At 41.4% G+C, this 72089-nt stretch overlaps 1 protein-coding gene across 1 annotated transcript; it reads right to left on the bottom strand.

Moving 5' to 3' along the window:
• Window positions 1–29274: 29274 nt before the first annotated feature.
• On the bottom strand, window positions 29275–32612 carry FOS (Fos proto-oncogene, AP-1 transcription factor subunit). Its single transcript, XM_044436820.1, has 4 exons — window positions 32164–32612; window positions 31300–31545; window positions 30893–31000; window positions 29275–30746 (listed from the first exon to the last, which is right to left on the bottom strand). The coding sequence occupies exons 1-4, from the start codon at window positions 32302–32304 to the stop codon at window positions 30138–30140; spliced, it is 1104 nt and encodes a 367-aa protein (XP_044292755.1). The 5' UTR covers window positions 32305–32612; the 3' UTR covers window positions 29275–30137.
• Window positions 32613–72089: the final 39477 nt, after the last annotated feature.

Below are 72089 nucleotides of genomic sequence, written 5' to 3'. Positions count from 1 at the left end.
TCTTGTTAAGTTGCCTTAGTTTCCCTGTAAAAGGAAGGATGGCAGAACATAAATGTAAAGTAATAAAATAATAATAATAATAATAATAATAATAAAGGAATGGCAATGGCTGGATTATTTCATGACATCACATGACCAAGCACACATTCTCCAAACCAATCAAATCAAGCACCCAGCACCTCCTTCAATGCAGACTTCTGTGGCCCAACCAATGGGAGAGAAACCATGGATTCCTGCAAGCATGGGTTGATTTTGGACACCTTTGCCATGTTTACTCTTACCCTGTATTAACATAAAATTGTATTGCACTCATGCCCTACCTATGTGTTTCCCGTGAGCTGGCTACCATGAGAACAGAATGCTGGATTACATACACCCGTGGTCTGATTGAGCAGGGCAGTTCTTATTATCTCATACTCAAGAAGCAGCAATAGCTAAAACCAGTTACTATTCTAGGATCTCATTTGTGGCCAAATTGTCTTCAGTTTGCACATCATATTTTGAGAAGGTCAGTAAACAAGAAACAAATACATCCAAAATAATAATTTGAAAAGATAAGCCATGTGTGAAATACTGGAAGGAACCAGAAACAGATTTAGCACAGAGCGAAGATTCTTAAGGAGATTCATCCTTCCAGAACCTCCCTGCCCCGTTTAGTAAATGCTCCTTAGCTTTACTTTAAGACCTTGGCATGCCATAAGCCTATCTCTGAGCTACTGCACCATCTGCTGGCCACTATTAATCACTACAAGGTTTGCAGACGACTATAGTACAATGCCAGATTTCCAACGATCAGGAAACATAGCGGCAGCATCTTATAAAAATGATACCATAGACTTTATTATTTCAGTCAGCACAAAGCACATTTATTACTGTGTGTGGAGGAGCTATAAAATCTTTTCCCTGTATCTTTGAAATTGCAGTCCATCATCTTTCTAATGCTACAGAGAGCATGCAGTTCCAACAGAAACCCTGTTAGCCTACGCTGCCTAAATGCCCACTGTTTGTGGCTCTTTCCTTCATCTTTTTGATACATCATTGGTTCTCCCTAGCCATCAAAAGCAGAACTGGGGATAGGAGGATGTCTGCATCACCCAAAAAGTCTCATCGCTCCTCTGCTCCCTTGGTTGTGATATACATAGTGGAGTTTTTGCCAGGTTTTTCCTTCCTGTTGCAAGCAGCCAGCTGTGCTAGTATGGCTCGTCTGTGCCTAAGGATCTTTCACTGATGTGTATTGCTGAAGGAGTGAATGTCTTATGTATTCCCTGAATTCAGTGAGAAGCAGGAAAGATAAGGAGATGGAAGTAGAGAGGGGAAAAATAAAGCAGGGACTGAAGGGAGAATAAGGGGAACTGAGAGATGGGTTAGAGAAAGACATGGGGCAGAGAAAGGAATGAGCAAGGGCTACATAGCTCGAGACTACAATGGCAAATAATACTGCAGAGAATGTCCTGTGGTGTACAGGGGAGCAGATAAGTAAAGTGATGGGATAGCAGAGGTATTTGTGAAGTCAGTCTCAGGAAGGTAACTGCAGATTCTGGAATTAATAGTCTTATGGACTTCCGTGGCCAGATGTATTACTTCAGTCTTGAAGCGTGGAATCAACATTACTCCTCCCCTCAAAGCTCTATTCCATGCTTTAGAACTGCTTCAGCAGTCCTGATACATTATCTCCATTTGCCAGCCCTGATTTTTAAGACAAGAAACAGTCTGAGCATGTATTGTTTTGCATTTTAAATTCATGTAAACCATAACCCTGCCATGATGAAAGGAAAAACTAGAGTTTACTCTGTTGCTCTGATGTGAGACACGACTCGTTTGGAATAAGTATGATTTTGTTGTAGAAAAAGTGAATATATTTTAAAAGAAAAAACAATTAAATGAGCATACATAATGGTGTACATGATTGGTTGCCCATCCCCCAAGTATAAAATGTTTTGGTTTTCAATAAGGATAAAAACAAAATCCAACCAAATAAAAAAGAAAGGCTGCCACAGTATGTTGTGACAGCTCCCATGGGCCCTGGCCAGGTCTGCAGACCCCAGGCTGGTTTGCCAGTGCCGTGTCCGTCATCAACTGTTCTCCTGGCTGCCATTGGACAGGAAAGGGGCAGGCCATGTAGGCCCAGGCTAGGGTCCCAAGGTCCAGGCCTGGCTGCACCACTGTGGGAAGCAGGGGAAAAGGAGGAGGTAGCTGAGAGATCGGGGTGCAGAGAGACCTGCACGTGGACAAGCAGAAAAGGGCGGTAAGCAATCAGGGTTAGATCCTCCTCAAGTGTAGGAGAGCGCTAGAAAGTCACGCAACACAAAGAGGGAAAGGCAGTTTTTTAAAATGACTTAAAAGGAATATAACAAAAAGTAACAAAATATGACTTCCTTGAACATGTAGTTTTCCTAATAATACTCGTAATACCAGTAATACTTTTCACATGGCCACCCCTGAACTAGAACAATGACAAACGTGGTCAGTGAAAAGCTGGTTTTGACAGCTGGGAGGCCATGATTTTTCATTATTTGTTCAGTTCAAGTTTTAGAAATATGCCCACTCAATAAAATTAAAAATAAGATAGATCCATGATCCTTTATATATGCTTTTTGACTGGCAATGGAGGAATCAGGGCCGCAGAACTATCCCCTCTGTGTCCTTTTTCTGCTCAAAATCTGTACAGCAACAAAGTGCCTCCGTGTTGACATGGCATCTGCTCTTATTATTTCTCAAATGGACAAGATTGATCAGTTTCTATAGATGGCACAAGCTTGCTGCTTCAGCCTACTCTGGGTGAGTTCACCCCTTCCTTCATTGTAGTGCAGACTGGTGGTTCTCACAAAACGTATGCCTTCCTTTCAGTGGCCTCAGTAACATGTGGTCCACTGTGATCATGCTCCCCCGCTTTCCTTTTATTTATAATGATTATATTTATATCCCACCATTTTTCCTCTTGCAAGGAACCCTGAGCAGCTTACATAATTGTTCATCTCCTCTCCTTTTTATCCTTACAACCCCATGAGGTAGGTTAGACAGAGAGTCTTTGACTGGCCAGAAATAACCCAGTGAGCTTCTTAGCTATGAGGGGACTGGAAGCCAGATCTCCCCTGTCCCAACTCAGCACCCTAACTATTATACCACACTATCATAGTTTAAAGCTAAACTACATACTGTGTTAAATATGTAGCATGCAAATGATCCTAACATTTCTTTTAACCATGTATGTACATGTAATCCCACTCCAAATTGACACCAGTAAATATGGGAAGGGGAAGTTTAAACTAATGCTGATCTAGAGAAATTCGTAACAGACTCAAACTAGTTTGAATTTCTAAGAATCCAACTTGCAATTACAGAACAGAGCAACTTTGCTCAGGTCATGTGAACCTCTGGGTTTTTGTTTTACTTTCTCCAATTTTACACACATTTGGCTGTATATACATACATGCAGAGAGAGAGAGAAAATGTGCATTTTTCCCATAAGCTAAACTGTGAAAATACAAGAGAAAGGTGCATATTTGGGAGGAATTTGTACATTGTACATTTTCAGGAAAGTGAATTTGCATAAATACATGTGCTTAAATCTGATTTTGTCAGTAAGTGGATGACACCATAATAGGCATCTGACAATCTATGAAACAAGGATGGAATAAATTTTACAACATCAATACATCCCTAGTTTAAACTTTTTCATCCAGTTCTTTCTCCTGCCTTGAGGTATGCCCGTGCTGTGCCAGTCGAGCTTTTCTCTTTTTAGCCGCCAGGTAAGACAACACATTTAGGTGGAAAAAATAGATAGTAGAAAGGTTTAAAGTTTCCAGTTAATGAATGTTGGTCTAAATCTAGGTCAGAACCCCACATTCATACTTGAAGGTAAAAGAGAAAATGCATCGGCATGCTATACGTTTACTGAAGTATGTCATTTGGCCCTAAGCCTGGTCCCCTGACAAGGCAATAAGTTCTATCACCCGAAAAATCTTCTTGGTGCTGATAAGTATGTGGAGACCCAAACTTTTTTCCTTGACTTGGGGAGCTTCAAGTCACTATGACCTAAAAAGTTGAAAAAGCATTTGCTATGCAAGGCCAATGTGAAGTACTAGCTTCCAAATGGTGTGCCAAAGCATTCTGCAGTTTCTCCCACGCCTTTTGAGTGAAGCCAAAGGGCTGCTGGAGCTTGTCAAAGAAAGTTGGATGTTGGCAAGGGTTTAATGGGCATGGCTTCTGGGAGAGGAACTTATTGACAGCTGCTAAAGGCAGACTTACACTGGGAGGTACCTTCAAATAAGGTCTTCAGGATCTTTTGACATAAAGCATAAACTAGCTTTCTTCTGAGAAGGAATGCACAGGCTACCGACAGAACTATTTTCCCCTTCATTATCAGAAGGGGTTCAATGTCCAGTTGCTTAGAAGTGAGGCGCTACCCTTTGTGTTATTTAGCAGATAAGGAGTGGTTTCTCTCTGTTTCCTCCTAGAGTTTCTGGCAGAAAGACAGTCACACTCCCTTCTGCCTTTCTTCACTCTCCTCCCTTCAGAGAATTGGCTTTACAACTAGCTTGTAAAATAATCCAACTGTTCCTATGGTGACCTGCTGGCACTATTATGGGATGACACCATCAAGCAAAGACCAGGCCCGTTCACTCCCAGCACCCAACTTTGTTTGTCTTGGATGAGGTTGTGTATGTCTGCTATTTTTGAAGCAGGTCAAGTAAATGTCTGTATGCAGGAAGGATAGGCTGAAATCCCAGAGAGATTCCAAGTAAACAGCTATCTCTGATGCTGTTTCTGTCTCAGCCTTATCTGATGCCATGAGAGAAGGTACTTCTATGGATCTTCCCCAAAGCCTTTGGAATGTATGTATTTAAATTCTGTGATCTCTTCCTTTCAGTGAGAGTCAACAGACTGCATGACCAGATGGGCAAGAAGATGGGGCATCTGGAATTTCAATCATTATGTAGAATAGGAATGAGTAGAAGGTAGATCACGGTATACTGGTAGCTCACTAGCTGTTTGGCAGAAGACTGATGCAATTTCAGATTCTCACATTTTAACAACAGCAATAACAAAGTGATTCTCCTTTGCCCTATATTATATGACTGAAATGATGAAAGATTTTGTAGGAGGAGGGAATCGGGGTTTTGTATAGGACTGTGAGCTGTAGTCATTTCCCAGGCTCAAAATTATTTAATTCTAAGTATATGGCTTTTGTATCACAATCTGATCTCAAGAGTCTAAAATAAATAAAGAAGTAGATCGCACAATCTTGAAGTCTGCCTATTCCCTGGTGTAGGAGAGGAAATTTCAGCAGCTGTAACTTGCTATGCAAGCGATTCACACTAACAATCCCTCTTCTGCACAGCTCTTAAAAGTGCACAAGTCCTACCTTCTGGCCACTTAGTTGACAGCTGTAGAAGGGGCTACGTTTGGTACCCTAAGTGAAATAACAAAACCATGTGAATAATGGACCTTCTGGGCCTAGTGATCAGATGTCCAGCTTTATGTACACCAACTTCAGTGCAGATGCTCAAGCATTTAGCAAAGAAGGATTCTAAGCATGTTCAGGCTTGAAGGTGTTTACGTTTCTCTCCAGAGTCAGGAATCCTGATAAGGGTTTCCAATCACTGGGTTGCTTTGAAATGCATTCAGCTGAACATGCTCAGAATCTGCCTTGTATATTTGTGTTGTATATGAAAAGATTAAGCAGAAACATTGGAGTGGGACAGGGATGGATTAATCTGCTAATTTCAGTTTTCTTATATTTTTATTTTTCCAGTCTTGAGCTTGGTTTGTCCTGTTTCTACATCAGTCTAATATCAGTCCCCTCCTTGTTTTGTTTTAGGACTGCACAAAATCATTTCTCTGTGCATTTCTCCCAGCAAACTCTTATTCTGCAGTTTCCCCTAATATATGTAGTTTAAGGATATTTCCCCTAATTAATTTCCCTTACTACTATCCATTTTATCCTGGTTTTCCCTAAAATGCAAACTTTGTAGGCATTTTCCCCTAAGGTTTTATGCGTTTTTAAAATTTGAGAATTCCACTACAAAATTCAGAGGAAGGTATATTTGAAAAATAATAGAATGTTGCATTGTACCTAGGTGCAGATATGCTTGATGGCCCAGAAGCCACACTTCTGGCTATGCAACCAAGGGTGGCGTTTGCCCTCTTAACTACCGTATCACACTGCTGACTCGTGTTCAGCCTGCAGTCAACCAGCACCCTGAGATCCCTTTCACAAGTGCTGCTCTCTGGCCACTTGTCCCCTAACCTGTACTTATGACACCCATTCCTATGCCCCAAGTGCAAGGCCTTGCACTAATTCACACTGAATGCCATCCTGTTGTCCCCTGCCCACTTCCATAGTTTATCCAGATCCTTCTGGATCCAGAGTACATGCTCCTCAGTTGTGGCCACTGCCCCCGTTTTAGTATCGTCTGCAAATTTGATCAGCAGACTGGTCACCCCTTCTTCCATGTTGTTGATGAAAAGATTGAACAGGAGGCCCCTTCTGACTCGCGCTGTTTCTCTGTTTCTATGTTATAGCAGGGATGGATAACTTGCAACTCTACAGGAATTTTTGGCCCATAGTGTTCATAATCTCTTTCCATTGACTATACTCAGGCTAAGCCTGATAGGAGTTGTAGGTCAAAGCATATGAAGGGTAATAAGTCCCCTGCCCGCCCTCCCTGGTTTAATAAGTTTCTGTTCATTGGGGCTACTGAGATAGTTTTCCAAACCTATACAATTACTGTTGCTTATGACACCTGTTATTTAGATATGTAAGACAACAAAATTATACTGAACACTCTAAAGTGACCCTCATTTGTGTTTTCTGGAGCAATTAATTAATTAATTTTCTATACTGCCAATTGCTGAAGCTCTCTGGATAGTTCACAATAATTAAAACCATAAAACATAAAATGAAACGTAAATGTTTAAAACTACACTGTAAAGCAAAAATAAAGACCTAAAATGACTAGCAGACTAGTAAAGATGTAAGATACAGTAAAAGATTTAAAACACTAGAAAATGTTTTAAACAACACTAGATGACACTGCCTGGGAAAATAAGATCTTCCACAGGTGTGAGAGAAAGCACAGCACAGGTGCTCAGTGAGCACAGAGTGCCCAGGAACGAGTCTGTCTTTAGCAGCCACCCACCTTACTTCAACTGCTGGAGACTCCCAAAGAACAGCCGCTCAGGACAACCCTAGGGAAGGGGCAAAGCTGTTTACGGCTTTGCATGTTAACACCAGCACTTTGAATCAGGCCCTGAAATGGATTGGCAGCCAGTGCAGATGGAAAAGTACTGACATGCGTATGATTGTGTTGGCCAATCCGTTAACCTATTCTGAATCAACTGAAGTTCCTAGACCATTTTCAAAGGCAGCCTCAAGTATAATGTATTGCAGTAAATTCTTACATCCTTATTATGGGATGGGGGGTATTCTTGGGTTTCCCCTTGCTCCCAGTGTCAAGCATGAAAAGAGCAGTGCTTTGTGCCCCCTTTCCACAATCCTTTTTAAACTAAGTAGTCTTTCTGCATATCCGATCCTTCCTTTCAGCTTCAGACATACTTCTGCCAGCTGGGCAATCAGCATAACAAAGGGAAGGTGAAACTGCCTTCTTGTCATCCCAGGAGGGGAACTCTGGGTAAACTCTGACAGACATTTTTTGTGGAATGCCCCAGAAGAAGGGAGTGGACAAGTGCCTTCACCAGATAATCTGATTTGTAGAAGATAGGATGTTCTTTTCACCTGGAAGGAGAATGCAGAACAGTTACTAGGAATTGTGGAAACCTTGACCCTGGCACACATTGCAAACAATGCCAAGGCTGGTGATTTTATTTATTTATTTATTTAGAAAATTTCTATGCTGCCCCATTCGCCGAAGCCTCGGGGCGGCTCACAAACATAAATAACTTTGTTAAAATAATATAAATTAACAGTATAAATTAAGTTGCCCTGGCCAAAGAATAAAATAAATAAATACTATAAACAGTTAAAATGACATTTGATGAATCGGTCGCCAGGCCTTTCTGATGTAAAACAGCAGCAACTTTCTTTTTAACCATGCCATGCTTTTGCACCTTACCCAGCCCCCCATACCAGCCAAGAACCTGGGCACACCAACAACCATTGCAGAGAATACCATGGCAGGGACCACTGAAGTTGGAGAAATAATCCAACCACTGAAGAACCATGATCAGCAAAAGACTGCCCTAGGCCCTTGCTTTAACCTGGGGGGCCAGGTCCAGCCAAGGCACCTCACTTCAAATTCAAGGATACTAAGGAGGAGACAAAACTACATGTGTCAAAGATAATACACAGTGTATACAACACATATAGAGATGAAAATGAATGCAGTTTACCAATGAATGAGCAAGTTTACTGATGCCACTTTAGTCACAAGGTTTCCTCAGGCAACAAACTAATTCTTTGAACAACTAGTGGGCTCCTGGTGCCAAAGGGCAAGCCAAAGGACCAGGCCTCTTGACATGGATTTTATAGTTTCTCTCTCCCTTTGTTCCCTTCCCCTCTTGCTGGGGGGTGGGAGGCACCGCAGCGGGGCAGCGAGGCAGTGCATGGGCGCGGTGGCAGCTTGCTCGCTGGAGATGGGTAGGAAATGTGGGGGTTGCCCTATACATGGGGGCATCTTATAGACAGAAAAATATGATAACATTTTCTTTTGGTATGCTGCGATGGGGTGTGAAGTCTTAATAGATTAAGGAGTGAAGAACTGGGGCAAGCTAATGAAATTTGGAAATGCATCTCTCTATTAAGATAGACTTCCTATGGCAATTTTTCATACACACCCAGAACTCTGGACTGGAGGTTCTGGGCTGAGGGAATAGCACCAGGATGGTAAAAGTTTTAGAGGAGCTTGTTCTAGAGTCAGAGTCCTGATGATCAGAGGATGACAAACAGAAGTTGTCTGCTTCTTCCCCAGTCCCCAGATGTGATGTGCTGAAGATTCTCTGACTTCAAAAGGAAAAAGAAAAAACTCAGATCTTTTGGGACAAAAATATCATAAAGAAGGAGGTATATGCAATATATTGGCATGAATGTTATCAACCTACATATTTATATTACACCCAGAATTTAGGTTTTTTTGCTGGAGAATTTAGATTTGAGAGGAGGCAAAGCATGAATTATAACACACTGTTCTCTGGGGCTAGTATCCTGCAATTGGTGCACCCACGTGCCAACAAAATTCCCACCATGTACTGACCAAGAGAGACTGTTTCTTTCTTGAATGCCTCTTTGGTTTCTCTGACAACAAGTAGTATGTGTGGGAAAACCTCTCCCAGGAAATCCATAAAGCCACTACATGATCCCCTTTAAAATCCTTTCTAAAAATTCCTTCTTAAGTTTCTTTTCTCCCACACTGCCTACCAAACTGCCAAATAACTATGGCTTACCATTCAAAACATACCTATCCAAAACATCACTATCACCCAAACAATACCGGTTTTTTCTTTCCTACGCTTGTTCAATCTTGTCATAAACCAACAGTATAAGCTGTTTGGGGTAAAGACTGTCTTCTCCCTTTATTTAAGATATGAACTCAATTACCTTATGCAGAGTGAAATAAATGTAAGCTATCTAAATGCAGATTAAACAAAGCTGTTTTCACATCTGAGGCTCAAATCTATAACTTACATTTGATTTTTGTTCCACATTCTATGTTGCATTCAAAGCACTGCAAGCAAAAAGCTCAAAGTTGTGAAGACATGCCATGTCCAAAATCCCTGAACAAAACAGGGCTCCATTAGGCTGCAATACTGAATGCAGATTTTTTCACAGCCAGAATGTTACTATAAGCAATGACTCAGTATGGATAAAACAATAAGCAACTGTAGTTTATAAGCTATGGTGGGTTGACCTGTTGCCCAAACCCAGTACTGTTCCTGTGGGGTGTTCTGTAAGTGACCCTGGGGTAGCTTAGAAACCATCCCAGTTACCCATGGCTTGTTGTAGAGTTTAACTATCTCATGGTGACTTAAAGTGTCATCTGAACCTAGATGACACTCTAAGCCACATTCAAGCTGAAAAGTAAAAGAATCCTTCGGCCAGTGTGGCAAGACAGTTTTGCTGCTCTGACCAAGGGGCTATAGCTGGTAACAGCTGGCAAAGTATGGCTGCCATCAGTTTCACCAGGCTCCTGTCAATGCAGGAGAGAGTGAAGAATTCTTCCCAAGGAGACACAGCCAAATGTGCTTCCTGCTTAGCCATGGGATGATGCTGCAGCTGAGCTGTGTGGACAGATGTTAAGGCCACTGGTGGCCTCCAAGCGGCTCAACTGCAGCGCACCACAGCTGAACACCGGGTCACGTTCTGTTGGACTTCTGAGCCCTTCCCTTTTTGCTCCCCACTGTAGGTTCCCTGCCCAGCACTCTTACCAATGCCAGGAAAGCGGGATTTCCCACAAGAAATCTCACTCCACTGGCATCAGCAGTTGTGCTGGGCAGAGAAGTGGACGACAGATACCAAAACTGCCAGCTCTCCACCACTGTCATCTTGACCTCCTCAGAGCTCCTACAGTATCCCCTGGGACTCAGAGGGCAGGGGAAAGAGGACTGACAACCCCCATTGTGGCTGATCATCTGAAAATCTTATGCTCAGTACAGGGGTAACATTTCAATTGGTGCTGCTGTGTTGTGCAGACTCACAAATATTAACTGGTTCAGAATCAGCCCAAGATACAGATTTGTATTGACAGGTAATCAGTTCTAGCAGCAGGTAATCAGCTCAGTAGTCATAAATTGAAAGTACAACCAGAATCAAAAAGTGCAGTCCCTCTTCTCCACTTTGTATTCTAGGGCAACTCACCTGTCACAGTCATTAAATGGGCAAGCAGGAGGAGTGCTTTGCCATCTCCCATGAAGCCCTCCCCCCTCAAAAAAAAACCTGTGGCACAAAAAAATTATCTGTTTAGGCAGGGAAAAGTTGCTACATCCCAGAGCAAAGTTAACCAACCCCACTGTGATTGATCAGGTGAGATCAACCCTCTCCAGGAGGCATCAGAATTGCCTTCTTGGTCACACCAAAGGGCAGCCTCGTCCAGTATTTGTCATGAGTGGTGACTTCTCTGCTTTAGTAAAATGAAAAATGTGACTAACAAGCAAGCAAAGCGGTATTTGTCTCCAGCAACAACATTTATATCCCTTTTTCATCCAAGTGGGTCAAAACTGTTCATCGTTGTCTCCCTCAATTCCATTTTATCTTCGAGTAGCCCTCTGAAGTAGGTTAGGCTGAAAGATGCAGAGAATACAATGCCGTGCATGTTTGTTTAATATTCTTTAGGATTAAATTTTGCTAAAAGGAAAGAAGCACAGAAAGAAAAATGTAGCTACATAATTTTGAACACATCGATTTGAAGGCAAGTGCTTAAGAACTATAAACAAACTTCTGCAAAACCAGACCAAATATCCATAAATGTATCCATTAGAGAGTGGTGTATAAAGTTGAAAGCATTGTAAGGTCTTCAATCCAATAAGGTCTTCAATCCAATAAGCATTGTAAGGTCTTCAATATTACAGGAGATGAACACTTATCATTCCAATTATGTAATATAACCCTTTCAGCTTTCAGAAGGTCACAAAGAATCTAATTGCTCTGACTATGTGTTAACTTCCAAGAAGCAGGTAAATAATTTAAACGAACATGAGCCTCAGTAAATATTAAAGGGCATTCTAATACAAAATCTCTCTGTATAACGATCTCTTCCTAAAAGGGGGCAACAACTGAGCATTGCCAAAACATATACTTAAAAGAAGCATTAGTTGTGTTACACTTCCAAGTTAACTAATTTAGGCATAGCTTTATTATAAAGGAAGCCCACATTTCACATCAACAATTTGAGACGTAGTATTTAGCTTGAACGTATTTACTTTGCCCCTCGAGTTCAGATTTAAAGATATACTGTACATCTATCTAAATCCCAAGAGATCAGCTGTCATACAGTATGACATCTAGTACATCTAATTAGCATCAGTTCAGATTTTGTTTAATTAGTTGAATAGCTAGATAAATTACCAAACATATTAATCTACTGCATCAAAGTCAGAACAGACAACTAGAGTTCCAAGATAAACAACAGAACACCATCAATTTAAAGAATATTTTAAAATTCTAAGTTATCATGAACAAAGCCATTAATACTACTACTCTGTTTAACAGTACAAGCCAGATAAATCTAGCATCAAAGGAGAAACTAAAAATCCCAATCTGCTACCTCCCCTAAATGAAAAGAAAGCAACCCCCGCAACAAACTGTTATAATTCTAGCTCTTCCAAGTGAGTATAAAATTCTAACCCATTTCAGAAATTCTGAGAAAACCAAATTTGTTCATCATAGTGAAAAGAAAGTTCCCCTCAATTGTACTGAAGGCCTTTCAGCATCCAAGGAAACAATGACAGACCCAGTCCATTCTATCAGTGTTTTAAGGTACAATCCTGTGCATTGTTAGGCAAGAAAAAGGTCTATAACTCCCAGCATGCCCCAGCCAGGTAATGACAGAATCTTACAGGTATTTTGACAGAAAAAAGTCTTAGAAGTCTCTACATGCTGGGAGATGTAGAACTCTTTCCATGCAAACATCCATAGATAGCACCCTTACTAGTCCTCCAGTGAGCTTCAAAGCTGAGTGGGATGTTGAATCTGGGCCTTCCCTATCTAGTTGATACACTAGACCAGCAGTTCCCAAACTGTGTTCTGTGGAACCCTAGGGTTCTCCTAAAAATCTCACAAATCAAATTTAAAATGGATTTTAAAATGAAACCACACGAGGCCAACTATTCGATTGTCAGTTGGCATCCAAGCAGCAAAGAAGGATATGCATCATGTCATTTGGTCCCTAGGACTCTATTGAATAATGTTGGGAATAATCGAAATAATTCATTTGGGATATTACCATATAATCGCTTTATTCATTTGTTATATTTAAAATGTTTTCTCTTTATTTCCAAACCTACTATGTTATGCAGAGCACTCAGGCAATAGGAGCAGATGAAATAAGGAAGAACATTGTGGGTTCACAAGGCTTAGGAAAAATCAGGTATAGAGTTAGGGTTCCACAGGGGAAAAAAGTCTTCAAAAAGCTTCCATGAGCAAAGAAAGTTTGGGAACTGCTGCACTAGACTACCTACCCTGCTCCACATTGGCTATCCATATGTAGGATAAGAGAGTAGAATATTTTACTTCCTTTTGCTTTCAGTTGCAGCAGTAATTTTGCTTTCATTCATCAGTCTTGAGGAGCATGGAAGAACAAGAATGTTGATGTCAGCAGCATGTGTACTGGCTGGGCCAAAAATAGCATAGTCAGATGCAAATGCATAAGTTAGTTAAAATTAGAAATAAGCCCTGGAATTATCAGTGTTCAACTATGGCACAAGTGAAGTGACATGAAGAGAATATTTTATCCTGAACACCTAATTCCCTGACATCTGTAATTTTGGACAAGGCTTGCAGTTGAGATGGTTGAAGCTCCAAGGAAGACTTGATTCGGCAGTTTGACCCATCACTTCATGCAGAACCCTGCATAGGAGCAGGGACTTGCATGCCACGTGCAGTACTTCAAAGCATAGCTTTCAAACCTCTTGGACTGGAGGATAATGGCTGCCATTCACACAGCTTCCCTGCCAACTAGTTTCTTTCCTTCTCCCATTTAAGTATAGACATTAATTTTAAAATATTATTCTACAAACAGAATTATGCTTAAGCATCAAGGCTGTGCAGAGATTTGAACCTGGAGAGTTCCAAAACCAAACCCAGTTGTTGTCCCCCCACTTCTCCCCACTGGCCCTGACCCAGAAGCAGGGTCAGAGCCAGTGGGTTCAGGGCCAGTGGGTTCAGGCCCTGACCTGAACAGGACATATAGCTGTTTGTCTCTGCATCATGGAAGACAAAGCTACACAAAGTTCAAGGGGAGGAAGGCCATTAAAGTTCAACCATTGTCAAATAAGATTTGTACAATGCTGGTGCGTGAGTTTTATAGGGAGCAGCAAAAGGTCATGTTCATCTTAAACCTGCTCTGTGGGAATAAATTCGTTGGTGGGCTTTTCAACAATGGGCTCAAATTTGTGAAATGTACTGCCACTTAAAGGGCAACTTTGCACAACATGGCAAGCAGTGGTGGTTTTTTTTCAACTTTAGTTTGGTCTGGCATATCCTCCAAAACCCATTGAGGTAATTTTGTATAGTACATTTGGTTCTGAAGAACCACCAACAAAAACAATGGTCTGTTCCATGGTTTCTTGCATGATTGCTTGTTGTGTCATCCAAACTGGAAAACATTGTAGCACCAAGACCAGAACCATAGAGCTGCTTAGAAAGAGCACCCATGGCTGCTCTTGCCAAGTGGCAAACCAGAGAGTTTAGTACAACTGTCAGAAGCATCCCTGCCCCTCCCACCTCCTGCCCTAAAGATCTTCTTTAGGACAGGAGCAGACAAACAGCTGGTCAGTGCTGGAAAAAAAGCAGTGCCGCTCTACTGATTCCCCACCACCATTTCTGCACAGTTGGGAGCAGCAAGAATCCACTGGCCAGCAGTGCCCAGCTGAGGGTCGCGCACCATTCCCCAGTGCCGCTGCCCTTCTCATGGGCGCAGCAGGACGAGAAACAGCTGGGCAGCAAGAGCAGCACTGCCCGGCTAAGGGATGCATGCTAGAGCACATCCCGCCATGCCCCTGCCCTTCTTGCCTGCTGCCCACAGGAGACCGGGGCATGGAGAGATGCACTGCAGTGCACAGCCCCCAGCTGGGCATTTCCACCCAGACTGCTGCCCAACTGTTTCTCATCCTGCTACTCACATCAGGAGGGGCTTTTCCTAGACACTCATGGGAAGGCACAGCTCTTTTCCACAGCACTGCCCAGCTGATTTCCTTGTCTTTTGCCTGAGAATAGACAGGTAATGTCCTCCTGCTGGAGCAGGCCACTCTGAAGCAGGAAGGGAGGGTGTCTGAGCAGCCCCTTGTTCTCCCTGCTGCACTTCAGTGAATAAGCCCTGACTGTGTAGCACAGGCAGTTTGACAGCTGCAGTGAGTTCATCCCACGATTGCAGCTATCACAGCAAGGAGCCTCATTCCTCCTCCCTGTGCCTACTGGGATACCGCTTGGAAGACTGAGCAGGAGGAAAGTTACCGTGATGAGACTGATCATCTTCCAGGCACGTTCACACAAATACTGTGCACCATGGAAACTGCACAATATTGCTTGCTGTGATATGTGAACCTAGCCAAAGAGTACACTGGACCTTCATTCAACAGGCTTTTATAGAAATCTAAAAGACACATTTATTTTGCTAGTGAAAATTGCAAGCTCATCTGATGTTACACTACATAACCTGTTCAATACTTTGTGCTTGATTCAGCATAACAACTTTTTCATGGTGTGCCAAAAAGAAAAATGCCTTCAATGTGGAAGTTGTGGCAGTACTAGCAGCAACAAAGGGATGGTATGCAGTGGCACTAGGCTGGCCTGGAGAGGAAACATGCAATTTACTGCTTGTCCCACTCTCCAGCTTGAGCTGGGAGGTTCAATGTACTTCACAAGAGAGCAGACCTGGAACAGCATTAGATATGGGCACCTTGAGGGTCATGGCTGCCAATAGAGTTGATGTTGCTCCCACTTTCAATGACAATGCCAAAAAAAAAAGCCTTTGTGGAAAAAAAGGAAAAAGCTGCGCAGAAGCCTCTGCAAATGTTCTGCTTTTAAGAAATTGTTGGAGAAGTTGTCCTTCTGGTGAAAAGTGGTGAAACTGCCCACCCCCATTTGTTATTTCCTGAATTTTCTTTATTACTTGATCAAATTTATTTTAGGGATGTCTCAGTGTTACATTAGGGATAATTTCAGAGTGCTTACATTTAAATAATATATATTAATTAGCATCTTCTTTTTTCGCAGGAGAAGAAGCACAGCAATTCCACACTGACAAGTCAGATTTCTTATATAAGGAAGCTATATGATTCCTCACTGAGCATATTCATATATTGGCAAAATGCTGTCAGGATCTGCTGCACTCACCAGATAAGCAAAAAGAATAGTTGGAACGCGGTTTAAGTTCAAACCTTAACATTAGTCAGATCATTGAGATTCAATAAAAACTAATATTGCACATATTATGAACCCACATTTCATTCATATACTCTGGCAGCTTATTGTAACCACAGATGACACCCGGGTCACATGGGAATTACTGGAGGTTTTTTGTTTGGTGGGGGGGAAGGTCGCACAAGACACCTGTTGAAAGAAATGAAAGAGAATCAAACAACCAAAAAGTTCCTTACTGAAAGTATGCCCTAATTCAGCACTGCAGTATTTTAAATGGTCACACAAACTTTCCAAGTAAAACTGTTAAGGTGCCTCTAAGATGAAGTGAGGGTGAGTAAGAGAAGAAAATGTCTGGGTTCAGTTCACTGAGACTTTAGCCCTTAAGACAGAGATGGTTTGCCTGCCATTTGCCTCAACAACTTCTCCAGGTCTCACCACCTCTATGAGCAGGGGAAAGCTCTTATCTCTGATCAACAGCAGGTCAGAGATAAGAACTTTTCCTTCCTAAGCAAAAAAGGCTCACTTTCCCAGCACTCAGTAGGGCCTTGTTCTGCTTACTGCAGCGTAGGCCAAAACTGGGAAAGGTTCAACTGTTGGCCATGCTCACTTGGCTTTTGGCTGCACCCACTTTGCCTGTAACTGTTCCCACAGATGGAATGTGACCCAGGTTGGAATTCAGCCTTTGAACTAAAAAAAGATTCCCCATGCCCATGCCCAATTGTACTGAGGCCTTTATGTGATTGGCATTGAGTAAGCTCCTTGCCAATGCCCATCAATGCAACATTAAACTAGATTCAAAAATGGTGTAGGTATGAGTGGATGGTAACTGTGCCTTTCATCACAAATATTATCTGGTAGGTGCCCAGCAGACTCTCACACAGCCACATTACATGCCAATAAAATCTCAATGCATATATTTCCTAGATAAAGCATCCATTTTCAATGTATAATATATTGCACTTTCAGAACTTTACAAAACTACGCAATTTCTATAAATAACCATAACCCTGAGTGAAATTGTAAGGATTAGGCAATAATACAGAAATGAATGTAATTGCACATTTTCACTTACACGAATGTACTCAAAGGCACATTGCTTGCTAAATGTTACATAAATGCAGCTATTACAGTAGCTATCAAGAATTGATTATAGTGCCAGTTCCTTCCACACTAGAGCCCTTCAGTGCTGTTGAGGAATGGCTTTCCACAATTAGCTGGAAGCTGAATTAAAATGAGATTTCCATGCAGTACTTCATAGCACAGTATTATTCAGTAGTGCACTTCCCCATGGACAAGATCATTCTATGATGTTTATTTACAAGTCCCATTTCTAAAGTTAATTAAAAGTCTCCTATTCACAGGCTTTGGGCATTTTCTTGCTTCCATTTCAGCATGGCTCGGGAATATTTATTTAAATGTGGGGTAAGAATGTTTTAAGAAAGGATTAAATAAGCAAAAGATAAATAATCATGGCATAACCTATTCCTGCAGGAAATCTACTTAGCTGTTTCCTTTTCTCTTCTCCTCTTTCTTCCTCCTATTTCAAAACAGGCTTTGGGGCACTACTAGTGGCTACTGATAGGTAGGACATGTAACACTAAAAAGTAGCATGAGATTATTAGAAAGCTCCTTTAACAGATGATATCCATTCTCTCATGCTTCTCATACACTAGTCATTTAATTTTTGTTCTTATCTGGAAAAACAAAATTGATCTCAGGATTTACCTCACAGGTGTTCCTCTTTGTTCCATTTTTGCCTTTCAGTGTATTCCTCTTATCATTTAGTGTGAAATAGAAGCACTCTTATGAATCACTGAAGGCTATTCCCCTTTTCAATTTGGTGTACACTCCTATAGCAAGATGGAGTTGTGCAATGTATTGTTGTCTGTCATGTGTCCTGCCACTTCTGCTTAAAGAAACTCAACACTGAATTGTTACATTTTTAAGCTGCTGTGAAGCTGTTCATCAATTAAATATGTGTGTGCATATACAGTTTGTTTGCATGCAAATACTTCTTCCGACTAGTTTAAAACTTATATTATCATCATCTATTGGATGGTGGTTATACAAGCTACCTTGGAGGAAAAAATATATAAATATGCAGTGAGCATGCAAAGAGCCATGGCACTGTTCCAACTGAGAAATAGGCAGCTGAGTATGTTTAATTACATGTATCCATGTGACTAATGACTTTTCCACCTCTATGGAGAACAGAAGAGTTTTACACTATTCTATCTGCAAAGTGCTCCAGTAGAAGCCATTAATCAAGGGTAAAATATGTAGTACAAATCCACGTGTTCATAAATGTGTACCATTTAATTTTTAAAACAAGTCATTGGTTTGGTACTCCAAGCTAGTCATTATCACGTTTCTCAGGATGTGCAAGATTGTCTTAAGGGCATGACATCAAAGCAACTAGTAATTAAGCTACGCTTATAACAAGATTGAGGATGCATGAAGCTACATTAATATGAAATAGTAGCTATCACATAACACAACAAGCATTCCAGGAACAATAAATTCAGAGGAAAATAGCACTGGTAGTTAGTCTGTAATCTGGAACTATGTGAAGAGCAGTTTAGAAAAGAGGCATTTACTATACCTTTGACCCAGCTGACTGTGAAAAACTACATGGCAGCCTTCCTACATGGGGATTTTTAACTGCAGTAATATTATTCTGCCACTCCCCATTCATTTCCCTCAAAATATGCAGATATTGTTCATATATAGTAACAGGAAAGCTGGGCGACTTGCGGCCCTCCAGATGCTTTGGCTACAACAATACATATCGTCTCTCACTCCTGGCAATGCTGGCTGGGGTTGATGGGCACAGTAGGAAAACATCTGGAGAACCTCAAGTTGCCCAGCCGTGCTCTACTGCACTTTCATCCCACTCTTTCCTTCCTTCTGTTGCCTTACTCCCTCATTTTGTAGGATCCAACACCCAGCAGGTTACATTTCTTTTAACTGAACCATCACAACACACACATGCCTCATCATGTGACAAGGTTCTTTGTCGTTCCCAGGGTGTCCTCCCTCTTATTTTGTACCTATAATCACTGTCAGCATCCATTCTAAAAATAGAAGTGTGAACCTTACAGGACACAGCACTTTTGAGCCATGTGAACACCCTGGGAACATCTTAAGGGAGAAAATATCTTGACTACAATCCAACAGATGTGTTTCCTAGGCTAAAGCTGAGATCAATGAATAAATATGCTTAATAAATAATAATATATTATTAAAGAAATATGCTGATGGATTGTGGCCTTTCTCTTGAAAATTAATTCCCTGGTATTTTGGCATGCATATATTTTAATTGTTATTGTTTTAATTTATTGTGTATTTTATTATGTTGTGAGCCGCCCCGAGGCTATGGCAAGGGGCAGCATAGAAATGTTTTAATAAATAAATAAATAAAATATATTGACAGAGCACATACTACATAAAAACAACACTAATTTGTGGTTGCAAACATCTTACATTTCCATTCAAAGTTAGGATTGAGAATGGTTTTTTTTCAACATTCATAAACTGTTGCAAGCCATTTTTAATTACATATATAATAGTGATGAAACATGCAGTCTTTAGGTGAAATTCATGGAAGTCTTCACAGAGCATGAAAAATGTACTGCTCCATTTGTAATAACCAATAAGTAGGAGGAAGGCGAGATAGACATAATTATTCCAAATGCTGTGTGATAAAATACTTAGAAATACAGACTGATCCTGAGCACATTTACTGAAACTAAAATAGTCTTATGTTGAGGCCTAACCTACCTCACAGATTAAATGGGGAAAATCCATGTATGTAGTTCAGAGCCAGGGATTTGGAAGAAATCTAAAATCAAGTGAGAATAGATTTCTTGGACTCTGCCTCATGGTTTTCACAGTGGATAAACTTTTCCAGGTCATGAGGAATCCATGGGGCTTGTAGACTGATGTTTTAATGTTGCATATTTCTGCGCAAACTTAGCCACAGAAAAACACTAAAATAAAAAGAGAGAGCAAAATGCACGACTTCCCAGTGGCATGAAAATATGCATTAGAAAGGAGTTGTGCATTTTTGGCCAATTTGCAGAATTTCAGGAGCATGAACACTTGCAAATCCAGATTTGTGCAGATACATGTGAACTCATTTGTGCAATTGCCAAGTCCACAAATCAGCAGATGGCACAAAGAAGGTCTGAAAATCTGAAAATCACCAGCAAAGCGGCTTTCTCGCTATTGCACATCTGTGCTTTTAGCTCCCTGGAGGAAAAGTGGATAATGGGATTTATGGCCATGTTATATATTTCCTAGCAACATGAGAAATGCTAATAAGTCCTATTCCTTCAAGATGACAGGGGCTTTAAAGGACAAAAAGTCTTATGCCCAGGGACATTTATACACTAGGTAAACATTGCCTTATACAAAATAATAAATAGATGCATATTCAAAAAAGATATACCTCTTTCACCACACACCTAGATGGCTATCAGGGTGTTATATATTATGCAGTTATGTAAGTGATATGAAAATTGACAGAAGTTATATTTGACAGCACTTATTAGAAGTGCTATCAGCATGACATTAATAAGGAGTTCACACCTATGTAGGAAGTAGATACATAACTGAGCTAGACAGGCAGAAATATCTGTGTGGGTGTAGAGGAACTACAATCCATAAGCATAAGTAAGGGGCATTATATGTGTGCGCATTCATGTCTGTAATTTTTATGTTTAAATTCTACCAGTTCAAATTTTAAAGCTCCACTTTCATCATTGGGCTGTCAGATCCTTAAGTCTATGTGGGCTGCTTGGTTATGCTGAATACCGCCTAGGAATTCTGTTTGAAATGGTATGGCACCTTCCTGCCTCCCTCCCTCCCTAAATCTCATTTCTTTTTTATAAACTTTTTTACACAAAGTGTTTTATAGTCCTCATTCCTTACACACACTTGTTTACAGTTTCTTTAGGTGATCCTGTGATACTCCAGTTTTGCTTTTACTTGTAAACTTCACTTTCCACTTTTAGATTAGGGAAAATTTAGTATTATTTCTGATAGCAAAAAAGTGTAATTTTTTCTAGTATCCTTGCAAGTGCATTCTGCTATATTATAGTGCCACCTGGAGGTTATATAATCAAAACAAAACAAGAAAGGAAGCACTCCTGAACATTCTTGTGTAGCATACCAAAAACATTATTAAACCCCTACAAATTCATAGTCAAACAACATTCCAGCAGAACAATCACCACATCTTTTTTCAGAAGCACTAACACCAAAGCCTTGGTAAAATAAAAACCATTTTAAGAATGCTCCAAAAGGACATCAGCATAGAGGATGACTAGATCTCAGCTGAGAGGGAATTACATAAGCTAGAGGTAACCATTACTCTCCCATCCTGATAGCAGTCACAGTCCACGATCTTTTCCTTTCTTTGTCCTCAGGCTACTTGCCCTCAATGAAATCTAATGCAAATTACACCGTGCCTTATTGCAGGTAAGCCAAAGCAAATGTAACTGAAATAACAACTTATTCTTCCCGGCTTATTTCTTATGGAGTTTGCATAATCAAAATATTTCTTTAAAATGCAGTGCATACCAGGCACAATTTGAGTGATTGCTGCCTGGATGCAGCTTGACATGTTGTCTGAACCTGGACAGCATGGATTGCTGGAGGGGGATACAATCTGCCAGTAACTGATTAGCTTTGTGGGGCTTATTCGATTGTGACTGGCATATATGGCAATATAAATAAGCCACTGTAGCTTTGTTTGACCTGGTCCACTGTCTCTATTCCCACAACAACCTCTGTTAAATCTCTTTGTCTAATTTAAAGTGTAAGCCTTTTGGGGTACAGACCTGCCATACCTGTCGTTGGAAAGCACCATATATGCATGAACTGCAATCTCTCTACATAAAGAATTTTTAAAAAAACCATATATACTATCATAGAAAAGAAAGGCTACAAGCCTATTTGGCCCACTTCAGCATACATGTTTTAAACTGTACACCAAGTCAATGTAACAAATTTTCAATAAATTTGATTAACTGAAGTGCCAGTTTCAAGAAATGTGTTAATTATCATTCACATCTATACCAGAGAGATTAAAGCTGTGGATATAATCACAAATATTTTGAAAATATAATTTCTAGATACAAGCAAATGCAGTCATGAGATTATTAGATGGATTCATGTGACAAGTTCTCAGTTCTTTCCTTATGAAAATAAAATAATTTATCATTCTATCATCAAGCACCTAAATTTCTTGATATTTCTTAAATTTAACAGTACTGTTTTACATAGAAACATAGCAAGTCAGAAGTTCTGAGTCATCTAGTCTGGATCCCTGGCTCCAGCCAGCTCTGCTCATATAATAAGCAACATGTGGTTGTCCAGTCTTTCCTTGAACACCCTCATTGATGGGGCCTCCACCACCTGCGAAGTGGGAATACTTACGGGTGTTTCAATTTATGTATTGATAACATAATCTCCTCAAAATGGATGAGGAAGGGAAAGCCTGTGTCAGAAAACTGGCCATACAATCCAGTACCACCAACATTTGCAGCAAGCAAGCTGCTGGATAGCTCCCCATAGGAGCTAAGCAAAACTTCCTCTCATTGGCTTTATGGACATGGCCTGCACTCTGTAGAAGCAGAACATGGACCACATTTGGAGCCGTAAGACAGATGGTCTTGGTTATGCAATGCCAGAAACAGTTCCTGCTTGAAATAAAGTGCCCTGCTCCAGTGGTGCATGCATACATAAGGAAACATGGTTATATAACCATGCTGCACCTAGCACAGTGGCAACTGGCAAAAGTTCTGCTTGTTTACAGTAATCAGTTGACAACTTGTGTTCCACCCTGGCAAGATTTTCAAGCCTCTAATTATAATTAGAAGTTATCATCATTTGACTTTATTCCTTTAGGACTCCCACTTCAGGTGTTAAATGAACATAGCAAAATGGTGTGTTAGTGCCAGTCATTGCTAGTGTGAGCAGACACAGTACTTCTTTTATAGGTATCTGAGTTCTGCATATAAAAGTCACCCTAGACTTCTTGCATTTTTGGCCCCTTTCTTAGGTCTGTTTGGATCTGCTAACTGTGGATATATAACTAAAATAAATACCGCTAAAATACATACAGACATACAGAAGTACTATTAGGGAGTGGCCCTAGCTAATCGGTGTTCAACCTGTTGTGGAAAGGACTGTTCTCTTATAGAGCAGGGTCCATAGTTACCAGTGCTCCTGCATCGCCACAGGAGGAAGCAGTGGCATGGATGGCAGTTTTTATTACCTACCTGGATGTAACAGGTAGGACCCTATAGAGACAACAATAGCATAACACTGAGGCTGTCTTCAAAAACAGTTCAGAATCTTCAGGCTGGCCAACTAAGGCAGCCTGATTGTTAATGAATATTGGTTCACATGCCACATTTCCATATCCAGCCAGTCCCTTTTTCTGTCCGAATATGCATAGAATTGCATCCTGTAATTTCTATTTCCAGGCACAGGATATGAATAACTGCATTTAGGGCGCAGTTCACTTTGTGTTTAAACAGAATGAAGTCCTCCAATTCCCAGCACAGCTAGATGGGGCACGGTGGAAGTTGTAAGACTTTTTTCCGTCTAAATACGCACAAGATTCCGCCTGCAGTGTTATGTGTAGAGGTTGGGGTGGAAACCAAAGCAGATTTCAGCGGCAAAGGCCGGTGTTTCCAAACAGCGCACCTGCACAGGATTTCAGAGAGCAGGTCCATAACTCGACAGCGGCGAGTGGAACGTTGTTTCCGTGCGTTTCGTCTGCTCTAAAACGATGTCGAACAAGCCTTCCCTCCTTCCCCCGCCTGTAAGAATAAAGTAGCTCTGCGTACGGCCTTGGAATCTGCCCTCGCCAATATCTGTAAGCACCAGCCTATTCACACCACTTGGAGCTGCCACCGCCGCCCTCGGAGTTAGCAGGTTCACTACGTTCCTTTCTGGAATCTTCCCCAGGCGAGAAGAGGCGACGGGCGCTCGCCTCACCGCACGATACCGGGGGAGGGCAAGTGAGAAATCTAGGCAAAGGAACGTGCCTCCATGTCCATATATGGTCACGGCCGGAAGCGCGTCCGTCACGCCGTCGGGTCGCAGCGTCGCTGCGGGCTGCCCGACGTCATGGCGCTGTGACGTGCCCTGCGAAGTGCCCTAGAAACCAAACAGTAAACAAGCGCAGGCGCGCTAGAAAGAAGGTCGGAACTGGAGAACCGCAGTTCAATGATGTTGGAAGGGGGCGGAGGCGTTGTGTGCGGAGCGGGGTCATACAGAGGCTCTGTCATTGTTCTTTTTTTAAAACACGGCTTGGAATTCCTTTAGGGTTTTGCTTTTCTTTTCTTGGAACGCGAGGGGAATTCAGGGATTGCTTCCCCAGAGCCGTTTCCCTCCGGATCAAAGGAGCCAGAAAATTTCCATCCAGTTTCCCGATTTAGACCCATTCTCTGTTTTGCTTTCCAACTTGTAGTGGGAAAAGCAGATCTGAGAAATATTGACGGGGCAGAGCAGCCTGGAAAAATATAGACTACAGTATCCTACTAGCAAAGAACGGAGGAGACTTCCTCTTCGAATTCCAGAACTAAGCGAATGTGAAAGGGTATGAGAAATCCTCCAAGATAAATTCAGCTAAAGCCCTTGGTTTGTGCATTCTTCTTTCTCTCAAACTACGGACAAACAGACTATTTTCATTCCGGAGGGCAGATAAAGTGGAGGTATCGATTCTTACAAGGCTGATTAGAAACAGTCTTGAGCAATGTCTTTTATCTTTCCGTAAAGGGCTGTCTCAGAAGCCTGTGTTTAATACCCTAGGGGACAATTCCACACTGAAGACCTACCGTCTGAGCAGCTATGGCATGCTGCTATCTCAACACACAGTTCCATTTCATTAAAAATACTCCATTCCGTTTTACAACCTAACATAGCCATATCAATAAATACGTCTTCAGTGAAAAGTACTGATGCTAACTTTGTCAAATGAACTAAAAGAATTCTTCAATTATAGCTATATCCCAAAATACAAGAAATACTAATGTTTTAAATATTTCATTTAATAATACTATTTATATTTAATAATATAACAATATATAATTCAATACTTGTGTGTATTATGTTAAAAATGTAATCTTTTATCATATATGTTCCATCTAACCATACCCATCTTTTGGGATGTAGCAACTAGGTTTGCTTTTACTGTTCCTCTTATTTTTGCACAGATCTAGAATTTTTAAAGAATGGTTTTTATATGTATTATGCTGTATCATTGTTTGGAAAGCCTTGAGAACACTTTGTGTTCAAAAACACCTTCAAAGTGTGGAAGATAAAACAATTATGACAAATGCTACCTTTTAAAAGGAAAAGACAATTACAGATTCCCTCTTTTTCATTCCTTGATCTAAATCAGAGATGGGAAGCCTTATGGAGTCACCTACATCCCCCTCCCATTTTTAATAGCAAGTTGTACATCAAATTAAGAAACAGACTGCCTCCAATCACATGTTCAGCCCATGACAAAAATTATCCTCCTGTTTTCCCTAAACTTCTTCCATCTCAGCAATGAAGATGAAATAAAAAGATATTCTCAAACAAGTGGGAATCAAAATCATTGCTGATCTAGTGAAAATTACCTGGAGATTGACCAGTACTGCACATTCCTGAGCTAGATTATATTTAGGTTTCAGGGGAAATTTAATAGGTTGAAGTGGAGCAGACAAAGTCTGAGAAAGATGAATGCATTCTACTACTAATTTTATTTGTTTGGCACCAAGAAATAGTTCTTTTATCCCACCGATAGACAAAAATCCACTATCCCATTCTAGACATTTTGGGAATGCTCTGAGATATTTAAGCTATGTTTTGCCATTAAGAAGATCAGACTGAGCTATAATTTTTTTCTATGTCATCTTCCTCAACTCTTCGAAATCTTCCAAACTTCCATAGCATTGGCTACGCTGGCTAGGACATGAGAATTGTAGTCCAAAACTTCTGGAGAGCACCAAACTGTCTATTCCTACTCTATTCGGTATTTATCTGTGTGTGTCTGATTGTCTTTTTGTTGCCCACCCAAGGTACAATTTGAAGCATATCACTCTGATATCTACTCTGAAAGGTCACCCAAACCTCCAAAGCAGACTGCAGGGGAGAACACAAAGAGCTGAAGGATAATTGAGAATCTGTGCTGTTAATGGTGTTTATTAAACTGCAATCATTTGCAGCTGTATTTAGAAATCTATATTATATCCTAAGATGTTGATTGTCCTGTTATGCCTCACTTCACTATTGTGCCATTGGTTTAATGCTCCAAAATGTTTGAAAAGGGGGAAATCCACACCCTGCCAAAAACCCAGGTGCAACAGGATCCTTGATGGTAGGCAATCTTGCCTCGCCATTCCAACCATGTTTAGCAGGAGTGCCTTTCCCTTCTCTGTTAACATCACTGCATGAATGGCCTCTTTAGCTTTAATATGGAGGGGAGAAAGAAAGGTGCCAGAGGGAGGGAGGGAAGGAAGGAAGGAAAAGACATACAGACAGACAGATGAACCAGATAGAAAGGAAGAGGAGTGAAAGAAAGGAACCATGTGAGAGGCCAAAGAAAGAAAAGAGAGAGAGGGAGGGAAGAAAGGATGAAGTAAGTAAGAGCTAATGGGTACGGAGATAGTACGAAGAGATGATCCAAAAAGAAAGAAAAGAAAAAAGCACTAGAGAGAGAAGCCAAACTGGATAGCTCAGATTTCATATTCATACACACACAGGTAAGGTGTGTTCCCGACAGTTATGTGATTGGCCTTTCTCTTTTCCTGACAGTAACTAATAAGTGGCCAGGGCGACTTATTTTATATTGTTAATTTGTTTTATATTTCGAATGTATTATATTTTAATTTATGTTGTGAGCCTCCCCTAGGCTTCGGCGAATGGGGCAGCATAGAAATGTTTTAAGTAAGTAAGTAAGTAAGTAAGTAAATAAATACTTTATGCTGGTGTCCTGAGTACTTTTTCAAAATGCCAAATGAGTTCACAGGCTCCAAAAGGTTAGAGACTTCTGATCTAATATTTGTGCATCTAGCCCAATATTCTCTGAGTGGCAGCAGCTCTGTGGGGAGAGCCACTTTTGCATCACTTGCTATCTGATCCTTTAAACCAGAGATTCCAGGGAAGTAGGCAGAGTTCAGTGGTGAAGCACACACTTTGCATGAGCCATGCATGCAAAGCATGCACTACATTACTGAGCTATCCTTCTTCCCCAAGAATGATCAAATCAATTTTTTTCATTGGTATGTGGCCTTAATTTTTTAGGATTAGGTTTACCAGACTGATTTTATATATATATATATATATATATATATATATATATATATATAGGTAAACCCAACTTTCTACTGCTTGAATGCTTGACATCAGTTGTAAACTCTGAACTCTTTTTAATATGGCACAAATCATGCCTCATCTGTGTACAATGTGAATTTCAGTAATGTACTGATGAAAGAGCCCAGCAATAGGTTAGCCCTGCACCTAACCTAGTATGCAAGTGTTTTGGAATTATTAATCCATGCTCACACACACGTATGTACCCCAAGACACTAAGATACATTTATTGGCCTAAGAACAAATATATAAAACCTCCAGCAGAGCAGTAATTAATTTTCAGTTCATCATAGTGGTACTCATCCCTGAGAAACTGCCAGTAAGTGGAAAAGTGCAAACAATTGTTAGACTAGCCACCTTCCTCTTAGTTCCTTCCTAAAATGCCCATCATAAGAATTATACACATCTGGAGGGTACCAGCTTGGGAAAAAACTATGTTAAATTGTGTCTAAACAGTTTAAACTGGGTTTTATACTTTAGTACCAGCTAACATATCATATTAGGCTGTTTTAGTAGATCCACTGATCATATTAGGCCATTTAAACTAGATCTTACTAGCACAAGAAGCATCTCACTCCCATCTGAGTCTTACGGTGAATGAATTTACTTATCTCACATTCAAAATATCTTGTACCTGAAAGCAATGTTTGTCACAATCTTCAAAAATGTGACTAAATGCCAAGGCATAAGGGAAGGCATACAAAAGTTTAAATAAACAAAGAAGGAAAGAGTATACAAGTGGATCCTGCAACAAAACATAGAAATCTGGCCACTGTGTTCATGTTTAGGGCTCCAGGCAGCCATGCCTTTCTCCATTTCCCCAAACCATCTCTGTCTTTCCAACTGACACATAGTTTCATGTCTATTTTGTATGACAATGAGTTATGTTTTGTTTTGGTGCTTTAGGGTTTGTTTTTAGGATTTTTTGTACTGCTGCAAATATCAGAGTTTTCCCTGAGCTTGCTTATATTTAACTCTTGGTTCTCAATGGTCTTGTTTTATCTCAGTCATTAAAGCACTCAACCCCTGATTTTGCTATTAGAGTGATTTGGTACAACATAGATTGTAACAGAGACAGCATATGTTGGTGCAGTGGTAATTATTAGATGGTATGATAACTACTTAAATTTATTGTGTTTTTTTTTTTTTTGGAAGTAGTAGCCCTTCTGTCCAGCTATTCAACCTGGGAAACACTTGAACAAAAAACCCAGTAACAGAATCTTTCATCCTTCCACATTGAACAACAAAAGGAGTTTCTCCTCTTTGTGGAGGACGAAGGACATGAGGCAGAGGAAAATGAAAGACTGCGTAGATGTAGGAAACAATGAAGATAAAAGAACAAAGTCAGATATACACAAGGAAAAGGAAGCAAACAGGAAGCTTGATCTGACGAAATAGCAATTATCTGAACAGAAATAATTACAAGCCCAAAAGAAGTATTATTTCTCCACTATATGATGGAAGTTTTTTTTTAGTAGCTGCTTCCACTTACTGGTAATTGAGCCCATGGTCTTTACCAAGTGGAAATTTATAGAAATTCAAATATAAGGAAGCAATACATCTAGAAGTAATTCCTAATGAACAAAGTGAGACTTATTTCCATGTACCCTACCAAAAGGTTAAGGTGTTATGTTATACAGCCCTTATGTTTTGTGTTGAACAATAACTGCATTAGTCCATAGAATAGAACAAATTCTTATGAAAGGTTGAAATGATAGGTACAGTAGTACCATTTACCAATATATTTCACCATGTTGACAAAACAGATTTGGGCCTCAATTGTGTTAAAGTACCATCTCACAAAGTCAATGTGAATCTACCACTTAAGAATTTTTTCCCCTGTAAAAAGACTACATAGATCATTGTAGCATTCAACTTAAATGCTTTTATTGACTGTCTTGAACAATAAGCAAACAATGCTTAAATTTCATTCAAATTCACTTTCCACATGTCAATACCTTCTGGTAGAAAAAAATAAAAATATAAATATATCCATAAATAAATTAAAAACACAATAAAAACGTTTTCATGGAAAACTCATGTCAAACCATTCAGACCACTTCAACAATGTATGATCAGTTAAAGTTACAATGAACATCGATGTACAAGAACTATAGTACATGAACAACATAGCTATTGATTAATCTACTAAAAAATAAAGTAGCCTTTTTTCGCAGTTAAGTTGGGTGATCGCTAAGTCATCAAAACACGATATTGCCAGGAACACAGTAGTTATTGTTAATCAGCTGCACTAGATACAACTTGAAGATACCCAGCACCATATTAAAATTCCAATCATTAAACCAATAGATTAATTAGTTAATGCTAGTGAATATGACAGAGGGAAGGGAGTCACCAACCCAGCCATGTTGAACATGCTACGAAACGACTAGTTCTCATGGATGGGAACAAGACATAATTCCATGCGGTTTGCTACATCTCTGGAAGAGGTATCAGGCCTTGTGTGCAGGCTGCGGAGCAGTCCTTCAGCAAGTAATTTCACTCCAGATGGGCTGCTCGTACCAAACGCCAGAATGGAGGCCCTTCGTCTTCCCCGGATCTCGGCTTGGGTGAAAGCTCGGCGCTGCACCGGAAGGCGAGAGTGTGGCTCCTTTGCGGCCTAAAGCCCCATGCAGCAGCAACAGCAGCAGCAGGAGGATGGGCGGGCTCGGTCTCCCCTGCGAGGGCGCCCCTAGCCTCGCAGTTATTGCTCGGTTATCCAGTCCCTTCACAGGGCCAGCAGAGTCGGAGAGCTGAGCGAGTCGGAGGAAGGCTCGTTACTGCTGCTGCCCTTCCTGTGTGCGGCTGCACAGCTAGGAAAAGACTCGGTCTCGGGATACGTGAAGACAAAGGAGGAAGTGTAGGTGCTGGGGCAAGGCGTGCAGGTCACCACCGGCGTGCAAAGGGGCTCCAGATCCATACCGCCCGCGGCCCCCAGGGGCTCCCAGTCCGCCGCGTAGAAGGACGAAGAGCCGGTCAGGTCCATGTCAGGCACCGAGCGGGGAGTCTCGCGGGTGGCGCGCGAGAAGAAGTCGTCGAAAGGCTCGGCCTTCAGCTCCAGGCCGCTGCCTTCCTTGGCAGGCTCGGCCCGGGGCGCCTCAGGCAGCAGGGGCAAGGCGAAAGCCGCCTCCTCCGACTCGGGGGAGCTGGCCACGGACGGGTCGGTCAGGAGCTCCAGCGAGGAGACGGCGAGGTCTTCGGAGAAATGGAGTTCCTCTGGGATCTTGCAAGCGGGCCGATGAGCGGCCAGGATGAATTCCAGTTTCTCCTTCTCTTTGAGCAGGTTGGCGATCTCGGTCTGCAACGAGGACTTCTCCTCTTCCAGCTGGTCGGTCTCCTGGGGACACAGAAAGGGGAGGGGCAAGTCAGACGAGGTCCCCTTCGGGCGGAAGCCATGCCGGGGTAGGCAGCCGCCGCCGAGCAGGGAGGTAGTGGGGCTCAGGGAAGCCGGACAGCCGACTAGCCCAGGTCGGAGATACTCACCGCTTGCAGGGTATCAGTCAGTTCCCTTCTCCGGTTGCGACACTTGGCGGCTGCCATCTTGTTCCTCTCCCTCCGGATCCTCCTTTTTTCTTCTTCTTCGGGACTAAGCTAGATAGAAAGAAAGTAGGTTTGTCAGTATTCAGCGCTTGAACCCAGGAATTTTCCTAGTTTTCCCCCTTCCTCCCCAAGGAAGTATCTCAGCCAGGAGATTCAAAACTTGCCTGGCATGATCCAAGCAGAATTTGCTATGGATCTCAAGGGAATCTTCACTAGTTTATACCTCGATACGAGGTGTTCTTCCCTTTTTAAGCTCTTCCTGAAATGCTGCCACCTCCCCCCGAGCACACAAGCCCCTCTTCCCTTGATATAGCCTGAGGCTTCCTTGCAGCTAAAAATTGCATACACACCTGTTCAACTTTGCCCCTTCTGCCAATGCTTTGCCCTCTGCTTCCCGTCGTCTTGACGATCCCTGCCCTGGAGTAGGCACTACTCTGAGGAGCAGGGAGCCCGTAGGGATGGGTTCGATTCTGGGAAGGGGCCACTGAAGAGATCAGGGTGGGTTGGACCATCCACTGCAAGTCTGGACTTGTGGAGATGGCAGTCACAGTGGGGACGAAGTTGGCACTGGAGGCAGCTAGGTCCGTGCAGAAGTCCTAGAAAACAGACACAAAAGGGTTAGTAACAGGATTGAGGGGGACAATGCACACTATGACAGATCTATATCCAGAAAGCCGGTGCACTATTCTAAGCCAGGGCTGCAGTCCCTGGGGCTACATTGGCTCGAGCGCTGCTGCCGCCATCATCAGACTACACACATGAACAGGGGCTTGTTATAAATATCTCTGACGTCCGCACTGACGCAAGCGCCTCTCCGGAGTCTCCTGAATGAAGACTCGTTTCTTCAATGAAACCGCTTCACGCACTGGCTACAGAGCACCTCCCGGGTAAGGATCACCTCCACGCCCCCCATTCATCTTTTATAATTCTAATCAATGTCCATCCCTGCCCCCGGCCCCCATTTCCAATAGGGCTAATACTCTCTTCCCAGCGAAAGGGGCGGGAAATACACCATTCCAAGTAGCATCTATCCTAAATCTCAAGAAAGGCAAAAAGCATGCAACTTTCGCAGGGCCAGACAGCTTTTTAAAGCTCGGCTTATGAACATTAACTGCCGCTATTGTCCTCTCATTGTGCCCGATATCTACCAAAGAACAGGCATATTGTCCCTACCCCACACCCCATAAGACACAAACAGTTCCCCGATTCCTCACCTGTGCGTTTACAGGCGAGCCCATGCTAGAGAAAGAGTCCGCTGGAGACGGATAGTAGGTGAGACTGTCACCAGCCGGAGAAGCGCTGCTGCAGCGAGAGGAAGACGCGTCGTAGTCAGCGGTGAAGGCTTGATACATCATGCCGGTTAGCCTGGAATTGTACAAGCCCTTCAGGGTGGCGTATCAATCCCAGATCAGTATCCCAGTGGAACGGCTCTTGGACTAGCCGAGCGGGTCCCTCACAAACCCCCACCACTTCTAGGCTGCTTCAACCACTCTGGTTAGTTCTGCCGCTAGAGTACGGCGCGCTACCTCCGTCTTATATCCTGTTCCTGGTCAATGAGACTTACGTCACTACGGAACTGATCTGGGAGGGGAGCAGTAGCGATCCCGAAGAGTCTTTGCAATAATCCAAAGAGTGTGATAACTTCAGAATCTCCTTCAGCATAAGGTAAAAACGTCATTCATAATGCTGTAGATTCTGAAAGAGGGTTGCCGAGGGTCTCGGCTTTTAAAAGTCTGGGTTGAGTGGCACGAAAGTGGAGATTCCCCTCTCCTAGAATGGTTTGACTGAGCTCGGGAACCTACTGACGTAAATATCCTTATATGGCATACATCCTGTGCAGAGGGGTGTGACTGACGGGAACCGCTCCAGGCAGCGGCCAAAAGGATGGTGCGTGCCTGTGGCAACGGCAGGGGGAGTAAAAGCAGTAACAGCCGCAGCAACCGCTTATGCATACCGATTCTATCCATTTAGTGCTGACCAGACATTGAAGTGACGTCTTAAAGAGACAGAGCTGCAATTGTCCATTTAGCCTGCCGCCTCCGCGAGAAAAGTCAGAGAAACCTTTGCAGGGTTCCACTCATACTGTGACTTCATCCAACTCAGATCAGCAAGATTCCTTCTCGAAATATTTATAAATTTTAGATATGACAGCATGTATTTCACCAAAACCAGCATGGTTTTTGAAAATACACAGCGCCCAGGAGCGGAAATAACCCCGATAATGTAGTAGAACAGACAAATGGAAGCATAAAGATGATCATTAAGTGGCGATATGGAGTCTATTTCTGTTTAAACGGATTAAAGCACGCACACACTTCCAGCCACATAGTTATCTTTTTAGTGCTAGGTCGAAGGAAGAGCGGTAATTAACATGTGAGAAACGTTGTTTTTCTTCTACAGAAGGTTTGTCCTTCTGTACATTTCCGTCTTGTTTATCCTGACCTTGCACCAGGCTTCAGTTCTCATCATTCCTATTTCATAGTTGCAGAAATGAGACAGATACTCTTCTTCCCCCTTTGCCCTAAATCCCCCCACTACCTGGTGAGCTGAACATATAAGGGTTAAATATGATTTCTACTAGTGCTATTTTCAATACATATTTTGTATTCATGCCAACCAAAGAATGTTACCTTTACAACCAAACATCTTCAAACATCAACTTTAGTCATGATGCTGCTAGTCTGAAATTCAGTAACAGTGCAGTGTTATACAAATTCCAACAGGAAAAAGTCCTACAAATCCCAGCATGCTCCAATACACTGGCTTGGATCTATAGGGCTGGTTTTCTGTTTAAACCTGCACAGGATTGCACCTTAAGTGCACAGCCTCAGTTCACTGTTTATTGGGAATAAGCGATTTGTAGATCACTTTACATCCATCTATATATTTGTCGTGCCTTCATTATAGAAACAGTGTTTTCTTTTCTTAGGCTGCAATTCTATTTTTGCTCACTTAGGAGTAGGTATCATTTAATTAGTCCCAAGTAAACCTGCATAGGTGTAGATATGAAATATACATTAAATGGAATTTACCCTTTTAAGATCCTAGAAAATCTTACATTGGAGGTTGCAAGCCCATGCATTTTATACTTCAGTCTATTCTGTTCTATACAATCTATTCTATTGCTGATATATTGCTCTGTTTTTTTAATATGAAAACTCAGCTTGGGAAAAGTACAAAGAGAAAATATGTGCAACCTTCAGAGCTGTTTCCAGATGTTATTCTCAGTCTGCCTTTTCTGGAGAATAGAGATGTGCATGTTATCTTTCACATCTTACCCTCCTGTTCCTTTTATGCCAAACTAACACACGAAGCAGCCCTCATTAAAGGCAATCCTACATTGCAGCTTGCAGGGGTGGTTCTAATTCATTTAAGAGGAAAATCACTGGCTCTATCGTAGGCAGTTACAAAACTTCCATTAATTTCAGCTGGGTCAGCAATTTACCTTGCCATCGTCATATACAAAAATGTAGGTGAAGTGACTGTAGTTCAAAACAGTACTGGAGAAATTGATTGTTCAGTGGTTTCCAAGTTGTTCCAGACTCATTTCTGAGGTCATCCTTGGTAGACTTGTTTATGAGAGGAGGGTTCACTTCGGGTAGATCTCTTGAGCATTTTGCTTGAAAGCACTAGCACAGAATCTATCTAATGGGTCTTCTGAAATGAATTCCTTTCTGCCAAGTGTCAGAGTTAAGATAACACTTCCTCTCAAAGGTCTTTACACAGATGGTGGTGATGACACCATCATCTTTATTCTTACATATTATTGTAAGTTATAAGTAGATAAATATCATCTACAGGATAAATATAGAGGCTGGTCTAGGGCTGCCTACCAAACTCATGAGTATGCTGAAATTTGAACCAGCACTCTCCTGCTCAATGCCCATCCTCTCACTCACAAAACTGTTTTAGCTTTTATCATAACAGATATAGAACAAAACTGATATTAGGCTCAATCCCTCCCTCCACCATGCATGGCCGTCACTGCGGACATATTATCCCAGCAAGCAACTGAGATTCCAAAAAGATCTGAAAATATCACCATATTATGCACTAAATGGTATGAAGCTATATTTTACTGAAACAGTTGTGTAACAGGGTAACACGTTTTGAAGTTACATAGATCACTTCTTCAAACAGAATACTCCATCTAGAAGCAAAACAAGCATGGCCTATTCCATACAGGGTCTCATTTTCACGCTACTTCCTTAGCATATTTCATCGTGTGGTTCACCCGACACACACACACACACACACACGCACACGCACACGCACACGCTTTTATGGTATGTAATCTAAACCGAGCAAACCATTACCATGGGAACCTGCCTTTATTGTTACTGCAAATAAATGCCTGTCTGTTCAACCGAATTGTTTCTGCGTGAAGTTTTGGAAGGAATACCACACATGTACTGTACATATGGAAAATATAACCTAATGTCCTCCCCGAAGCATGGACGGGGAGGGGGTGTCCGGAGCGAGGGACTCCACGGCACGTTTAGGGTTGAACATGGTCACGAGACGCGTAGTCATGGAGGGCGCGCTGACAGGCGAGGAATTTGGCTTGCGCCGTGCCAGTTTGTCCAGCCTTTGAACGCTCGGCTCTAGCGATTTATGATTCCTGGAATATACCAGAAATGATCTGCTCCGCTAGGGGAAAGGGCCTGTTGGTGCTGGGAGTTGGTGCCGGCAGACGGGAGGGAGAGGCTGGTCCTTGGAAGGCTGCCCGGGAGCTGCGGTAACAGCAGGCAGCGAAGGCTGCTCTCCTTTCCCGGAGCTGGGAGTTTTGTTAGGATGATCCTTGCTGTTTGTTGCAAGGAAAGCCCAGAGACACCCACCCACCGCGCAGAAATGGTGAAGATTATGACGGCGAGGCCGGGCCGGGAGCCAGACCGCGCTCGCCCGTCGCGGCGGGAGCCAATGGCAGCGGATCGCGAGGCCGCCGCCGCAGCGGGCGAGGCGGGTGGCGTGTTTACAACAACAAACAGAAGCGGCTCTCCGGGCGCAGTTTCTGGGCAGGGGAGGAGGGGGGCGAGGAGCGGCAGCTTCGCGCTCCGCCCCAGTCCGCAGCCCTTCGGCGTTCCTGCCGCTTGAGCTCATCTGCCAAATGCGGCCGTTGATGCAGCTGCCTGGCTGCCCTCAAGCAAAATATCTGGGCTGCGGGGCGGAATAGGCCAAATGCTAGCGAGAGGTATTTTTCCCGTCAAATGCCAGCTACAGCAGCTTCGGCGGGCGACCCTGGGGCGCGTGGAAGGGGGGGGGGATGAGTTTTCGTCTGGGAGGGGCTGGCAAGCAAGCGGGCTCCGTCGGTTCCCCAACTCATTTCTCACATTGCCTAAGTGGACTCGGGGCCTGGAGGTGGCCATGCTCAAGCCCAAATGAGGGAACAGTTCCCAGGCCAGGTGCCTGCCTTCCAGATGTGCTAGGGGAGGTGCCTGCCCCCACGTGATCCCCTGCAGATGTGTTGGACCATTGTATTCCCCAATTCTTCCAGATGCGTTGGACTGAAACCCCCACAATTTCCCCGATGCCGGCTATCCAAGTTGGGGAAGGCTGCTCTAGGAACTACCTACCCATGCATTCTCTTTGGTTCACATAGCACCTTATAGTCGTCTCCCAGGCTCAGCGGACTGGGGCCATGTAACTGGTTAAGCTGAACTTGTTGCCTCCCCTCACAGTCTACCTTTATTCAAGAAGAAAAAGCGTCCAAAGGACCCTTCAGCAGAGCAAGTGTTTAAGGGTAGTATCCCACAATTCATTTTTTATTGTTTCATTATAGGGTTTTCAAAGTAAATATTCAAAACTTGTTTGGCATTGCTTTCTTCTAGACTATCATACTTCCAGCAAGGCAGGACTCACTGGAGAAAACAATTATGCTAAGGAAAGTCAAAGGCAGAAGAAGAAAGGCAGACCAAATACAAGACCAATTGCTTCCACAAAGGGAGCTATAATACTGAGTCCATAAATGCTGAGCAGGGCTGTGAAGGACAGGACATGGGGGATGAGGGCGGCATTCATTTATAGGGCTGCCATAAGTCAGAGGTGACTTGGCAGCACATAACTTTTCTAGAACTAAATTGTACAGAGATCTGTGTTCTAATATGCAGGGATTATTGTTAGGGAGAAAAGGGGACTCCCAATAAACTAGTCATTTAAGTCTGATCATTAATTAAATAGCCATTCCCATGTTTTTATTTATGTCTTTTCTGAACATTTTCAAACCACCTTATTTTGCTTTAGGGAAGTGGTACAGAACTACAATACAATAAATAATCTCCAGTAACAAGTTATGTTGCAATGCATTTTAAGATTATAAAAAGTCATGTTGAGAGTACTTCTTAAAGGAGGATCATCCTATCAAAGTTTCAGAAAGAAGAGACACAATTAAACATTTTTATTAAGGTCTATGTAGCTGTCCTGTGAATTAAAGGTCCAATGAGAGTACTACGGAATTTTTTTGCTTTTATTTATAAAAGCTAGTTCACACAGTTCTATCATATGTAATGCAAGGACAGGCAACTTTGTGCCCTCTAGATATCTGAAATACAACTCCGGGAATCCCCAACAATTGGCCACACTGGCTGGGGCTTATGAGAGTTATAGTCCAAAACATCTGAAGAGCACTAGGTTGGGGAAGGCTAATCCAGTGTGACCAAGAAAAAGAATGGAGTATGAGTTTATGCAGATATGAGCACTAATCCTTAAAACAATCCTATATTGCACCTTAACTTTTTGATTAAGACTTTTAAAGGCTTCTCTAGTTTTCACAAGGCAATTCCTATGTTACAATTTGCTTCAAAGCAGTTGGCACTTGTAACATAGCAATGAACAATGGTTAGGATAAATTTAGGCCTCGGGCTTCTAGCCAGTGTTGAAATGCTAACATAGTTGGCCCACAGAAGAAAATTATTTACATGTACCTATTCTCACAGGTGTCTTTATTTTTCAGACTTTGGAGTTACTTCTACATTCCTTCTATGTTAAAATGTTCAACACTGATTTTACAAGGAACACGTACACTTTTGTGTCTTAAGCTCACTTAAATCATGACTAGAGGAATAAAGTGGACTTTGCTTTTGCTACACCTTCATCATCTGCTACCTTCTGAATAGTCATCTGTTCTGAGAGTGGGGTGGGGCACTGTGAGGCCACAGACTTCAGTCACAGGATCTAGCCCTTCACCACTGCCAAAGCATTTCTTACACAGCCTATGAACTAATTAGTTCAACCCAAGGTGCATATCCATAAAAATAAAGCCATTTATAGGAAATCTTTGTAATAAAAAAGGCCTAGTTAATTTCATTATTACAGTTATATTGTGCCTGATGTTCAAGGAGCTCAAAGCAGCACCAGAGTCCTTGCTCTGCTCATTTTATTTTCACAACAATCCATTGACTGTCATTGGTCAGTCTCAGTTATTATGGGTTGTATCCAATGGTAGTCTAACTCAAGCCCCATTCATTTCAAGCAAGCTTTAGGACTGAATGGGGAACTGGGGTATTTGCAGGACAGAGCAATTTGTATAACAGATTTCAAGAGGAAACGAATATTTCCACTACAACAGTTTACTAGTTGGTGCTTGTATAATATCAAATTAAAACCTTTCAAGGGCTGTACCTGTCTGATATTTATTTCTAAATGCAAGGACAATGGACACACATACCACAGACTGTTTTCCTCACAGCATCATGCACACACATTTACACCACTTGTATGATCAAAAGAGGAAGGTTATTACAGTGCTTATCAACATGTGTGATCAGAGCAACAACTAGAGTCATAACAAAAAATTGGAACAATTCACATGGGTAAATCAGTTCTCACCACCGGTGTCTACTCAACCAAGCCAATGTGTGAGAAGTTGCTATGCTTATGGCCTGACTCCATATTGTTTGTTATATGTTAGCTAGAGCTTTTCACCTGGGATTGGTCTGAATTTAAGACTGTGTTTGCTGAACACAGCAGAAGACCTGCCCTGAGAGAAGATAAGGATTACATATATATATTATGGATGGGATGACAAAGCATAGGTAGCAAAGGCACCAAGAAAGAACATGCCTTCCTCTCCCAGTGTATGCTGAAAAAAATGATATGCCAGCCACAATAATGACTGTTAGGAAAGAAGTTAAGTGCACTGCAGGACACTTAAGATGCGATATTCCATTGTGCCCACCCTTCCTTTGGTCTCCTGAATTCAAAGAGGAGAAAGTGGAAAGTGAAGAGGCAAAAGGTGTACTCTCATTTTTCCTGCATCTCTGATTCTGTTGTGTCCTTCCCAGAAGTCTGGAAAGATGGATGGGGGGCAGGAGAAAGGATACACCACTTATTGTCCAGCTTCCTGTGCCCCAGACACAGAAGCACAAATCCCCTTTATACTCTCCTGCCCTTCTTCAATGCATTCTGGCAAGACTGGAAAGACTGCAGAGGAAAATTTTTTCCCCTCCCCTTCCACCCTAATCTGAGTGTGGCTGTTTGCATATTGGACAGGCAGTACTGGATTTGTGTCTATGAGATAACCCAGTTCCAACCTCTATTTTTCTTGTCTCAGTCAAGGGTATGTATGTATGTATGTATGTATTTATTTATTTATTTATTTAGGAGGCTTCTATGCCCCCCATTTGCCGAAGCCTCGGGGCGGCTCAAAAAAAGCTGGGGAAAAGAAATTGTAATCATTGCTATGACTTTAAAAGTTGGCCCTAAGCAAAATTCCAAAATCCCTATTAGAGTAATACTTTTCATGGGCCAAACAAAAGATCACTAAAATGTGCAAGCTTTCAAGATCTCCATTTCATGACATTGACTCAGATGCTGCATTTGCTGCTCTGTGGTCAAGGCACTTTCACAAGAGGAAATTTCAAAGTTTTTGCAGGAAAGAGAAGATAAACCAAACACCACTTAAAAATCAAAGTTCTTCCACCCTGTTACTATCCCTCTTCCCCTTAAAGTTATCCAGACAGATCTCATCTTAAAGCATTTATAACCTTGGATGCAAGCTCTCCATTGGTCTGATAGGCAGGGTCACACAAAGCATACAAGTCACCCCATGCTGATTCTTCACAGGGGTCCCCAGTGTTCCAAACAAACAAATGAGCACACCAGCAGCCTGAGGTACCTCCTTCTCCCTCAGTCTTTCCATAAGTATCCCAGGAGGTACCATGGGAGCACCAAGGGGAATGGGGAGCAGGGATTGCTGACAGCCCTCACCCCAACTCAGGAGATCTTGAGATGGTGCTTCAGCTGATTATGAGCAACCCCGTTCCACCCAGACTGCCAGCTGCCACCCTGCTCTGGTGCCAGTCTTGAGCAACTTCTCTCTGCTGGCTTGGCAGCAGTGTTGGACCGGTGAGGGGGCATTGTGCTCAGCCTCCTTTAAAGGAGAACAAGTCTTGCCCAGTACTTCTGATGATCTTAGCTGTACTGGTGCTAGATAGCAGGGAAAGCAAAGCCATGTTCTTCTTAGCCCAACAGCTAGCCAAGCAGAGCACTGGTCACCCTGCCAGTCTTTTAGGAGGGTGGCCACTGCACTACAGGAAACCCCTGACAGCCATCCCCAAGTGGTACTTGTGCACGTTGAGGGAGCTGTCATCAGTATGTGCCCAGAGCCACACAGCTAGAGTAGCAAACTCTATGATGGTTTTGGCAATTAGTGGGCTTATACATTGTCTGGGTTTGGGCACATTTTAAGCCCAGAAGTGACTCGGAAACCATACTTTTGTGGGGTGGCTTATAACCTAGCAGCTAACTTCACAGGCCTCACCCTTGGAGCAAGCCAGGATTTGGACAGTATGCTAAACCGCTTGGTCTTATAAACCCAGATTATGTTTTTGCAATCCAGACCTATGCATGATATAAATAACAATTAAAAGCAACAATGAGGATCACACATCTAATGCTCTCTAGGGGGTAAAATCCTGCACCTAGAAGACTTTAATGATGCCTGCTTATACGTACAAATGTCAGCCACCCAACAATTAATACATTTTAAGATTTCTGTCCACGGTTACCCATTCTGTTTGTCATTCCTACCATGCTGCATGTGGCTTACCTTTTGAAGCTATTAGCTGGAGCATTAATAACTGGGGAAAGGGTCCATTATCATACTGAGATGGTACAGAGAGAGAGAGGGTCTGTTCAGTAGTGGCCCCTGACTAAGGATAACTCTCCACAGTGAGGTCCACTTGATGTCAACATTGTCATCTTTTAGGTGCCAGCTCAAAATTATCCTCCATCTTGAAGCATTTTAATGTATATAATGACCAGTTGTTTTGGTCTGTACCGACATTTTGGTATTTTTAATGGAAATTGGTTTTAATTATTAAATATTTTGTTGCAAGTTGTCTTGGGTAATTTTAAGGGAAATCCTCTGAAGAAAATAATATAACACCACCAACAACACCAAAATGATATTTGGCAGGGCCAGCACTGTAAACCATGAAGTGGTTTATTTGCAAGATCACTAAACCACTACAGGGTCACAACAGTACAGTAATGTATTGGTGCGACTCTGATGCGCCCGCAACTGGAGTATTGTGCTCAGTTTTGGGCCCCTCATTACAGTAAGGATATAGCCAGGTTAGAGTCAGTGCAGCGTAGGGCCACAAGGTTGGTGGCCGGTTTGCAGGGGATGGGCTATGAGGCGAGACTGAGGGAACTGGGTCTCTTCAGCCTGGAGGAGACTCAGAGGTGATCTGTTGGTGACATACAGGTATGTGAGGGGATGTCATATGGAGATGGGTAGAGACCTGTTCTCCCCTGCAGAGGAAGGCAGGACACGCTCCAACAAAGCAAAGCTCAGGGAGCCAAGGTTCCATTTGGATGCCAGGAAGCACAGTTAGGACCCCGAGGGCATGGAATGGGCTTCCACAGGAGGTGCTTGAGGCCCCATTGGTGAGGGTGTTCACAGATAGGCTGAACATGCACATTGTGGGCATGTCGTGAGCAGAGCCGGCTGGAGCCAGGGGTCAGACTAGATGGCCCAGGAGACCCCTTCTGACTTGCTCTGTTTCTATGTTTCTATGTAATGCCATTCTCACTGTGTGCATAACATCACAAGAGAATTTTGCCCACTCTGCAAATTTCCAATAAAGGGAGCTCACTCAGGGTGCCAGATTCACTGCCACTTGGTATCAGAATATGATTTAAAATGAGTGTTTAATTAGTTAGATTAGATCACAGATCTCAGCTCCCTGCTGCAGTGTAAATTGCAACAGACTCAAAGCCCTAAACAGCTCAAATTTCAACCTAAAAAAAAAAAAAAATTCAACCTAAACAGCTCTTTGGCTGGAAGAGCAACAAATGGAACAGCTGAACTGTACCAAGCTCCCATGACAGCTCTGCTCTCTCTCACTACTCTCCTGACATAGTGAAGTAAGAAAATCCAGATAGAAAACATTCTTCCAGGCTGACCATGCAGTTTCTTTTGGTAGTTCAGAAAAAATAGCTCTGCCATCCCTCCTTGCCAACTACAGAGTTACAAGCAGTGTCTTCTAGTCAAGGACAGGAATAAATGGCTCTCCCATGTCACTTGCCCGTCAGGTCATCTACAGCAGGAAGGCAGGATGTGGGCAGTCAAAGGGCATATAGACACACTTCCTTTTCATAATAGGTGAGAAAGAGGTGTGTGCGTACAGGTGACTGCCACGTGTTTCTGCCAAGCCCATAGTTGTAGGCAGCAAAGCCTACACATTGTACTTATCACATGAAGGGCACTTGAAACATTCTCTGTGTAATTGCTTATTTCCTTCACTGTCATAATATCTGGACACCAGAATATACCTGCACCGATTGAGAAGGGGTTCAACAGCAGCCACCATCAGGAAAGAGGGGCACCCACTGGAGAATCTCTTCATGGGGCAGAATTACAACACTGTCACCAATCTGACATATTATAATGGCAATACTATTACATGGAGTTCAGCACTGTCCCTGTGCTACATTTATGGAAATGTGGAATGTGGAAAACAGTCTGCATAAAAAAGATAAATGGATCCAAGTGTTCAGAACTAGTGTTCTGAACTGCAAACCAGCTCATGTACTGCCCAGTAAACAAGGGTAGTTTCAAGGAAAAATATACTGAGCAGCCTTTCCCAGGATTCCTTTATGGTGATTGGTTATTTTGTTTCTCAAGTCAGCACCCTAGATATTTTCCCACCTTGATCAACCATTTGTATCACATGAGAGTCGGAGAATACAGGGGAACAGAATGAAATGGGATTACTCAAATATTGGAAATCGAAACAAGTCCCACTGAACTCAGTGAAACTGAGCAAACCTGCTCTTGGGATCATGCCATCAAAAAATGCTGACCACATTACATGAATTGATTGGCCTTTGTGTGAAAAATCATTTTCAACAAAACAAATATTATTCTTCTGTTTTCAAGTCAGTAAATGACAGGAGTCCTGTACTTTCTGGGATTACAAGAGGAACACATAGTTTAATCCTGTAGGACCTGATAGCAAATTAACACATCAAAAGGCATTAAGCATACTTTACAGAACTGTGGTTGTTGTATAATGGAACTGCATGTTCTTAACATACTTGCAATCTTTTCATTTTAACAGGCAAAGGTCATTCAAGGGCCCTGATGTTTGGAAACCCATATCTCATTTCTCACCTTCCAGACAGAAGAATGTAGCAGTAATTACACACAGAAAAAGACAGTACTTCTGTAGATCCTGTTCAACCATTACAGATGCCTCATCCAGCCCCAGTATCAGCTTGGTCACAGCTATTCAAGTGCTGATTTTCTCTTACTTTTTATAAGGGCTTGTCCATATCATTTCCTAGAGTACTCCAACTCTTTCCTTTTTTTAAGATATGCCTCTTTGAAATGATAGATTAGTTTTCCTGCACAATTGCCATTGTGTGGGGGTTGCACAGGCTAGTGTCTCAATATATTGTGCCCCACACTGATGTGTGTCTGCATCTCTCTGTTGTTGGGATCATAAAATCATTAAGTTGGAAGATTTCTTAGAGATCATCTAGTGCAATCCCTGCAGCTATGCCACTGCTTACAAATGGTCATGTTGTCATCCAGTCTCTGCTTAAAATAGTTCCTGCAATGGAACAATGAGACACACCTGCTAAAATCTATTCCACTGCTAGCTCATCCACGCCAGTAAGAACTTTCTCCTGATGTTTAATCAAAATCTGTTTCCCTGCAATTGTCAGACATTGGCTTTGGTTCTGCTATCTGGAGCAATGGAGAAAACTCCCCTCCATCTTCAGTGTGTCAGTCTTTCAGTTATCTGAAGACTACTATAATTTGTATTTTGCACATGAGGCTCCAAAACACCTTGGGTTGTCTCTTCCAACAGTTCTGGTTAGCCACTGTAAGGCATGTCATTTTCTTCCCAGGTAACTACTTCACTGCCCATGATACAGTTGCATCCCCACAGAAAAGTCACCTGGACAAACTACACAAGTTCTGTTCATTTGGCTTTCTTCCCCATCCATTGTGGGAGGTCAGGTATAGACTGAAGCACTCCACACAGCAGACTTTGGGGACCAGAAACACTGGCATCTAGACATAGATTTAGAAAAGTCAGGTACTATGCCAGTTTCATTCACATACATTAGAATATTTGGCACAGTAACATCTCTGTTTGTACGTCCTCTTCAGATCATGGAACAATAGCTATGTCCCAAGGACCTGAAAAAAGACTCTGTTTGCTCTTTTAAAAAGCCAGCATGAAAATACAGTGATAATGACAGACATCTGTTGTAGCTAAAAAGAAACAGATTGGAACGGAAGATGCCTGGCTGCTCATTTTAGAAAAGCTTACAAGACAACACTGGACAGCTAAATGCCTGCAAATTATGCAAAGCTAGTGGAAGCTGTCTGTTGTCCATGTGAGTGTATCTACTACTGCAAGAACAAAAATGTCAACACTGCTAAAAGAGGAGGACATGGGTGATCTGGTGCCTTCTACTATGCTTTGGTTTCCTCAGACTGGGTTTATGATGTTATAAAACACAAGTTTTTATGGTTAAGTTACATACAGTAGTCTCACATTAAATGTAAAGCAAAGACTACAGTTCTGTGATAGTTGCCTCAAAATAAACCTAGGTTTCAATTTATTAACTTGGTTATTTATTAACCAAGTTAAACCTAGGTTTCTCTTTAGTTATAATTCCAATATCCTTCCTTAAAACTAACAATCAAGCCACCAAAAATAACCAGATCATTATTTTATTGTCTTCATTGTTGTAAAGTCTGCAAACATTTTAATTATCTTTTTGGTAGGGTTTCCATCTGTCTGTGTCTCATCCACAGAGTTTAGGCACTAAAGAATGTTTTCTGGTATTTTAAGCTGGATTCTCAACATCTGGAAATGGCTGTGGCAGAAAGCTGATTGATTGGGCTGTGTTTCCCCCTCTTCTCATAGCTATCTTCTGCTGTCACTTAACTGGTCCTTCCAGTGGTGTCATCAGGACAGGTCTTTGGGGAAGAAGTCCAGGACCCTATTCAATGGAATGAGCAGGAAAGCCCCCAAACACAGCAGAGTTGGTTTACCCAACTTTGAAGCAGATTGAAGTTCCAGTTTTCCATTCCAGCTTTCTGAAGACCTTTGTCATTTGCATTTTGCACCTGAGACTCTAGAATATCTTGGGTTGTCCCTGCCCACTTACCTGGTTGATCACTGTAAGGGAGATCATTTTCTTCCCAGGTAACTGGTGGAAGTGAATTCCATAGTTTAACTATGGGCTGTGTGAAAAAGAACTTCCTCTGCCAATCAGTTTCATGGGATGACCCCAGATTCTAGGGAGAGGGAGAATTATTTCTCCCTGTCCACTTTCTCCACACCATGTATAATTTTGTACACCTCTCTCATACCTCCTCTTACTCATCTCCACCCACCCACCCATGCTAAACAATCTCTGATGTTTTTTGGGAACTGGAGAAGGGAGCTTTCTTTTGATTTCCATCTCCCAACCCTATTGCTCAGTCCAAAGAAAGAGTGCCCCAGCTCCAGCTCTCCATAGCTGATTGGCACAATCACCATTTCCAAATTCAGCTCTGAATCTCAGTCTTGCAATACTACCAGTCATCTCCTGACATTAATTAACATGGAACCAATTTCTTCCTATTGTATTGGGAATTTGCTTCAAGGGTGGGTCAGTGCAGGAGGGGAGAAAAGGAAGAAAAAGTAACATCCACACAATTGAAAATTCTTGCAAAGATATGAAAACTGAAGATATGCACCAAGCTTTTTACAAAACAACCTTTACAAGGCTGTGGAACAGGCAGTGTTGGTGCCTTTTAGTAACAGCTATATCAAGCACGTATTCTCTGTTAGGAGCAATATTTGGATGGATGAAATTGTCTTCACATTAATGTAGTAAATGCACAGCACCAAGATTCCTCAGAAGGATATACTGCAACATGCTTTCCCATCTGCCAAATGAAACTCTTCAAGGTAATCTGAAGATTTTAAGAATATATTTATATATATATATAGTCACCTTACAAGAGTGAAGTACCAATCACAGCAGTATGACTTAACGTACGAAAATATCAAAAATGAAGATGAAGCACCTAAACTAAGAAGTGACTGAACATTAAAGCATAAATATATTGCATCGCATTAATGCTTTTGTAGAGCAATTGATTGCTTTTTTATATTTCCTGCCACAACTAGCAGACTTTAAAATTGTGGGTGCTGGCTGTTAAAGATAAGCCTCAGCAACTGCTGCATTTCCTGTATATTCAAAACTGAAGGCTACTGTTATTTATCACAAGTTAATATTTCATGATAAAAATGCTTTATGACATGCTATAAAGCACAGTCTCTCTTGGTTCTTTGGCTTTTGAATTTCCAACAGAATACAGGTCATAGTTCTGCATCCATTCATCACATGTCCTCTGTTTCAGTTTGTTTTCCCTCATTCAAAAATATTGTTCTGCATCACTGAAAAATGGAAGAGTACTTTGCCTGAAAAGTCACAACTTAGGCTACTAAAGCCAAAATGAATATAGACCTCTACAGCCTTGGGGGAATGAGAGAGAATCCCTTTTTCTTCAAAAGAGAGCTAGTGTTTGAATGGCACATATGGGACACATGTGGCAAGCTTACAGCTGCAGTTCTATGCACCCTTACCTGTAAATAAGCCCTATTCAAAATAATGGCACTTACATCACTATAGGACTGCACTTTAAGCTTCCTTAGAGGCAGCAGAAAAAGGGTCTTCTCCTCCACCAGTAGCCACAGCAGAGGGAAATGGAAAGCAGGATCATTCTGTCAGCTCTGCTTAAAAAAAAAACCCAAAAACTCTACCTTCCTCTTCTCTTTGTCCTTTTGTATTTTGTGTGTATGGATTTTTTGTTCTGGATTGCAACCTTGCAGGGTTTTTTTCTTTTTCTTTTCTTTTTATTGACTGCATATAAGCCACTCCAGGAAGCATTTTGGTTGAGGAGTGGGATAAAGTTTAAACCAGGGTGGGCAACTTATGGCTCTCCAGATGTTTTGGGCAGAATTCCCATCAACCCTCACTATTGGCTATGCTTATGGGAGATGTAGGCCAAAACAGGCAGTAGACTTTCTATATCTATCATGTATACATTTGAGGTTCTGCCTTCTTTCTAAGACAAAATAGCATTCATCAGTCAGCTTCACTTATTCCCAATAATTGCTAAGACCCACTTGATTCCTGGAGCCTTTTTAAAGCCACTTTTGTCTATGTATCCAAGTGGATTTTATCAAAGTCCACATTGTCTATTCCTTAGAATGCCCTAATCTGTTGAATCTTGCTTACCTATCCATGGCAGCAAGAAAATTTGTGGGTTTCACCCTACACCTAAATTTGTGGGTTTTACCCACTAAGATCAACATACTTAGGCATCAACTTAACTGAACTAACTTCCAGATTAATAGATTTTCCTAAATGAGAGAATTCTGCAATTCTTTGAAATAGAAATGTTAGCCATCTATGAAATGTTCTAAAGTTGCAGATTGCAAAGCCTGCTACAACTTAATTAAACGCACACTTCCTCTAAGATAGGAAGAAGTAAAGAAAAGAGCAGAGTAAGCCATAATGGAAATTAGCAAGATGGGGATAATTTTAGTAGTTCAAAAGCAAAACTTAAAGCAACTGTCTACAGTGCACACCTTTTGGGAAGGGAGTCACTAGGCCCTTGCATATGCTGTTGAGTGTTGGGTGTTTCCAGAGATTACATTTCAAGGAAAGCCCAGTGATATCTTCAAAAAGGCTCAAGACTTGCATGCAATGAGGCAAGTTAAACTTGTTCTGCAGCTTCAACTCCTTAAATGGTATCTAAACCTGGCTATTGGGCGGTATATGGTATTAAAGAATGAATGAATTAATTAAACCAATGAAGGCAACACCAGTCTCCTCCTTTCTCCTCCTTGTCCATATAGGTGTTCCCCACAGGAAAAAAAATTAGGGTGAGGTGTGTGTACAATTTTGAACCAATAAATTACAGGAAAAGTATAGAGTATTCCTTTTTCCTCATCTTCCCCCACCCACATTAATCTACTCCAATTTCAAACTCCCATGCCTGAGATTTTAAAATAAAATGAAGAATCATGCAATCGGCTGTTCCCTGTAGTTTCACTCTTACTCAAGGCCATTTCCATCAGTGGTTTTTTGCACACTTTGAACAAGTTCTCCTCATTGTAAACACGTTTCTGAACAGTCTCTACATACCCAGCCCCTCAAGTAAGTCAAAATAAATGTGTGTAAGAAACAAAACACCATTCCCCAAGAGGATTCAACAATAGCATTTCAAACTGTTACTCCAACTAAGAGTTTCCTCTTGATGCCTCATTACTCTTTTTCAAGTACTGAGATATGCTTGAAACAGAAATACTGATATAACCCATTCTACTTAATTTTAGTGCCCTAATCCAAAGAGCTGCCCTTGAACTGTGAAGCCGTTTTAACTTTTAAAAAGTCTTGTAAGATCACCCAAAAAGATATAATGCTATCTACAAAACTGGAGCAATGATCTATTTAAATGGACTCTAACACATAAATAAGACTCTAGGTACTTTTTTTTTTCTTCTGAGCAACAGCCACGTTGGTCACAGCTGCTAACTAGAAATCAGCAAATTTACTTCCTAGTAATGTATGGAAACAGAAAATTTGGGACCTTGTATTAATGGAGAAAGTCACTAAACAACTTCAGGTGCAAAAAGACCAAGCAAAACTTGAATTTTTAATGCAATATGGTATCCATTTATTGAAATTGTGAAAACCAAGAGGAATAAAACAAGAACCTTCTAAGACATACATAATTCTATGGCATATCATATTAGGATGATGAGTTTTAACTTTATTGAATACTCCTCCTTGTATCAAACAGGGATCCTGAGTGATCAGAAAGACTATGCTATACTTAAATTTGTTAATGTTCACTGTTACTCTCAAAATGTAATTTTTAAAATGGGTTATCTAACTATTTGGTTAAAGGTGAGGGTGTTCAACTTGGTATAGTCCAAACTGTAACACTTAAAATTGTTCAGAGTTTCTACAGCACATGTTCCATTTCTAAATACAGATTGTTCCATAAAATTAATAAGTAAAATAATAAAATGGATAGAATGCCAATCAATTCAGACAACTTCTTAGCTGTAGTAAACTACTTTTGATTATACTTCTTCTGGGGCCTGCCTCTGACTGCCAGCACTAAGGAAGACTCGGTTGGTAGAGAAAAGGTGGGCTCCTAAGTTGTGGAACAAGCTCCCCACTGAGGACTTCCTGGTGCCAACTTCACTATCTTTTCAGTGCCAGGCTAACACCTTTCTCTACTGCAGGGCATTGAGGTAGTTACAGCTTTGTTAGTTTTTAATCCAGGTTCAGTCAGGTTTTATCTTGCTTATGTTATTAGAATGTTATATGTTGAATGTGGATTAAAATACATTTTATTTTAAATGTGGTTTCTAATTATTTTTGTATGGTATTTTTCCTAATGCTTTTATATTGTTGTACATTTTAGGCAATGTTTTAATGTATTGTTGGGTGGTATAGAAGTTAAATACATAAACTAAATCTTGCATTCCTACTGATATCCTATTTGCTTCAAAGCTCCATGGTGTACAAGGGAGCTAAATGGGGGAAGGGAGCTGACAAGGGGGAGGAAGGCATTTGGCCACAATAATGTGAACTGCCCCAGGCGATTCCATGTCCCATACAATGACCAGGTTTTGACAGGGCCACCAGTCATACCAACTGAAAAATCTCCCAGAGTCCTTGGAAAGCCAGTACACTCCATTGCTCTCTGAGGGTAGACCATTCAAATAGCAGAGAGAAACCGTACTTGAAGTATAAACCTCAGCAAGTAGTGATTCCACTATGATAAAGGGATACATATTAAATCCCCCAACTGCAGATCATCCTCTCCTGTCCAGTTGTGAAAACCAAATTAAAAATATGACCTGCTATATGTATTGGGGAAATGTCACACTGGACATTTGTCTGCATGGTCATCATAGCATCCCGAATGTCCTGTACTGCACAAGGTTCTACAACCTCAGCATGAATACTGATGTCCTCCAGGACAATCATCTCAGGATGATCAGCACAAAATCCAGGACTATCTCTCTCAGCTGGGTAGTGGGGTGGGTGGTACACCAGCAAAATCTTTAATCCGTCTCAGCTTCACAGCACCAGATACAAACACTCAGACCTGGCAATCAGGTAAACAAGAAGCCTGGAGAGAGAGGGAGGGAGGGAGATGGGAGACTCTACAGGCCAAAGTAACCTCCTCCCCTCAAATCTGTGCTGATACAGAACCAGATATCCAGGTATTGTCTTCACTCACCCTGATTTCAGTTATATAAGCCAGGATTACCCCCCTCCCCCATCTCCAATTAAATCAGATATACCACATCTTATTCTGGACCAACCTAGCATTTAACAGTAGCAACACAAGACCCTAAGGCAAGTTGGCAGAACCAGAGAGTTATCTAATTGTGGGAGAAATCAGAAGAGGAAACAGACATAAGATGTCTAATTTCCCTTCTTCTCAATAGGCATGTTAACTTCCTTGATGCCTTATCACCCCCTGCACATAACCGCTCTCATGTCTTTCCTGATGAACCACAACTTCTCCCAGGTGCATAGCAAAAATCAATCTATAAAAATAGCAAGGCAAACAACCACCAAACAAGAAACACCACACACCAAGCTCTTCTAACCAGATGTTACCAGTGTAAAGATGGGCTCCCTGGCTGGCTCAGTTGAACGAGCCACTGGTGGAATAATACTGGCTTTAGTATAGCAATTGTAAGGCACAGGGACCAGACTCTGTTCACAGGCCTCTCCTGTCCTTTGCTGACCCAGCTGCCAAATTATCTAAGTCCTGCATTGCTTTCCTTTGCTTCTCTCCACAATCCTCAGTCTAGGCAAAGAGGCACAAAACAAGATTATTTAAAGTAACACCATTTCTAATGGTCCTATTGAGTTCAAACAATGGAAAAAACAAGTTCTGGAAACATGAACACAGTGTTCTTTCTATCACTGGTGATAACTGGTCCAAAGAAAACAAATTAATACCAAGTTTGTAGCTGGATGTGGGGATGTCTCATCTTAGAAAATATTATCAAATACACCTTACTTGAGATACAAAAGCCAAAAGTGTTAGCTACGTTCTGCATCAAGTGTATCTGTGATAAATCATACATGGGGTGTGATGTGCCAACCGTGGAAGTACTACTTTAAGAAATTCTGTCTGGCTCTTGCACAATATTTGAGCAACAACAGCACATTTATTGTGCAATTAATATTTGTCTGGAAAGATTGTCAAGAAAAGATAGGCAAGTGCCCATCCCTCCACAAGGCAGGGAACAAATATGCTGCCTTCAGATTGTGTTCCATGCACACAGCAGGAAGGAAGAGAAAGTGCAATAAAACTGACCTATCCCTTTGAACATGGCATTAGTCCTACTACGATGGTTTACACATAGTACCTGATAGTATTTAAAATTCCCAATGATGTTGGACAAACAAAGTAATGTATAACTTCTTTTGAAAAGAAGCACTGGGCAGAACCAGAGAAAAACACAAAGGGAAGAAATGCTTGGAGAATAAAACAGTTAAATCCAGGTTTGAGTATATTTTCCCTCTACAATGAATAAGGAATGTATATTAGCATGTGTGTTGATGACTATGCATACACACTGAAGGATATGCAAAACTCAGGTATTTTGCCTCACACAAGTATGTATTGAAAGAAAGCAGTGCACATACACAGAGTTCATGTAAATGATGCATATATAGAACACAGACACAGAATTAGACAGCACACAGCAAAACTAATATGCAAGTGCTGTCATGCTAGTAGGCAATGCAGTTTGCAATTTCTGCACAGATGACAATCTATATGCAGAGACCATCACATCTGAAAATCTTACTCGCTTGGTTGTTCACTACATGTTGTGGAATACAATCACAGACCTCCCATGTGTGTATCCTATACTTTCAAGCAGCAAAAATCCAGCATGAAGAATCATCAGACATAGTTCTTGCTAATTGCTACAGACTGCACTGCCTTCCGCGTTCATATTCTGTAAATAGTTTGTGAAAAAATCCACTCCTCAGACACATAAGCATGCAAGAGAGACAACAATACATTTTCCCTATATTGTGGCATTCATAACAATTGATACAAAGGTTTTTGGCCAAAAAATAAACACACATACAGAACTGACACACCTATAATGTTTTAAAATATTTAAAACATTTCTATCCTGTCCTTCACGAGGGCATCTCAGGACGGTTGAACTGCATTAACAAACCCAAGGCACATGTGTGTGAACTGAAATGTGTACATTTTACAGGCACAATAAGCGTTAATTCAAGACACAAAAGGGGTCTAATCCTTTAAACACAGCTTTTCCCAAATTTCTGCACGAGGAAGTCCCAAGTGAAAAAGATGCCGCTCTTTTTACAGGACATCCAACCTACTTCCCTCGTCGTCTAAATCACCCGCTCAGGGCCAGGTAAGTTCACCTGTTCAGACCTGAGCAAAGTGCACTCTCCCCCCCCCCCCTACAAATCGTCCAATCCTCTCTCTGTTGCCGAGGCCTCGCTAGCTAACTGACGTTGCTCTGGAGACAACGGAACGTTGAGCACTCCCCAACCCTTCGGTGCGTAGTATCCACGGAAACGAACTCAGCGACGTCATCGCTTTCTCGCCCTTCCCCTTCAGAAAACTGTAGCAAACGCAGACTGTGGCGTCACCCGCGGGGAAGAGAGAAAAGAGGAGGCCCCAGTTGTCATAGCAGTACAAGGAGGTGGAGCTCGGTCGCCAAAGCAGCAAAGAAGGTAGGGCTGGTTGTCATGGTAGCGAGAAAGGCTGTTTTGTTTTGGGGTGGAGCTGTAATTAGAAAGCTCTCGCCCAGGGCAACGGGGGCATTCGAGGTGGCAGGCGCCCCGCACGGAATGGGAACAGGTTTGTTTGGACTTGGAAGCATCCAGGTGGGTGTTCCGAGTTAACGCCCCAGGAACAACGGGCGGAAATACGGAGGGCGTGGGAATCCGAATATTTTGTCATTCTAAACCCTGCTTAGATTAGACCCACTGAAATAAATGTGACCTAAGTTCGACTAACATTAGATATAAGTCACTATATCTGTATGGATATATGCACTACGTTCGCCTCGTCCACAGCGAAAAGTTGTGGGCAGGAGGCGGTCCTGAGGCGCAGAAACGTGAAGAAACACACGCGCACACAAAGGTTTTGACACGCCCGACAACCCTTACTCTCAGGGGACTTGGTTGAACTCTCTTCTGTCTTACACAACAAAGCAATGAAATCTACACTGCGAAAACTTCAGAGCGTTCTTTTCCTTTGTGGTGGGAAAGATAAAGCAACCGAACTCAAATTGAGAAATGGATGTAAACAAATGGTTTGTGGTCAACTGCATGAACATCGGGTTAGACACACACGTTGTTATCCTACAGCTTTTTAAATGTTATTAGATTTTAACCCAACTTCCTGTGAGTTAAGACAGAGGTAGCCTACAAAGAGTGGTGGGGAAATTCCAAACATCATCAGGGAATACTTTTTTAAAAATCCAAACAACCCAACTACTAATTGTCCTTTGCGTTTTTATTAGTCTGTGATTCTTTGTGCATCAGCGCTTCCTTTTTGAGATTCACATGCATCCAGGCAGTGCTGTTTTGAAATTTGAGGTCAAGGCACATGAAGTAAGATTGTTAGTGTCATTGGACAGTCTTTTTAAGCAAAAATGAGATACATCAATCGCTTTAAAGTTTCCATTTACTCACTGTATGGCATTGGGCATAACTAAACTTTTTGGATTTAGAAATTCTTAATTAAATTGAGCCAAGGTATTGTTGTGAAAATTACATTCCCATTTCAGCAATCAACCACAGATTCATAGAGAGGAATGGTTTAAATTTTAAAGCAACCTTCACTAAGCTGATGATCCTCAAATGTGTTTGACTAGTTTCCCCAATACCCAGCCTATATGGTCTGAGTGTGGATGTTGAAGGTTGTGATCCAAAACAACTAGAACACACCAGATTGGGGGTGGCTGAGCTAAGCAATCAAATTCTGAGCATGCTTCAACTGCAGCAGCATTCTTTCAGTGCTAGTCTGCTTGAATGCTGGTGTAAAAACGGCTGGTAAACACAATCTTAATTTACATTCTGAGCAAGAAAAATTCTAACCAAGTGAGCTCTTGTTGGAATTCCAGAAATATATTGGAAAAGTTCATATCCTGCACCTGTTAATTTTTAATTTCATTGACATAATAAAAATAACATCCATAAAATCTGAACATCACAATCAAAAAAGCATTGTTAAAGTTATCATTTGTAAGCATATACTACTATTTGCTCAGTGTGTTGTACGTATATATGTGTGTATTGTGCCAACTGCCAGCCTGAATATTCTTTAGCAAACAATGGAAATTGTTCCAGTGAAAAATTGTCAGCCAGTTTGTAGATAAAATGCTTTGATTTTCAATGCCTTATTGACATGACAAACCTGGATTAATTATTTTCCCTGTATGAAGGGAGGTAAATGTGTAAAGGGAGGTTTTAAAGGTACAGGCACCCAGGCATTGACCTAGTTTAGTAATTCTCTGCATTTTAATCCCTTCTTCAACCTCAGGTGCCAGCATATTTTCCCCAGTTGTGGTTGAATATACAACTTTTACTTCCTCTCTGTTTGATTAGACTGGGTGTACAAGGTTCTTGCACAACCCTATGTGCTAATAAGCAGAGTTTAAGTATGGGGATTCCCTCACCCCAAACTGTAGGGTGGGGTGCGAATTAACAGCAATTTCTCATGGCAAACCATTAAGTCCTTTTGTTTTATCATAGAAAATGAATATGTAAGAGAAGCTGCACATCTGATCAAAACAGCTCTGAACATTTGAAGTTGAATTTGTTTTTTCTTATTCCAAGCCCACATTTGTTTGTTTATTATAGTTTTACTATACCTGATAACAAAAACTTATTGATCAACCTGATTTACCAGTTGAATTCAACTCTTGTACAAGTGTAACATGCATAACAAGCCTGATGTACCCAATTTACAAGGTTACCTTACTCATCCCTTCTCCTTCCTTGGCACCTATTCCCAATGCAAAAGGATCACAAATTGTAACAAATGAAAACATGCAAAATAGAGGTTGAGATTCTGTTGAAAATGCAGAAGCAGTCCTGACTGCTACTGTTCTTAATCATTTGGCTACTCTATGCATTTATGTTATCTTCTAGACTACAGCATATGATGGGTTAATATTAAGTAATGTTACTTGTTTAGTAGTAATATAGCTACATATGAAATTTGTTGAGGAAATTTGTTTTTTTTTTTTTTTTTTTCAAACTTTTCTTGACTCCACATTGGTACAGAGGCTTCCCATGAAGCAGTGATGTGATAATTTATGTATGTGGTATATGTGTGTATTAAGTATCCTGCAGCCATCTAGGAGGTTGATCTTATGCAGTAGTAGGTCTAAGAATGTGATGAAGAAAGCAGGGCAATGATCCACATGACATCATTGTAACTCCTTGCATAATACTTAGTTTGTTTCTAGACTTGCTCAATATCTGGCATAATCCGGATAAAACTGGATGTTTTGCTGGTTCGTTTGGGGAAAATAGCCAATGATAAGGAAAAAAATCTTTTTCAGTTGATATTTAATTAATTTTACAGTAATGGGCCCTTATGCTGAGACATGCAGAGACTGATTGTTCTTTGAAGATGGACAGGTCTTAAGCTTTTTTAAATTTCTGTATTTTAATCTAGTCTTTATTTATTTTATATTTCCATTTATATGCCACCAAATACCTAAAAAGTCCCTAGGCCATTTACAAAATCGTATCATGTTAAGGTAGTCCCATTCCCCTGCATAAGAATCTGACACACATTCTGCCCTCATAATACTGACTAATGAGCTGAACTCCAAGGGCATAAAACTGCTATGAAGTAAATCTGAAGTAAATGAAAGATGGATGTGGTATGCAAATATTGCTGATTAAAATAACAATAATATATCCTCAAATAATCCTTTTATTCCATAGTCCCAGATAATTCTTTGCTAATTGTCATCACTAATTTCTGAATGGTAGAACTGAGTTTTAACTAGAGAATTGAATAGCAAAGAACCATTATTTTTCATCTACTTTACTGTAGGGATAACATTTGTGTAGATGAGTAATTTCCTATCTTTCATACATGCAGGAATTAATGGATGAATAGCTGGATGAATTTGTTTCTTCATTTTTTATTTGCTTTTTCAGGATAATTGGTTTTCTAGGTGGTAGTTATAATATGGATTTAGTATGCCATACAATCAACCACAGATTCTCTATATTTCTTTGTAATTTAAAAATCTGTTCCTTATTACTTATACATGCACACAAATGTAGTGGCTGCCATCTTCAAATCACCTTCTCTTGAGAAATATCACAATCTTTAATAAAATACATCTGGACTGGGCAATTGATGACTATGTTCAGTAATTCTAAGTTTACTCAGTAATACCATATGTGGTTCTTTTAAGCAATCGCACGATTGTGAAACAGTTAAATTATCAAAGACGTTCCACACATTTACATTAATTTCAACATATAGTCCTGGTTCTTTGCTCATGCATATTTATATTTTATGCATGTGGATATTTAGTAAGTGGCAGGTTTAAATGTTTTAATAAGCAGCATTTCAGCATGGTTATATAAGCAAAGGAATGTTCTTAATATGACTTTTGCTCTTCAGTGAAATGAAATATTTAGGAAACTGATCTAGAAGAAGGAATTAGATGGAGGATATTGTAGGGATTGCTGGTGTCTGGATTCAGTAATGGACTGGAAGAGGAGCAGTAAACTGAGCTTGAATCCTGACAGTTTGGAGGCTCCTTGGGTATATGGATGACCAACCCATCCTAGACATGATTGCTTTTCCCTTAAAGGGGCTAGGGTACTTTTTGATCCAGCTTTGTCACATGAGACTCAGGTATCCTTGGTAGGAAACATTGTCTTTTACTAGGTTCGGGAGGTTCACTGACTGGGATAATTGATTGGATTACTGTAATATGTTGTAGTTGGGACTGCCCTTGGAGACAACTTGGAAGCTATTACAACAGCTAGAATGGTAACCAGTACAGGCAAGTGGAATCATTTTACATTGATTGAGAAGAGGCTCAACTGGTTGTTTTCTTCTGAACCCATTTCAAGTGGGTGGTGCTTTCCTTGAAAACCCTAAGTGGCTTGGGACTGAAATAACCTGTAGGAGTATTTCTCCGTCTGTAAGCATGCTCATATTGTATGAACATCAGGAGAGGCTCTTTTCCAAGAACCACTGGTGCATTGTGTGACAAAAAGGAGAAAGCCGTCTATGGTGCCCTGACTGTGGAATGATTGGCACCAAGAGTGTATTATTTGGCACTAGGGGGAAAAGGTATATTTGTTGACCAGGCATTTTAAGTCAATGTAAATTGTAAAATTTATGCTTTTGATTTCTTTGATAGTTGAATGTTAATGTTTTATGGTTTATTGTGACACGCTCTATGTGGGACTGCCCATGAAGATGGTCCAGATACTTCAATTAGTTCAGAACAGAGCAGCTAGGTTGCTAGCGGGAACTGGCAGATATACATACATAACTATACCATATGCACTGGCTTCCAGTTGAAATCTGGGCCCAATTTAAGGTGCTAGTGATGACTTATAAAGCCCTAAATGGCTTAGGACATGGATATTTGAAGGAGTGTTTCCTTCCATATATACCTGCCTGGCCTCTAAGATCTGGAGCAGAGGTCCTTCTTTGGGAGCCCTCTGCAGGAGATCAGAAGAGTGGCTATCCAGAGAAAGTGTGCCTGGCACTAACACTTTTTTCATTTTGGCACCAGCCAAAACCTTTAAAATTTTCCAGCATTTTAAATGTTAGTATTGTTTTTAACATTGATTTTATATATTATTGTTGTTCCTTATTTATGTTATCGCCCCCTGAGACACTGTGAAGGGTGGAATAAAAGCATTCTAAACAAACAAATAAATAATATTCTATCACTTTGTGAGGCTGAAAGAAAAGTAAATTGCCCAAGAACCTGAGTACAAGACAGAGGTGGGATGCAGATTCCAAAACAGAAAACCAATCTTTTGAATCCAGTTTTCAATTCCAGCACCGATTTCACATAAGCAAATCAATGAGTTTCAGAGACAATAACTCAGTATTTCAGCTATGTTAGAAGACAAAGGTGGAATATGAACTGCAAATGCTAAATCATGTATTTACCACCAGGAAGTAAAAAAAAATGATTAACAGAATAGAGAGTGGTTTACAAGCATGTACAAGATGTACAGTGTACAAATATAGATGGTAACTGGCAAAGCAGTAGCATTGCTATTGATTTAGGGCTCTCTCACTCAGCAGGTGGTTTCTGGGACAGAGCCTTCTCTCTCCACACATCTGTTCCCATCAGTTATTTTTCAAATTTCTGCCAGTGCTTCGATCCTTGACCTTATTTTTCTCCTTTCAGGCAGTTCCCATGTTATGAATGAGTTCCATTCTTAAGAAAACAGAAATTCATCTTTAAGTCAAATTTGTCAGTTGGATCACATATAGTTGGCCCTCCACATTCACAGGGTTAGGAACACAGGACCCCTGTGAAAGTGGGAAAACCTCAAATTAAAGATAATTTAGCCCCTGCCTGTGAAACTCATGAGCACCTCCTCTTTGCACTGTGAAAAGGTAGGAGACATTTCCCTCTCTGGATGGGCAGGGCAGTAAGGCATGCTTTGGAGGCCTCCCTTCCTATCCTTCACTTCTTCTCTCTCTCTGGTGATGCTTTGGAGGCTTTCCTTCTCTTCTGTTCCCTCTCACTCTATGGTGATAAGGATTTTATGCAGTAGGCTTTTAACTCGAATTTTTAAATTAATAGGGTTTATGGCAGTTTGTAAGTACGGGTTGCTTGTAACTTGGTCATTCATAACCTGGGAACTGCCAGTATTCAAGTCTCTATGTTTATTCCTGATTCATCGTCTGAGTTTTTAAATCCATTATAGCAGAATGGGCTTTTGTAGAAGCTGTTTCTAAAAAATAAAAATGCAACACAGTGCAGTATTGTATTGGATCAAGAACATTTTTTTTATTTTTCCAGTATGGCTCATGATTCTGCCGCTTAAGAATAGTGGTCTACCTTTTTAACTAGAGAGAAGCTTAGGGCTAACTGTCTTTTATACGTTTCTGTAGTTATTCTCTACCCAGTTTCTGGCAGAGTATGATTTAGCAAATTAAATAAGCAAACATGAGGATTTCTTGAGGTGCTTCCATATGAGGATTTTTAACTGTACTATTCATGGAATTTTATTGGGATGGTCATGATATCCAGAAGTCATTGTAGCTTTTTTATTTTGATTTTTATATACTGCCCCATTTCCACAGGCTTGTGTCAGTTTATAAGAGAGTAAAACCGACAATAATTAAAATTTAGAATAAATGCAAGCATATTAAACTGTTGTAAACTGTCCCAAGATGTCTGTGAAGGGATGGTATAGAAAAGTTTTAAATGAATAAATAAAAAAATATTAAAACTAATCTGGAAAGGCTTGTCAAAAGTGATATGTCTTGAATTAATTCCATCTTGAAGGTAGCATTCTGGGATATCTGATGCATCTTTCCTGGCAAACCATTTCATAGTTGAGGAGCAATCATAAAGTCCTCTGAATAGTTGACATTAATCTAACAGAAGCAAACTTCAAAAGATAATCAGCAGAGAACCTTAGCTGGCAAGGCAGAATATATATGAGCAAAGGCAGTCCTAAAGGTATTTGAATCCAAGCCATGAAGGGCTTTAAAAGTAATTACCAATACTTCGTATTGCGTCTGGAAATGTATTGGCAGCCAGTGAAGAGATTTTAATATCAGTGCTATGTGGTCTTTCCATGATGTCCCAGACACCAACCTGGCTGCCATATTTTGTACTAGTGGCAGTTTCAGAGTAGGCACAAGGATAGCCCTATGTAGAGCACACAGCAGAAATCAAGCCTAGAAGTTACCCAGTGTGTGCGCCACTGTTTTCAGGTCATTCTCCTCTAGGTAGGGATGTAGTGGGATGAAGGAATGGTGGATCAGCCAAAGCTGACAGCAGACTCTCTTGACAACGGTTTCTATCTTAGCTGAAATTTGAAGGGCTGGGCCATGCAGCACCCCCTGACTGTCAACACAGTCTCTTAGGGGGAGTGTGACCCCACCTAGAATGAATTGATTCATCTCTAATCTGAGATTTGAACCCTTAACAGCAAGTTCCTCTGCTTTGTCTGGATTCAGCTTCAATTTGTATTTCGTCAACCAGCCCATTACCTGCTTCAGGCAGTCATTCAGAGAAACACTGCCTCTAGAAGCAGCAGCAGATGGTGTAAGGAGAAATAGATTTGGGTGTCATTAGCATATTGATAACACCAGCACCCCTCCACCATATGATCACAAGTCAGCTCCTCCTTAGCGGAGCAAGAATCTCCAAGCATTGCAATCTGGAACCGAGCAGAGAGGTGGGAATGGATGCAAGGCAGTGTCTTCAGTTTCCAACTCTTTCGGACAATACAGATATATACTATGGTCAATAGTATTGAAGGCTGCTGAGGGATCCAACAGAATCAAAAGGACAAACCCTGATGGAATGAAGACGCTCTCTATAAAGTTTGTCAGAGATGAGTTTAGGTTTCTACCATCAAGGCTGCAGTCATCATCCTTCCCGCTTCATACATTAGAATTCCTCTGTTTACCAGGAAACTCCTTTGGAAGCGGGATGGAGAGGACTCTGAGGAGCAATCATGTCTAAGGTCTAAGTCAGCTCCCAGTTCTGTTTTGTGACCAAAGACTCAACATGATCACTGACAGAACTGGCCAAAGAACCCACTAGAACTGACTGAAAACCTATTGGACCCTCAGGTCTTCAGGGCCAGGCTATTCTAATAGATCCATCATCTCTGCAGGTACACAAAGGAAGGGCTGTAATCTTAGCCTTGATCAGGTAATGGTCTGGCTAAAGCAAGGCTGAAGGTATAGAAGCCTCAGTCTTCAAAACCAACTGTTCACGGCCAAAAGTAGAATTGAGCATGTGTTCAGCAGTATGTGTTGGTCCAGGGACAAAATGGGACAGACCCATTGCTGTAATGAACTAATGAACAGCACCTGACAAACTGGATTCAAAAGCGACATTGAAGAACTCCAGGATTAAAATCTTGGAGGAATCCAGTACAAGTTCCAAGACTAGTGGCCAGAGATTCTACTAGGCAACAAGGCTGCCTATGTACAGTGGTACCCCAGCTCACAAACACCTCAGTTCACGACTTAAACAAAAATTTCATTAAAAAAATGACTTGGGTCACAAACTCCACATTGGGTGGCGACTGCGATCATGGCCATCTCCCCCGCCAAGTGGGGAGATGGCCATGATCATGCTGGGGGTGGGGGGGAGATGGCTGAGATCGTGCCTGTCTTTCCTGCAGGAGCACAACCACGATCTCAGCCATCTCCCCCCCAACACGATTGCATCTGTCTCCCCCCCCTGCGCACCCGTGTTCACGCCCGTCTCTCCCTCCCCACGCCCGTATTTGCGCCCATCTCTCCCCCCACCGACGGCGCACTGGAATGATGGGCGCATGCAGGGATGACAGGTGTGATCCTGGTCATGCTGGGGGGCGGGGAGATGACTGTGCTTGTGCTGAGGGGGGGAGATGGCCTCGATCTTTGTTCTTTGTCACTTTGCTTCAAATTTTTGTGATTAAATAAAAATAGTTACAGAACAGATTAACCTTATTTACCTTGAACCTTAGGGGAAATTTAACTTGGCTCACAACCAATTTGGGTCACAACCAGAGTCCTGGAACACATAAGTTCGTGAACCAAGGTACCACTGTATCAGCAGAGTTCCCATCTGTCCCTAGACCCAAGCCTTAGGTACTCAGTGCTCAATGTATTTTAGTTCCTTGACAGAGTACCTGGTCAAAGAGGTGGTACGCTTACAAATCACAACCACACCACTCCCATAATACAATAGCCAGCTGGGAGGACATGTGCCCATATAGGAGCACTGTCTTTTCCCTGCCAGGTATCTGTGAGACAGGCCAGGCTGACTCCCTCATTCCTAGCCAGATCATAGATGATAGCTGTTCTATCATGGACTGACCTGACATTACAGTGAAAGGAACTGTGGGTGGCTCAGACTGCTCTCTCAATTATCCCAGTTGGCAAGATGACCAGAAGATGAAAGAGTTATAAGATAATGACCTTTCCTTCGCCTGCAACAGTAGTTTGCCCTGCTAGTGCCATATCACCTGTTGCCCTGAAGTACCTGTATGGCTGGCCCTCTATACATAATTCCCAGATTGTAATTAAAAGACAACAACATTATTAAAACAACAAATGGTAAAATCACATACAACAAAATAGTTCAAATGCTGTATACTAAAAGATCAACATCTTCACAACCAGTCCGTCTGTTCAAAAGGTACAGTGATCTGCTTTCACCAATATCCGTACGAGACTAGGAAACTAGTCAGCTAGAGCGCTTACCTCTAGCTGGGAGATTCCTACTCAAGCAACACTCCAATGACACATTGCTCCCATGAAGGTTCTCAATTGTGTTCCACCTGTAATCCTGCCATGCTTTCACAATATTTCTTCTGTCTTTTCCATTCCACAAGGTCACAGAACACTGTTTTTTGCTTAAGTAGAACAACAAAAGGCCTATTTCACAGAAGACAAACTGATGATACTGAGAACATACACACGCTAGGGGCACCTCTTGTTTTTCTAAGAGTCTGATGTCTTCAAGTTGAGATAAGTAAATGAATTTAAGTGTTACTCCCAAGTAGAAGCATTCACAAGAACTAATAGCCCCTTTCCATAACTTTATAAGAAGTTCAGCTAAGGGAGTGATATTCCAGTAGCTGTCTTTAAAAAAAATTCAGACAGTGTTGAATTGCATGTACCCTTAATATCTCATGAGGGAATCTAAGTTCTGCCAGGAATATTACTGGAACTGTAGTAGAGACAAGGCTGATGTTTGCCAGAGATGAAATCCAAGAATCTCCTATGCTTAGAGAGTATGATGTGATAGGACCAAAACTCATAAATACACAGAACATTTATATATCATATGGATCATTCATTTCTATTATTAAAGTAACAACATACTATTGCTACTGGTTAATGGAATTACTTCTTTAGTGTGATGTGTCGTGGCCATTCTGATGTCATAGGAATAATTTTGGATTTTGTACATGTTTGGGCTTTCTGTGTTTAATTGAGGGCTCATAAATGCTAATCTTGTTGCTCAGTTACGGAACTCCATTTCTCCAGAGGCAAAAGTCAAAACCTGAGCTTCTTTTGGAATATTTCTGTGCTGGTGTGAAAAATCTATGTTCTCTTTCTATATATTTAAAATGCTACTTTGGTTTTTACTTTAGAATTACTGTTTCGCAATGCCTGATGTTAAATTCGTTGTCCTGCATACAGGACTTAAACATGAAGTGGCAATTGGCAAGAAGGATACACTTTACCAGAGCCCAGATACAAGATGGGTTGTGGTATGTATATGGGAAATGGTTTAAGTTGAAAGTTTGGACTAGGCCCCACTTGCTTGTAAAAGTTTGGGGATCTTGCATACATTCATTTGGTCTGATCTAGTAAGACCAGTCTTATGTTCTGATAACACTGTAGCACCCCATTCCTGGAGAGGGTCCTTTCCAGATTGAGTCACAAACACAGCAAAGATCCAGTCTAAGCAAGAATCAAATGTGGTTGTGTTTGCCTGACATGATAAGCCATCAGGGATGAAAAGCCACAGTACATTGTCATGTCTTCCTGCAGAGTAATTTATTTACCCTAACAACAACTCTGCTTCTGTTACATTTACATCCCACATTTTTCCTCCTGCAAGGAAATCCATGGCTTATGCAAGGTGTATTGCACCCATAATTTGGGTTGTCCAAACTCAGTCAACAGACCCCAATGTGCTTACCAGGAAATGGCTAGTGAGCTACTTGGCAAATCCCCATTGCTGCTTTTGCCAAGCTCGCCCAAGCCACTGCCTGCCACCCTGCTGATTCACAAGCAGTAAGGTACAACAAATGGCACTGGCCCCCATGCCTTCTGCCATGTGATCACAATTGTGCTTACCACCACTTTTCTTGCCCCATCTACCATTTTTTCTCTGGATGGGATGCTTTCTCCATGAGGGATACTTGGCAACTGTCCCCCTTGGACATTGCCCATGGGAGGCAGGCCATTTTGGACTTGCAAAAACTGCACAAGTCCAACTAAATATGAAGACATTGCGTGCCTTTCAGGTGCATTTATTAAAAGGGTGACAAACCAGTGACAACACATCACTTGAATACTTTGAAATGGCTGTCCTTAATGCTTTTTGCACTTTTCTGAAAAAAGTGGTGATAGTCACAGTGAGCATAAATAGGGTTGTGATTGGGGAGGGCAGCCAAGTCACTCCTGCCAGAGGGACCCTGGGATAGCCAAGGGAGAGGAGGAACCCAGTCATCTGTTGGGAGCACCGTGCATTGTTCATATAATAGTCAATCCATTGTTGCTTATCACCAGGGTTGTTTGACATGACAGAAGAAGCACTTCCTGATGGTTACATATAGACTCTGTGAAGCCCCATTCATGAGCTCAGGGCAGAACTTTAATGCAGAATGTGCAGCCCCTGACCCTACAATGCATATGAGTGCACACACACAAAATAGGCATGGCTTACCACATACTGAAGCAAGTGAAGAATATTTATTCCTTTAAAGAGTAAATAGGGGAGAGTCCCTGTAAGTCCTTTATGTCCAGGATCTAAAGTTACTTGTGTCATTGTTCATCAGGTTTGACATGTTACCGTATATGTCCATATCTGCTTAGCTTACCTGCTTTAAAATGTAAGAATGGGTAGTGGGTAAGGAGTGACTACACATATTGCAGCCAGCATATGGATGGAACAAAGGATCTCGTATTTTCCTTTTTTCTCCCTTGCTTTCTATAAAAGAGAGTGGCATCATCCAAGCCATACGCATATAGCACTCCAGTGTCACACACACGTTCAGAATATTGTTCAGCCCCTGTGAGAAAAGCTGTGGAAATATATGGTTTGATTAGCAGCATTTGAACCAGAGAGAATACAAGGCTGCTCCAGAGCAATGTGGGTCATGACTAGATTCTTTAAATATCCCAGAGCCACAGAGAAAAACCGAAATAACTACCTCCCTGCTGCTCAGATAGGCTCCTCCATCAAACGTGGCTAAAATTAGAGCAGGCAGTGACGTTCACCTACGTCTTCATAGGGACTCCAGGGAAACAGCAAAACCCAGGCTCAGGGCTCTGCCATCAGGAGCAGAAGCTGCCAGAGTATTTGAGCAGAATCTGTCACTAGGGCAAGTGTACATGAACTTAGAAGGTGGGGAAGGGCAGAAGGACAAGTAAGTACTGTGTAACCATTTATACTGAGAAATGCAGGAGATATACTCAAGTAAAATACATATTAAAACAATTGTTGACTACACAGTACATAAACATTTCCAAATTGTTGTCAATTATTAAATCTGCATAGGCATTTTAATATTTACATATTATTAAATCTTCCCATTTAAAATTTAGGTTTCAGAGCTGCAGAGATCTGATGCAATAATAGTATTAGCTAGTTTTAGTCAATGTAGTCTCCTAATCATCTGTGCTCCAGAACGGTGATCTCTGAAATCCATAAGGCCTTGAGGGAAGGAATAAACCTGCAAATTACATCATGTGGAAAAGATACAGGAAAATTCTAAATTCTCTACAAAGGGAAATGAGGTAAAAACTCTCAAGACAGAACTGCCATTAGATATTCAGATCCATATTTAGGCATGTAAATAAGCTTAAAGCAGATTTTCAGAGATGCTGGCTACAATTCTCTTTCCCTTCAGAAGGGCAGTGCTCAGTGCTTTGCAAAATCAGGTCAAAGCTTATTTAAGTGCCTATATATGGCTATGTATTTAACGTCAGGCTTGTACTCTGAACATTTCAACACGGGCTTCCTTTCAATAGCTTAGGAGTCTCAGAATGGAATATGAAGCCTGTGGCCCAGATCCTGATTAGAGGTGTTAGTTCAGAAAAAGATCAGGACGTAATGCAAAATTGTAGATGCTCAGTGCATTATTAATGGTTAGTGCAATATTAAATTCTAAATAAATTCTAAATATTGAAAGAATTCAGACAAAGAGACCAATTTAGTCTCCATGCAACCAGTCAGTATGTTCCTACAATATTTTTAACCCTCTGGTCCTTATTGGGTATCTCTTATTGATTTATGTTGTTTTCTGCTCTAGTGCCACTGGTGCTCTTGGGACATAATATATAGCTGTTCTATAACTGAGGATGGTTTGACAAGTTTCTTGCCTCGACTTGGCTAGCTGAGGCCTGTGCTGTGTTTAGAATGCAATATGGAATCTGGGAGAGCATATTTTACTGACAGCTGTGGAACACTAGCCATGTCACAGCAGTTCCTGCACCACATTTGTGTAGACTGTGGCCAGCTAGTGATAGGCCTATTACTTTTGGTAATCTAAGCTAGTGGCCATTGGCACATGCAGTTAGACAGGGAAATTTATGGGTTTGTACATGAGCAAGTTGAATATAAAATGGCTTTTTAGGCAGATGACATTATAAACCATAAGTTAGAGTCTTCTGTGCTAAGAGTAATAAGATTAATTGATGCTTTTGCTACACTTTCAGACTATGCATTTAATTGATCAAAATCTGAATACCAATGGGTTGTGTTATGTTAACCAGTTGAAGTTATTAATGGCAATTCTGCTCTTGTCAAGAAGTTAAACACAGCTTGAAATACAGGTACCTACATATATTTCTCAGTTAAACTGAATTTGTGGTTTGTTAGGAGAAATATTTCTGGGTTAGGAAAGATGGGCATCAATTTAACTGTTTGGGGAAAGTTAACATACCACAGATAATTTAATGTATTGCTTAATATTCCTGAATATGATCACCAAATATATTTTCGAAAGCTCTGTGCAGCATTTGTAAGTTCATTTCGGGAGGTTCTTTTCCTAAGTTTTTGCTGAAAAGAATACAGTTGCCAGTTAGAGAAGGAGGACTTAATTTCCTGTATCTTGGTCAGTATTATAATGGCTATCTGAGATCTCAGACCAGTGATTGGAAGATATCATTACCATTTAACACTTCTCCATGGGTTGTTTTGGAGTCAAAGTATCTGACATCTCTTTTTGACTGGATGGCACTATGATTCGGGCACGTAGTTTTTCTGCAGATGTCATCTATTGCGCATTCACCATTCCCTAGTCACAGTTGTTTATAGATTTTTCTGTTTTTAAGAACACTTTCCTTGCCTTTTTAGAATGGAGAAAATTGAGTATTATTTCTGAAATGGAAGAAATAATTCCATTTGAAATTAGGGAACTGTGATATTGTGATATAGCAAAGTGCCACGAAGACATTATGTAGCAGAAAAGCAGGAAATGAAAAGCTCTTTGTGTAGAGCTTGAGTAATTCTATGACAAAATAGAAAGTGGATATAGAGATTAAAAGCCCCATGGAGAAAAGTTCTAAAAAGAAATATGGACCCACTCACAATTTGGGAGCTAGACAGACATGGCATATTCTCATGCTAAATTATGTCTATTTAAAAAGCCTATTGTGCATGAATTAGGTAGATGGTAGAATTTATACTTCAGCTGATAGGATAAGATTATGAATTTTTACCATTTTTGGTAATGCAGAGTAAATATCACACAGCTAGTGCTGGGTGGCAATATATTCAATTACGGCACCTGTGCAATCTATATATGGGCCATCAGCAATAAGTGCTTTGACATCTCCAATACTGCTGGAGGAGTTAATTGGCTATTTACAGAAAACTAAAGCCACAATAGGTTTTATATGGATGGATGGATATAAATATGAATTTCTGGAATGTAATGAAGTAGGTATTTTCATAGAATCATAGAATAATAAACGTGGAAGGGACTAGAAGACCATAAGGTTGAATCCAGTGCTATTGCAAGACGCTAAGTTTCACCATCCCATTCAGATGCTTTTTGAATGTCTGTAGTGAGGGAGAGCCCACAACTTCCCCAGGTAATAGGTTCCATTGTCATACTGCTCTGACAGTGAGGAAATTCTTCCTGGTAACTAATCTAAATCTGGTTTCTTTTAATTTATTTTGTGTTCCGCACTCTTGAATGGATGAAAACAGATTCTTGTCCTTCCTCTCTGTGACAGCCTTTTAGGTACTTGTTAAATGCTCCATCTTCTCTTCTTGAGGCTGAACATGCCTAGTTCTGTCAATCTTTCCTCATAGGGCTTTTCCTCCAGGTGCTGAATCATCCTTGTTGCCCTCCTCTGGATCCTTTCTAGATTTTCTGCATCTTTTAAAAACATAGGTGTTCAGAACTGGACTCTAGGTGAGGTCTGACTAGTGCTGAATATAGAGGAACTAGTACTTCACATGTTTTGGAAGTGATACTACTGTTAATGCAGCCCAAATAGCACTGGCCTTTTTTTGCAGCTGCATCACATTTTTGGCTCGTATTTACCTTGTGATCTACAACAACCCCAAAATCCTTCTTATTGCAGTATCGTTGAGCCAAACATTCCTTATTTTGTACGAATACATTTCATTTCTTGTTCCTAAATGGAGGACTTTACATTTATCCCTACTGAATTTCATTCCGTTCTTCTCTGCCCAGTGTTCTTACTATGGAGATTATCCTTTATCTTATCTCTGCCTTGCAAGGTAGTTCCTATTCTGAGCTTTGTGTCATGTGTACACTGAATTAACTTTCCTTGTATTTCCTCATCGAAATCATTAATTTAAATGTTCAAGAGTACCACCCCCCAGGACAGAATCCTGCACCACCCTACTTGTCACCTCTTCCCAGTTTGAGGATGTGCCATTGATGAGCACTCTCTGAGGCCAGTTTGTTGTGGATCCACCTCATGGTTGCAGCATCTAGCCCATGTTTTGCTAGTTGGGTAATCATTTGGAGGTGGAGACTGAGGTGTCATCAGTATGCTGATGACACTCAGCTTTACATCTTTTTTTCACCTAATCCTGGTGAGGCAGCGTCTGTTATGAATTGTTGCCTGAGCTTGATAGGAACTGGATGCAGGCCAAGAAATTGAAGCTCAGTCCAGATAAGACAGAGGCGCTATTGGTGGATGGTATGTCTGCCCAAAGGGTGGGCCTTCAACCATTCCTGGATGGGAACACACTCCCCCTGAAGGACAGGGTTCCTAGCTTGGGGGTGCTCCTAGAGTCTCAAGTAGACTCAGTGGGCAGGAGCACCTTCTTTCAGCTGCAATTAATTTCTCAACTGTGGCCCTACCTGGACAAGCAGAGCCTGGCCACAGTCACCCATGCTCTGGTAACCTTTCAACTGGAGTATAGTAACACATTGTATGTGGGGTTGCCCTTGAAGATGGTCCGGAAACATTAACTGGCACAGAACAGGGCAGTACAACTACTGGTATAAGCAGGACCACGTGCCCATGTAACCCAAATATTTTATCATCATCACTGGCTACCAGTTTTGCTCTGGGCCCAATTTAAGGTGCTTGTTTTAAAATATAAAACCCTAAACAGCTTGGGACCTGTTCCCATATGTGCCTACCTGAAGGAACACCTGTTCCCATATGTGCCTACCTGGCCCCTAAGATATGTTTTGGAAGCCCTTCTGAAAGAGCCCTCCTCCAAGGAGGTAAGAAGGATGGCTAATAGAGGAGGGACCTTCTCTGTAGTTGCACCCCACCTATGGAACAGCCTCCCAAAACCAGTTTGCCTGGTACTCTTGCTGCAGCCTTTTTGGCACTCTTCCAAAAATTTTCGTTCGTTGCCCGAGAAGACTTAATCCCCAATCTCAGTTGTCTTAGGGGAGACACTAAAGATGATACCAACGGCTCTTGGTTCAAAAGGCTTTTATTAAAAACCAGCTGCAGCGGGGTGAAGCCTTGGCTCAAGCCATAAAGAAGCTTCACATCACACCCCATTGTTCACAATCAGTTATAGTCTCTGTCTCTAAGGGAGTGTACAAATAGCCAATCAGCAAGCTACACATTCTACTGTCTACTTGTTTTACCTAATCATAATATTTTTATTTATTTATTTATTTATTTAAACCATTTCTATGCTGCCCCATTCGCAAAAAGCCTTAGGGCGGCTTACAACATAAATAAACAATTATATAATTAACCTTAAAAATCCGGAAACATCTCGGCACGTACATAAAAACCCAATAATACAAACAATAAATTAACTATTAAAGTAACTTTTGAATAAAAAGGTCTTGGCCTGGCACCGAAAAACAAATAACGACGGCGCCAGGCGGACCTCTCTGGGGAGGGCATTCCATAGGTGGGGCGCCACCACAGAGAAGGACCTCCTCCGGGTACTCACCCTCCTAATATCTTTCACGGAGGGTTCCCGGAGAAAGGCCTCTGCTGCCAATCTCAAGGGGCGAGAGGGCATATATGGACGCAAGTGCTCCTTTAGATAATATGCCCTTGGTATGCACCTGGTAAGACATTCAGGCTTATGTGAATGTGTTTCTCTAGACTACAGTTTTTCTTGTGTAACGTACATCTTTGGTGTAGCAGCTCCAGGTGAAAACAGTTTTATTCTCCAGGCATTTTAATAATTGATTTTTTCTAATAATATTAACTTGTTTGTTGGTTAATATGTACCTTTTTAATTATTGCCCTCAGCTGTGTACTATCTTGTTTTATTGTCTTTTGTTCATTGTATTTTAATTGTTGCTATTGTTGCTATTATAGGTTTTATTTATTGTGATCCACTTAGAGGGCCCTCAGGCCAATTAGCAGAAAATAAGTCTAAAAATAAATAAAATAGGGTGTTGTGGGGCACTTTCTCAAATGCTTTGCTAAAGTCTAGATAGATTTTGTCCACAGCATTCCTAAAGTTCATTTGGGAGGTTACCCAGTCAAAAAATGAAATTAGATTAGTCTGGCACGATTTGTTCTTGAAAAATCCATGCTGGTTTCTGGTAAATAATGCATTGACTTCAAGGTTTTTGCAGACTGACTGCTTTATAATTTGCTCTAGAATTTTTCTAGTGATTGATTTCAGAATGACTGGTCTATCATTCCCAGGTTCATCTTCGTTTTCATTTTTGTAGGGCGGAATGACATAGCTCTTCTCTAGTCATCTGGCACTTCTCCCATCTTCCATGAATTCTCAAAGATGATAGATAGTGATTCTGAGAGTTCTTTCGCTAGCTGTTTTATGACTCTGGGAAGAAGTTCATTGGACCCTGGAAATTTGAACTCATTTAGCCCAAATAGAATAGAAACCTTGTTCATTTGCCTATCTATCTTGGACTGCAATCCTGCCCCTTCAGCTTATACTACACCTTTGTCAGAAATGTTGTAGGTTCTTCTTTTAGGAAAAGATTGAGCCAGAGTAGAAATTGAGCACTTCTGCTTTGTCTTTATCAAGTGTTAGCATTGTTCCATCCATGTGGAGTGGTTGAATTTCCTTCTCTTTTGTCTGTCTTTTGCTTTGGAAGTATTTGAAGATTTTTTTGTGTTGCTTTTCACTCCTCTTGCTAGTCTCAGTTCATTCATTACTTTAGCCTTCCTGATGTCATCCCTTTAGTTCCTTGCTAGTTG

This window comes from Varanus komodoensis, unplaced genomic scaffold (assembly GCF_004798865.1).
Source record: "Varanus komodoensis strain SLA01 unplaced genomic scaffold, ASM479886v1 scaffold3, whole genome shotgun sequence".
In the NCBI taxonomy this organism is placed as follows: Eukaryota; Metazoa; Chordata; class Lepidosauria; order Squamata; family Varanidae; genus Varanus; species Varanus komodoensis.
The sequence above is the reverse complement of the archived record's forward strand: the minus strand, read 5'-3'. Positions and strand labels throughout refer to the sequence as shown.

Bases quoted from the DNA above. Each gene is read 5' to 3' on its own strand.
- FOS (XM_044436820.1), bottom strand. From the start codon at position 32,304: ATGATGTATCAAGCCTTCACCGCTGACTACGACGCGTCTTCCTCTCGC. The intron at 31,546-32,163 runs GTGAGGAATCGG...TCTGTTTTCTAG, and splicing joins GCTCGCCTGTAAACGCACAG to GACTTCTGCACGGACCTAGC. The intron at 30,747-30,892 runs GTGAGTATCTCC...CTGTGTCCCCAG, and splicing joins TGACTGATACCCTGCAAGCG to GAGACCGACCAGCTGGAAGA.